The 70,551-nt window shown below is 48.5% G+C and overlaps 4 protein-coding genes across 12 annotated transcripts in view; 2 read left to right on the top strand and 2 right to left on the bottom strand.

The window, feature by feature from the left end:
- Positions 1-11,222, top strand: part of LOC144143068 (uncharacterized) — a 29,446-nt gene extending 18,224 nt beyond the window's left edge. Inside the window, exons 2-4 of the mRNA XM_077674884.1 lie at positions 5,836-6,016; positions 7,504-7,834; positions 11,006-11,222. Coding sequence (XP_077531010.1) covers positions 5,836-6,016; positions 7,504-7,834; positions 11,006-11,212 — 719 coding nt within the window. The 3' untranslated portion in view covers positions 11,213-11,222. The remainder of the gene's footprint in view (positions 1-5,835; positions 6,017-7,503; positions 7,835-11,005) is intronic.
- A 7,682-nt stretch (positions 11,223-18,904) lies between these two features.
- Atpsyng (ATP synthase, subunit G) lies at positions 18,905-22,025 on the bottom strand. Its single transcript, XM_077674696.1, has 2 exons — positions 21,908-22,025; positions 18,905-19,320 (listed from the first exon to the last, which is right to left on the bottom strand). Exon 2 carries the CDS (start codon positions 19,278-19,280, stop codon positions 18,990-18,992), a length of 291 nt encoding a protein of 96 aa, XP_077530822.1. The 5' UTR covers positions 19,281-19,320; positions 21,908-22,025; the 3' UTR covers positions 18,905-18,989.
- A 151-nt stretch (positions 22,026-22,176) lies between these two features.
- LOC144142871 (uncharacterized) lies at positions 22,177-55,046 on the top strand. Of its 8 annotated transcripts, none has more exons than XM_077674694.1 (6): positions 22,177-22,315; positions 28,151-28,259; positions 30,188-30,852; positions 43,990-44,179; positions 50,177-50,287; positions 52,490-55,045. In XM_077674694.1, exons 2-6 carry the CDS (start codon positions 28,230-28,232, stop codon positions 53,327-53,329), a joined length of 1,836 nt encoding a protein of 611 aa, XP_077530820.1. In that variant the 5' UTR covers positions 22,177-22,315; positions 28,151-28,229; the 3' UTR covers positions 53,330-55,045. The 8 variants fall into 8 exon arrangements, with proteins under 8 accessions (XP_077530820.1, XP_077530814.1, XP_077530817.1 ...); XM_077674688.1 differs by having other exon boundaries at positions 28,151-28,324; XM_077674691.1 differs by having other exon boundaries at positions 28,151-28,343.
- A 9,024-nt stretch (positions 55,047-64,070) lies between these two features.
- On the bottom strand, positions 64,071-65,738 carry LOC144142870 (uncharacterized). Of its 2 annotated transcripts, none has more exons than XM_077674686.1 (4): positions 65,425-65,738; positions 65,148-65,352; positions 64,448-64,581; positions 64,071-64,231 (listed from the first exon to the last, which is right to left on the bottom strand). In XM_077674686.1, exons 1-4 carry the CDS (start codon positions 65,680-65,682, stop codon positions 64,145-64,147), a joined length of 684 nt encoding a protein of 227 aa, XP_077530812.1. In that variant the 5' UTR covers positions 65,683-65,738; the 3' UTR covers positions 64,071-64,144. The 2 variants fall into 2 exon arrangements, with proteins under 2 accessions (XP_077530812.1, XP_077530813.1); XM_077674687.1 differs by having other exon boundaries at positions 64,071-64,184; positions 64,476-64,581.
- Positions 65,739-70,551: the final 4,813 nt, after the last annotated feature.

Raw genomic sequence — 70,551 nt, 5'->3', positions numbered from 1 at the left:
TAAGCTACATAATAGAGTACAGCGATAGCAAATCAACACAAGGAAACAATAGAACTTCTCGAATACTAAAGTCTAAGCAACTATTAAGGTATAACAGAAGGCTTGAAAAAAAAAACTCGAAAAACACAATCCAGTACTATGAGGACGGATTGCACCTTGGCAAACTTGGAGAACTAAACCACCTCGGCATCACATTCTGCGTTTTACCAATCTCACTCATCTTGGACAGAAGAGCTATGTTCTTGCGTTATTTGACCTCATCAGCAGTCTTGTCTGGATTGCTGCTATTGGTGTATAAGGCGTTCGCTCTGAAGTGTGTTTTAGATGCGAAGCATCTCATGCTCGGGGTTGTGCCCCTCCCTCCCTCGTTGACGTTGTCCGCCGTCCCCACTCTACTGCGCATGCGCGTCTCTCAGCCCCGTCAGCGTTTGGGCTGATGTCAGCGCAGTCCACTATAAAAAGAAATAGTTAGGCGGCGCCCGGTTTCGATCCCACGACTCTCTGGCCGCAACGGTAGGTACGTGGCGCTCTTCCCATTGCGCTACAAACCGAGACGGGAGCATGTGCTACGAACGCGCCTTATGTCATTCACTCATTCAAACTACGCCAAGAAGCTACTGATACAACGGAGGCACGCGAAGCTGAACGTCAACGGAAACGACGAACTGAAAACTAATGGGAACTTCAGTCGACGCCATGGCTGCTTCGCATACTACTCAGGGTTCCCCTACGGGAAGATGGTGTAATTTTTTTTTCCCAGCTGGGTTTGGTTTGCGCCATTGTACGCAATGCCGTGGAACGTTCTTGTGTGTCTTCTTGCCGGTGTCTGCAGTCTCGCCGGCCATATTGTTCTTTTTGAGGCCGGAGTGTCCGTTCGTCTCTGCCGGTGTCAGGCCTCAACCGGCTGTACCGTCTGACTGCGAAGGATTCTCTTTCGCTCTTCATTCGCGCGCATTCGTCTGGCTCGATCGCCAATATTCTCGCGGGCAACCTCGTGCTTCTTGAAAGGCCGGCGATGAATTATAGAAGTACTGGGCAAGAAAACACCCTGGCCGATTCTCGCCTGTGTCCGCCATTCCGTTCGACATTTCTTTGACGTCTGTTCGCATACCCATGCATGCATACATACATACATGTATTCGCATACATACATGTATACGCATTCATGCATAGAGAAGCTGTCCGAAGACGAGTGGGTTCTCGGTTAAAACGTGATAAAATGTCCAATCTGATCATTTTAGTGAATCAGTTATGATCACTCAATACTTTCAACCCACAAATCAGCTAAGCATTCCAATCAATAGCAAGTTCAACTGAAACTGACACCTATTCACGCCTTTTACTCTTCACGTTTGCTATGCACTCAGTATTTACTATTAACGCCCAATCGTTGGATACAATGGCCGTCGAATTGTGGAATCGTTAAATTTTTACGCATCTAGAGAACCAAACTGTTATATGCGCTCGCCTGCCCCTTCTTTACGTTGTTAGAAATATGTCTTCACTGACAGGCAATCGTCTTGCCTCAGTCCCGTGCGTACCGCGCATGCCTGACCTACAAGCCAGGCGTGGCATTGTTTGGCCGACTTCCCGCTCCATATCTATTCCATCAATTCATCCGCCATCTTCTTGAGCCGAACGTTAGAAGCCTGACTGAACAACGAGCCACATTCGAGGGGTCACGTGGCTTTACCGTGAAAAATGCCACTCCGTAGCACGCATAAAACCTGGTCAAGTGTATTCCGAACCCTTTCACAGCTCCAACTGCAAAGGCCGTTGTTCTAATCATCATATAGACAACCGGCTTCCGGTCCGAGTTCGGAACCAGCAATTTTCAAGGGAAAAAATTGGTCGCGCATCTCCTCCTTTCGTTGCAAATGTCGACGCAAGACGATAGTCGACTGGCGCCCCTTGCAAGTAAATTCATCCTTTATCTTTTTCGCTCAGATCTCATGCTGTTCCTCTCCCATCTCGTTCCTCCCAAGATAACACGCTAGAGGTTTGCTAGTGTCAATTTAAATTTACCGCGTTCCACTGCTCCAAGTCGGGTGCCTCCAAGGTGCCTCGATGCTAGCGCGGAACGTCTGTTGGAACCTTTCGTTGCTGTTGCCGTTTGATTTTTTCGAATTCCGCCAGGTAGCGCGAGCAACAGCAGGCGACCGCTTTCTGCAGTTGATGTAGTATTTTATTTGCTATCGCAAAAAGCAAGCACCGGTAACATTTTCAATAAAGGAACACTGCAAGTATTACTCATGTATTGATTTTCTACCTTATATTTGCGTGATGTCCTGTTCTTGTTCACCAATGTTGACAAGTATGAACATCAAAACCGGACCTAGACGTTCAGATTTGGCTGTGAGTATATAAGACTATTGCGCATTACGTCCTCAGTTTGGCCGGCTGGCTGAATCGAGTGACAGACAGACAGGCAGACCGAAATTTTCCCGTTCAAGTAGTCCGAGAAAGACTGTCGTCTTCAAAACGGAAACAAAATGACCGAGGCAGTTTGCTTTCCAGTACTCTCGTAAGCGGAGTAAACATGTTGACCTTCTTTGGAACGGCCTGAATCTACTGGTGGTTTCAGAAAAAAGCCGCCTGGTGTGGTTTTCGTATCAAAACGTGTCGGGCAGTAAACTATCGAAAAGAAACGGCAGTTCAGTGGAACTTGTTGTTTAGCACGTCGTACAAGAATTCGAAGCCCCTTTCGGCCCTTCCGCTGTTCCGCTTTTATCCCTTAAGCCTTTCGCATCCAGGCAATCACGTCTATCCCGCTCTGCCGACCACAAGGTCATCGATTTGATCCTAGCTCGAAGCGGCCACATATGCATATAAATGCGGAACGCCCGGAACTTCCTTAGCAACGCCTCGGAGGATCTGGAAGTTTAGAAGATTATCACTGTGGTAAATTGCGCGGAGGTGGATATTTCCGCCGCTGTAGTAGAAAAGGAAGTAAAAGCTGCAATAAAAAACAAAACTTTACCGTCGCTTCCGGAAGAATGTTGGGAGAAGCGCGAAAGCTAAAAGTGCGTCAAAATTTCGCTGAAAATGTGCCCAATCGATCGTCGAACCATGCACCAGCCGCGGTGGCTCAGTGGCTATAAGGCGTTGTGCTGCTGATCACGGGGACGCGGGTTCGATCCCCTCCACCTTTTCTGATGGAGGCGAAAAGCTAAAACGCCCGGGTGTACGAGATTTCGGTGCACGCTAAAGATCCCCAGGTGGTCAAAATTAATCCGGAGCTTAATCCGATTAATCCAAAATTAATCGCCTGCGTTGCGTCGGCGCGTTAAAGGAGCCATGAAGACAAAATACAAGTTGAGTTTATTAGAAAGACTGCTTAGTCCCGATAACAATGATACCAATATCATCGCAATATTCGAACAAATAACGGAGATATAAAAGAAAACGTGTGAAGCAGTCGCGACCCCCTAGCCAATTTCCCGCAACTTTTCTATGACGTCACAGAACCTTCTTTATGCGATTGGCGGCCGCCTAACTGACCTGTCGCGACGACACATGACCGGACGTCTGTAATGGGGCCTCTAGTTCCATTTGACCGCATCACTTGAATGCTTACGTACAGTTAACGCACTGAAAATTATGTTTTATTGTTGGCCCGTATGACGTCATTCTTGCTCATAACACGTCACTGTGGCGCAAAATTTGAAAGTTTTTAAATACTTCTTCCTTTTTTTCGTTAAAAAAACATCTTTTGTGGCTGTAATGGAGCTGAGTGAGATACTGAATCCTAGTTCTTTCAAATTAAACGAAGTTGTATTTTGTCTTCATGGCTCCTTTAAAGGAGCCATAAAGAGAAAATACAACTTCGTTTAATTTGAAAGAACTAGGATTCAGTATCTCACTCAGCTCCATGACAGCCACAAAAGATGTTTTTTTGTTTTTTAACGAGAAAAAAAGCAAGAAGTATATAAAAACTTCCAAATTTTGCGCCACAATTACGTGTTATGAGCCAGAATGACGTCATACGGGACAACAATAAAACATAATTTTCAGTGCGTTAACTGCACGTTAGCAGTCAAGTGATGCGGTCAAATGCAACTAGAGGCCCCATTACAGACGTCCAGTGCATGTGTCGTCGCGACAGGTCAGTTAGGCGGCCGCCAATCGCACAAACAAGGTTTCGTGACGTCATAGAAAAGTTGCGGGAAATTGGCTAGGGGGTCGCGACTGCTTCACACGTTTTCTTTAACATCTCCGTTATTTGTTCGAAGATTGCGATGATATTGGTATCATTGTTATCGGGACTAAGCAGTCTTTCTAGTAAACCCAACTTGTATTTTGTCTTCATGGCTCCTTTAAACCCTGCAATCAATGAATCCATCAATCAATCAATCAATCAATCAATCACGATCGTCAAACCTTCTAAGGTCCAAACTGCAAACGGAGAACGAACTTATGCGGCAATTTTTCGCGCACTAAGCAAACGCATCTAGGAACGATCTAAATGTATACCAACACGTGGTTTAGGAGATAAAGCTAAAACTACTTCTTCATTATCGATGTGTGATTGTCTTATCTGGAACCGTTCCTTCGTGATTTCCAAGCAACCATTTTGACGCAGGGGAGGCCCGATTTCACGCATGCACAGTGTGTCCAGAGATCTTATCAGAGCTTTTCTGTCTACCAACCGGTCTATGGGGAAATGCATTAGTTTTTTACAGGACGCCGCCGGTCTCACTAAGAAAGCCTTCGCTTTAATTCGGCGAGTCAGTTCGTTGAGTATTAGCACTACTTCTACGTCTCCGATAGCAAGCGTATACTAGTAATGTTGGGGCTGGAGCTACTACATCATATTGCTAATGCACTACACAATAAAGCAGCCAATGCTTTTATTTCTGCTTCCGCGATAAGCATTGCTACTAGTCGGAAACTGCGAGTGAATTAAGTATAAGCCACGGTCGTTACAAGTTGAAATCGCACTCTGTGTGGTATAGAACCGTAATGAGTATTAAGAGAATATTTTTAGCAGTGATACCTTAAAACCTAACCTATGTAAATCAACCGCCGAATGCTCCTTTTTAACGCTGCACTTCAATCGCCTTCAGCGTTTTCTATAATCGGTCACAACTACATATCGGTCCCAATTATATGAGGCCACTCACAATCGGTCGCATTTATGTATGGCCACTTATGTTCATTACACTACTCAAGTAACGTTGTAGAAAAACCTGGAAAGCTAGAAGAATTTGATTCCTCCCAGGATAAACACGGTGGAGGGTTGCTCAAGTCAATTCAATTTTCCCGCGATCCAGTGGTCACGCTCCATTGAGTGGAACTTTTCGTTACCGCTGGACTTCTTGGTACGCCGCCACGAGGTCTAAGCTCGCCCGCGAGCGCTTTTCAACTTGTTGGGTCAAAACATTCTTTTAAACGCTTATTTCGTTATTTGCTATCGCAAAAACCAGGCAGCCAAGCATTTTTAATTAAAATGACACTGGGAATACCAGTTGTGCGTCGACGTTTTGCCTCAAATAAGCCTAATTTTTTGCTGAACAGTGTTGGCAAGTATGAAATGTGTTTCCAGATTTATAGTGGTTTGACTAAGGCTTGCCTATGTAAACGCCTCGTTCTAGAATTATTTTGTTTTGGCCGGATAGCTGGATCGGAAGGACAGACAGACAGACAGACAGACAGACAGACAGACAGACCAAAATTTTCGGGTTCAAGTAGCCCGAGAAAGACTGCAGTGTTTATAAAAAGCGTTTACAAGACACTACTAGGAGGGTACGCTTGTGCGTGGGACACGTTATGCTGGGTATACCCTGCATGCTATGTCGACATTCGGTTGACACTCTCTATTCCCCGTGGTCGCAGTGAGCCCAGTGCAGAGGCCGTTCGTCGTGTACCGGCCCGCACCGCTGCGGAGAGACGGCAGTGCCCAGGGCGGCGCCGACGAGGACGGATCCTCGTCGTCTTCCGCGGAGGCGATCACAACGACATCGCCGGCGCCACCAGCCGACGTCACCTACAACAGGCACCACTCTTCGTCGCACGTGTGAGTCCACCACCTCGATCTGAAGAACTATTTTGCTCCTGAGATTTGCTGAATTAGGTCGGCCCAGTCGAAAATGACAAGAAAAATTTCTGTAGTTGGTATATTTTCGTATTCTGGCGTGCCGTACTGTCGTCTTGTCGCATTCTTGTTGTGTCGGGATTCTGATGTTCTGTCGTGTGTCGTATTCCTGTCCTAAGTTTGATGTTCTGTCGTGCCGAATTTCACTCTTGTCGTGATCCTGATGTTCTATCAGTCGTTGCACATGGTTTCAATGTTATTTCCCATTGTGAAGAGTAGCGTAAATGGCAGTTCTGTTGTGACTACATGAATATTTCTCGCTGAGTAAATTGTCTTTGTCGTTATGACAAAAATGTGTGTCGTAACAACAGATGGCTTTGTCGTAACAACAGAACTTCTGTAGTCATAACAAAGTTTTTTGTCGTACAAAAGGAATTTATGTTAGGTTTTTGCGGCATTCCTGTTGTGATTTTAGACTGCGGGGTGCTTCCCTAGTGACACGTTCCGTATGTGCGCAGTTATCGGGATACGGAATTAATACGGAATATGACAAGCTAAGGCGTTACTAAAGCAGATGTATTTTCGAAAAACAGGGCAACCAAATGTTTCACATTTGTCCCAGTTTTCATGTTCCTGCCTCCCGAGACACACAAAATCAAGCGTACGTTATGCGTAACCTCCATATGTACGGAATTCATATGGGCCATGATTTCTCGTTTCTGGAAGCAGCACAGAGAGAAAAACGGTGTCATTTTTTCTAGCTTTATACACTATTTTATTATCATATGGTGTTCAAAACTATCCCTCTTTTACAACGCCGTTGTGTGAGCATATGTAATTCCGTATATATATATATATATATATATATATATATATATATATATATATATATATATATATATATATATATATATATATATATATATATATATATATATATATATATATATATATATATATATATATATATATATATATATATATATATATATATATATATATATAGCGAATCAGAAAATGAGAAATGAGGGGCTCCGTGAAATAAGACAGAAAATAAGGGTTGGCAGTCAAGAAAGCCTCGGAAAGCAAAGGGGAGGTTGTGGTGGGTCATAGAAAGAGATGAAGAATTTCTTGAGTCGAAAAGAAAGTGGTGAAAAAATGCCCGCCAGGTGGGATCCGAACCCACGACCCCTAGAATACCGGTCCAGAGTAACACTTTCTTTTCGACTCAAAAAATTCTTCATCTCTTTCTATGACCCACCACAACCTCCCCTTTGCTTACCGAGGTTTTCTTGACTGCCAACCCTTATTTTCTGTCTATATATATATATATATATATATATATATAAAAGTTTCAGGAGGCTCGTGACGTCAACCAATGTAGCTTCGCCATCAGGGCTGCATAGTTTCGGATTCGTCTCCCTCTGTAGTTGGAGACCTGACGCCACTTCCACATCTTGGCAATGCAGGCAGTCTTCGTGCGGTGGCGGCGGCATCGTCGAGGAGTGTTGCCGCAGACCGTGCAGCTTCGCAACGCTGGCTAGCTACTGCGCTCGGCCGTCGGACGGCTCCAGCCTGGACGCATTCAACGTGATCGCCTCCTCCGGCGGTTCAGCCTCTTCTTCTTTGACACTGTCGTCGTCTTCCTCGTCGGAGGGAGGGCAGAGTGGCATGCAGGGTGACCAGGCATCTTCGTCACACGCTCAAGGCCAGCCCGAGCCTCGCACTACAAGGCCTCCCCGGATCGCACCTTCCGCACGCCTTCAGACAGCGCATGAGGTCAACCGGGAGCACAACGAGGTGCGTGTGACACGTATGGTATAACTGGAACTAGCGGCCTCCGAAATTTGTTAATTCTGCTGCTAACTTGGGGATTCGACTAAGCAATTGTGATCTCCGAGGATACGGTGCGAATGTATCTGGAAAAACCGTGACCTGTAAAAAAGACGGCCGTTTTTGGAGAAACATTTCCACGCTTTAGGTGAGGTATGATGGATAACGTACTACGGCGCACTAGTATTCGTGCACTATGCGTGAAACAAAAATGCATCGATTAGTCATTCCCTGAGCAAAGTGCTATTTCATTTATATTGAAGGGAACAACTGCAGCAATCGTTACGCTTCCGTCGGCGCAAGAAAACAAAAAAAACTGTTATCAGCACGAAAGCGTGTCGTTGTAATGTACGGCCCACTCACTTTATGCACCACGTGGCGTAAACGACGAATGAATGTTTCTTGCCTCAATACGGCTGGTGCGGCTTCACTACCGGGCTTAATACATCTCGCCCAGCTACAAGTTCCCGGAAACGCATCTTTCCTGCCTTGCATCAGAGTTGAGTTGTGTAGCTGCACTTAGCGCAATTTTTTTATGAGCGTTTATTTTGCCACAGGGCATGTATATGGGGGTGTGAGTTGATGGCGAAAAATGATTAGATGAACATGAAAATGTAGCGCTTTGCGGATGAAGTGTGGGAGGGAACGATGATGAAGCCCAAGTATCCATGCGTTGTATGCGGAGGCGTTGTGTAGTATCTCTATGCGTTATCTACGCGGAGGCCCTTTGCCGCAATTGCTTATTGTCCAGCAATTTTCAGGTAGCACGCAGTTCTGTCTAAATGATGCTGTACAAAATATTGGAAGCAGCATTTCGTATTTTATGCTGTCATGTTACCCACTAAAATATAAAAATGTAAAACCTATCCTGAGTATAACGGAGAAGCGCTTAAATAGCATCATTAAAGAGAGGCTGAGGTTCATGTTCACAATTAAGAGTGCGGTCACCTCATTAATGTCACTGGAACGGCCCTGTCACTTGACTTTGACTGCCTTAAATTTAAGATAATAGGTGTTTACACCCAGTGTTTGTTTCTATTTGCTGTTGATTGCCAATTTCGTGACCTAAACATATCTGTTTTTATAGCTTTCAAGCGCGTGTCTGCGCATGCAGTGTTTCTATTAGCGCGCGTAAGCATAATATTGAGATAATAACGCACCTATAGATGGCGTAACCTACCCTATCAGTGAGGTATAACAATTTTGCTTGTGTTTGGGCTCATATCTCCCAAGCTGAAGCGATCTTATCGCACCCTTAGTGCATACGTTTCATCATAAGGACGACTGGGATGTTTGAAATGAAGGTCAGGTGTCACAAATGGAGCAGGCATGGCAGTATCATGGGCCTGACATCGTTTTGTGAAGGTGTCATAAAAATTAAAGCCGTTACACTCAACGCGAAAGCTGTCGGAAGTGCAGAGCTGTGATTCGCCATAATGGGCTGTAGCACCGTCATCCGCTCATTGCTGCCACTCAATGCAATTCAAATTTCCCGCCTCCGCAGTGCTCGCGCGCCCCATGCCTGAAACAGCACCAGCTGAAGTTCTGTTCCTTTTGTGCTTGCTTTTCCTCCCGCATGTTGCGGCGCTGCACTGCCACTTTTTTTGGCTTGCTATCGTAAAACACAACCCAACGAGCGTTCCTAACTAAAGGAACGCGGGCACTTGTGGTTAATTAGGTATATTTTGCGTCAAATGTACCTGCAGTTTTACAATACACTACCTGCAGTCAAATGTACCTGCAAACAACGACAAGGCGAGCCCCTAAAGTGCTCTGCACTTAAAAAACTCTGAGGTCACCTAAACATTTATAAGTTCTGAATGCAAAAGCAGCAGTGTCCCATTGAACGCCGCTGAATGTCCACTTGGACGCCGCATAGTGCCCTGGCTTGCTGGCGACTGCTGCGCCGCCGGGCGCGGAGAGTAGCACCCAGGGCAGTATGCTCTTCGGTTTTCCACGGGACTATGCAGGTGCCCAGATATTGCCTAGCAGCACGTGCTCCTTTTCCTTGTGTTTTGCTTCTGAAGCACATTTATAGCATTTAAGTGCTTCTTTGCTGTTACAGGCAACATGGGCTTTTCTAAAACGCCTTGTGAACCAGAACCCTGAAGGCTTCACTGTACAGGAACATGCTATAGCTGGCTTCAGAAATGCGTTTTGGGCTGTAAACTTTTTAACTTGGAACACCCTTATGCTACTGATCCATAATTTCATGATGAAGCTCGAAATCACACGTGAGTGAGTGAAACATTTCATTAAGGCAAGAGGCCACAAGGCTGTGGAGCGGACGTAAGGATGAGGAGGAAGGGAAAGGTCACAATTCTCACGATAGTCGCAGTTCCAATCTTGGGGTCCTATATACAACGTTCGCAGAATTTAGTCAGCGTCAGTGATATGCACAGTTCACAATGTAGACACTTAGGGTGGAGATATAGTCAGTATGGGAAAGTTAGTCAGATCCCGCGTGCACAGCCCTAAATGATGATTGACCAGGTAGAGCCTTTCCTCCACTACCTCTCTCCCTGTCCTCCTCCCACGTGACGTCATCCGCAAGTAACGCTATTCCTCCTCCAGTTCCCTTAATTCCTTCCGCCGGTACCGACTTTCCATGTACACCCCAATGTGCAATTCTCTATAGATTTTTTTTAGCAAAAGCTTTCTCAGCGGGGCCGAGCATCCTGTAAAAAGAAGCTCTGACCGAAAAGCTCTGATAACATCTCTGGACGCACGGCGCGTGCGTCAAACCGGGCTTCCATTGTGTGCACATGGTTCCTTGAAAATCACCATAAAGGAACGGTTTCAGATAAGATACAGGCATCGATCATGAAGAAGGAGTACAACAGTATGCCTTTATCTCATAAACCACGTATCGGTGCACATTTAGATCGTTTTTGAGATGCGTTCACTTAGTCGCGAAAAATCCTCGCATGGGTTCTTTCTTCGTTTGCAATTCGGGTCTTTGGAGGTTTCACGATCGAGTGGACGCACTTTCAACGAAGGTTGGACACCCTTTTAGCGAAAGTTTTGATCCACTTTTGACGCATTTTTGCTGTGAGAAAGCTTTCGGGCTTCTCTTAACTTTCTTCAGGAAGGGACGGCAAAGTTTTTCTAAATAGCTGTCAAATTTTCTCTCTCCAGGTTGACGGAGCCCGACGTCCCGGCGCGCCGTCCCGCCTCACGACGGGCCGCATGCTCCCGGGCACGGCGTTCCTGACGTCTCCCGAAGACGACACGCCCTTCTCGACGCGGCCGCGCATCGGCACGTTCAGTCGGCACCGGCCCTACTGGTACGTCGTGCAGGCCGCCTTCAACGGGGACGCCGAGGAAGAAGGCCTGGACGCCTAGAGACGCCTCGTCCGAACCAGGGGCGGCCAGCCGGGAAGCGGCCGCTGCTGCCAAATGTCCCTCCGGAACACCTACCTCCCCGCAAGGCACCAGTGCCGCCGTTCCGTGTCATAGCCCGAGGGGCCGGCCTCCTTCGAAGACCCGTCGCCAGAACGTTCTCGGCGGCGCACAAGAGCGCACCTCCTTCGGCAGACTGAGCTGCCCAGATAGCCTGCGCTTCAAGTGTGCACCTCCTTTGGCGGGCTCAGTTGCCCAGATAGCCCGTCCTTTTTATTTTCTGTGCTCTTACTGCAGGAATGTCGTGGCGAAAACCTGTTGATGTGTTAAGAACACCGAAAAAGTTGAAAACTTACGGAAGTCCACCAGCTAGCCCGGGACGCAGGAAACGATGAGGTCCTACCTCACGGGCATGAGAAGCTATATAGGCTTACGATTTATGTCCAAGTGCACATACATTGGCAGGTTCAGTTGTCCAGGCAGGCCATCCTTTCTTTTTTTTCAGCGTTCCTACTGCAGGGGTGTTCTCTCAGTACTATTTGTTGATTTGTTTTTAACATTGAACATGCTGGAAACATCCAGCTAGCTGCACCAGCAGGCCTCGAAGGCAGGGGTAAAAAATCCTACTCCACGGGCGTCAGGAGCTAGGTTTACGACCGATGCCCAAGTACACCTGCTTTGTCAGGCTCAGTTGCCAAGATATAGCACATCTTTTTATTTGTGTTCATTCGGCAAATATGGTCACGTAAGACACCGCCGCTTACGTCAATCGGCCATTGTCGTGTATGACAACCCCAAAGCCCCGCAGTGCTGTGCAGCTAAGCCAAGCATAGTGTGCGCAGTACCAACAGCAGCACGCATCGGTAATTCTATGCTCACGCATACTTTTGCAACTTCCACTGTTTACCCCACCATTCTTACTGCTATAAAAAGAATGTGCCCTAAATTTAAGCGCAAATAGCTCATTTGGCAAGCTTATAAGTCCTGCTAATTTGAGTTTGCTTTTGCCGGCCTCAGCCAATCGCAGGGCTGGCGCATATGACGTAATAGGTTCTGTTGCGGGAAATGAGCTAGTGGGTCGCATGCCATTAGCTTTTTTCCTAATTATGTAGCTGATTTGAGCGAAGTTTACATTAAAAGTGGGGTCAGCATGATTCTAACGAGGCAATCTTTCAAATGAACCAAACTTGTGTTTTGTCTGCATGGGCCCTTTAAAGCAGCCTCCAGTGACACGATACCTTCTGGGCCTAAAACCGCTCATCCTTGGTGTGCTCCCGGACCAAAGCTTTGCAGGGAAACAAAAACAAGGGCACTCGGTCAGTTCTTTTCACTCTCTAGTCGACCAGTCAGAGGTGCCGAACACTCTTCGAAGGAGGCCGACACTTGCTCCGTCTCCAATGACATCAGAGCTTATTTATTCAAAAAAAACCTCCTCATCCCATTATCCCCCCATTTCTCCATTCCCCTCCATCCCTTGTGTCCGTCTGCTATTTCCTAACCCTCCCCTAGCTATCCTTTGCACGCTGCCACACAGAAACTACGTCGTGTTGGCGTTGTACATAAGAAAAAGACCAAGACGATCTCGCTAGAGCCATACTGCTAATTGTTGTTGTGATGACGAAAACCTATGCCGCCTTGGCACCGACCCTTTCCGGCCCACAATGCTTCACACACAGACATGGTCACTCAGTACTGTGTCATGCTATAACAAGGAACAAATGCAGGATTGTTGGTACCTCAGATAGCTTGTCTTGCGCAATATCTGTTCTCGAAACGAGTGCAACGAGCGTTTTAACAACAAAAGAAAAAAAACAATGCAGAGCTGCTTACTAACGACACCAGGTCTACTGGCTTGAGCGGAAATGCAGTCGCAGACAAATTAAACGCGAACGAAAAAAAAACACGCAGCTGTGTACACAAGTTACACGACTTCTTTATCGAATAAGTTGAACGGTTGTTTTTGGTGAGTTATAAAAATGGACTTTCGAACAGCACTTACTAACTACAGTTGAACCTTGTTATAACAAAGTATTATCGGGACAGTAATTTAATTCATTGTATCTGATATTCGTTGCAACAGTAGAGCTAAAAATTCGTTCGAACCAATCAGTAATGTGAATCCCGCAAAAATCCGTGATACAAAAACGCATTATTTTAATCTTGGAAACGACTGTAAACAAGGTAGCCCTTATCTTTCTTTCGGCATTTCAAGCTCAATGAACCACAACACAAAACGGAAAATTACAACAGAAGAAAGTTCATTTGAAAAAACATGCCTGCGTTCCTACTTTTTTGAGGTAGGATGTGATCTTTTGTCTCTTGTGGCTATTCACAGCACTGAGCAGGATGAATTTTTTTTCCACAGTGTCCACGAAAAAGGCGTTTTTTCTACTTCTGCAGTTTCGGACACCCAGAGTTTTTCCAAGTAGCTTCTCAGCCTATTAGGCAAATATTTATTCATTATATTCGATAGTGAGCGCGGCTCCCACAGTTTCACTTTCGTTATAAAAAAAAATAAGTGTCATTAAAACGAAACGGAACCAACCAAAGATCGTATTTAGTTCGCTATAGCCGATAATTCGCTATATAAGTGTTCGTTATAACAAGGTTCAACTGTATATCGTGACTGTTCCATTATTTGACCTCTTCAAGGCAAACTGTGAGTTCTGTGTGTTCAATATCTTCGTTATTACGTTTAGTTTGTATGTGACTGTACACTTAAGCAAACAGACCAGCACATAAGCGCAGAGCTTATGTGAAGTGGTTTGTCAAGATACATCAATGTCACCGATCTTGACATGACGGGTCAACCCCTATTTCATGTTACACTCGTGCGCATGTTCGTTACATGTGTAGAAATTCATGCGAGCCAGTGAAATTCGATTCGTTAGAAAGCCTTCCGTGTATGCTGCATGTTCCTTCGTTTCTGTCCTGTAAAATTGATTGTTCTGTTGACCTAATCACTAGGCGTTTGCACAAGTTGAAGAAAGCCTGCCCGTTTGCAAGGTGTTGATGTAAAAATGTTTAGAACATGTGCATGAGCGTGCATTTAAATGAGCCGTTGCCAGATGCAGCATAGTTCTTGCCAAGGTGGGCAAGATTAACAATGGACTGGAAAGGCATAAAACGTTGTTGTGTTACAGAAAATTGTATGAATTGTCCGTTTCATGTTAACCTTCCTGTCACCCTCGAATGTGTCCTTGTTGAATTGTTGCAAAGTTGTGCGCAAAAGTGTTGTTTACACCTAAGCGAGTGTTCGCCATTTGCAAGCTCTGTGTAAAAGCTGCCGCCGGAACGTTTGAACCATCAGCAAATGAGTACAGTGTCGATGATCCTTGCACGCCGTTTATGCCCAACCAATTGTCTGTCTCTATCAGCATGATCATATACCTGCATTTTTTCAGGAGGTTATTTCACAGCTTATAAACGAGTGCCGCCAATCTGACGTCAATGCCTTAATTATGTCATAAAAGGAGCTAAGCACACATTTATGCTTTGCTTAGCTGTAGCTTTGCAGATAGTTTCAAAAGGTCCACGTGGTTTACAAGGCTTAACCGAAGATTGGTGGCAAACAACTTGTACTAACAGCCAGCCTTCACATACAAAGCTGTTAGCGATTTTTGTTAGCACTGATTAGGCACACAGTTGAGCCTTTCTTTACTAGAATGCTTTAAAAATGGTCAAACGATGTGCTTCTTTTTTACAGTATGTGATGTACACTTTAAAAATGGTCAAACGATGTGCTTTTTTTTTACAGAATATGATGTGCAACTTTCAAACGGTGCTTATCTTCAATAACACGACTGTGTTTCCAGGCTATCTTGTTTAAAGGCTATCTGGTTACTGCAACAAACATTCCTTGTAAACCAATGCTTTGCCCTAACAATGCTAACATGCGGAAAGGAGATAAATGCGTGTAATGTCAACCTTCCTTCCACTACTTATGCTCTCCAAACCAAGGGTTTGGGCATCAAAAAGGGAAAGGCAAGCGTATTTGGCACTGTACACGACGGAATGTGATAAGATAACACAATGTGATTGCCCCGACGTCATCATGCACACAGAGCTTCAAATGCATATAATAACCCCTCATGCTTTTCATTGCCCCCATCACTCGCATTTTCATCACGTCGTAAGTCATACCCAATCGCCTTGGGTAATTTTTTGTTCATCCTTTTGCTGCCTTTTTTATTATTTCACCTCGACAGCAAGAGAAAATGGTGCATGCTAGCATCATTGCAACTGTATTATGATTGTTATGACCCTTCTGTAAAAATATTTTGTTGCAGCGCGAATGTCTTGTTACGTAACTGCTTTTTCACAAACCCTGTTCAAGCACGTTTTCGGCATAAGCTTTCAAGCCAGTGGCGCTTGTAAGAACTTATTTGGCTCAAACTTGCACTGCATTGAGCTCTCAACTGCCCAATAAGAAAGAATGTGCATTCTTTGAAACTCGAGTGTTGCAAAAAAAAAAAAAAGTGTTTAAATGCCACTTTAATGACACTTCACTGCTTTCTGTGTTCAACGTCATGCCAATGCTTCTCTTTCAACAAAAGGCGACATGCTTGTTCTCACGATATGGCTGTTACAGATAAACATGTTCCAAGCGTATTCAAACTGCCGAAGCATTGTGCCCCTCCCTCGCTCGCCACTAAAGAAAAAAGAAAAACCCCACCCATGTATGCCAGACTTCTCAATGTGCATATTAAGTGATCCTGTTGTAAAATAAAGCATCTTCTTGTTTCGCATCTGCCAAGGTCTCCCTCGACTGTTCCTTGAATGACATGTTCACACAGCTTGAACAATAAAACGATTTCCATGCGTGGGTGGTAAGAAATCATGGTGCACAATTTCGCCTCCAAACTACGGCATCAATATGGGTCAAGCTTGTCTCAAGCTTGTCTCCACAGCTTGCCTCCACACATTCAAGCTTGTCTCCACAGGCTAGCTTGCGCGTGGTCGGTTCTACAAGTTCTACGTGGAATGAGACCAGTGATGCACTCCATTAAATTATGTCAGAATCTGCAATGCTAAAAAAAAAAAAAAACACGTGTCAGCACTGAAAAAAAACGAGTTCAGGGGGAAAAACTAAGCACGACGAATCCTTTTCCTGCCCGGCAGTATGCAGATGCCGCAAAACACGACGGCGCCCCTGCTGGCAGCGCCACCGTGCGGCAGGAACGCGGTTGGCGCCACCCTAAGTCAGGTTGTTGGTATGGCTTTACTAAAGCCACCAGCCCTCAATCCTCCCTCGTGCCACTATAGTGACAAGAAACTGCCTTTCCGTCCATAAATTGAAGTAGCGTTCTATGTCAACTAACATATTACACCTGAGTTAGCCAACACTTGTTTTACGCAAGACTTACAAATATTTCGTTTTCAAAGTGAAAGCTTTCTCAGTAAGACTGATGGCGTTCTGTCGAAGAGCTAATGCATTTCCCCATAGACCGGTTGGTCAACCGAAAAGCTCTGATAACATCTCTGGACACACACCCCAGGTGGTCAAAACTAATCCGGAGCCCTCCACTACGGCGCGCCTCATCGCCTGCGTTGCGTCGGCGCGTTAAAACCCCACAATCAATCAATCAATCTCTGGACACACAGCACATGCGTGCACAGGGCTTCCATGTGTCAAAATGGTTACTTGAAAATCGCGAGAAGGGAACGATTCTAGGTAAGACAGTACATGCATCGATCGTGAAAGAGTAAAATAGTATACCTTTATCTCATAAAGCCCATATTGGCACGTGAAAAATGGTCGCATGGGTTCGTTCTTTGTTTGCGATAAGGTTTGACGATCGATTGGATGCACTTCTAGCCTTTGCACTTCTCTTTCTTTAGGAAAGGATGGGAAATTCTTCTCAGTAGCCTCGGCATCGCGCACAAAGGCGAAGCTAAAGGGGCTTGCAGCCTGGTGAAGCTCAAAAGTCCGCACATCGTGCAACAGAGCCACACAAATGTTAGGCCTTTCTTGCACAGCTTTAGTGTCGTGCAAAAAAGCCAGGCTAAGAGAGCATGAAGTGCAGTGAAGCTACAAAGTTTGCATGTTGTGCGGTAAAGCAAACCTGTATTGCCCTGGCATTTGTAAACTTCAATTACCCCAAAACTTCAAACAGTAAAACCGCACACTACGAATTGAATACCAACCCCCTTTTGATCAGTAAGTGAAGCATTGAACAGTCGCAATCCCTCACTCCCCTCCCATCACATTCTTCACCGCATCTATCGGCGCCCTCGCCATCCTTCCTGTCCCACCTGTTCTTCCTACCCATCCATCCCTCATTCTTATTGGGACTGCACCTCGCCATCTCTTGACCCATCCCTCGCCTCCATCACCTCCTGGGAGCTCTGGCTGTCTCCCCCGCCGACAGTAAACATCCAGGCTGCCCAGGAAGCTCTCTACAAACACGTGCACCGGATCCGCATGGGCACTCTGGAGTACTACGTGGATCCGATGAATTGACCTTTCTAATTAGGACCTGGACTTAGGTCCTGTGGAATATAAAGTTTGTTCTCTCTCTCTCCCTCCCGTTGCGAGAGACACCACTAACTGCGAGGTGCCATGTCCTTGGGATTGGCTGAAACCTTTAAATGTTTACTCTGCGTCATAAACGTCTGTCCACCACCATGTATTCACTGGTTAAAAGGCTGAAAGTGGTTACAAATAGACCAACAGGCAGTGGATTCACCGCTGCCGCTTATGCACATAACTCCACATGTAAAAGTCCGAAATAGGATAAAAAGTTCATTCTGTGCAAGCTGGAATCAGCATCACTTCACCGTGGTTGTGCTTCAACTTCTTTTTACACTTTGTGTTCCCCCACGACAATTCCAGTACGATTAGCGCAGCAATCGACAAGCAGGTTCCTTTGGCTAGCGCCACCTCCTTTTGTTCATTAACTCGTTAAAGGGACATTACATAAGAAGCAGTGTGTAATTACTGTACCAGTTTAAAGATTGGAGCCCGTCGTCTGCAATGAAATTTTGTGCTGCCAATTTGAACGTATTTTCTTGAAAAAAAAAAAAAACAGCCCTCTGAAGTGTCGCTTCCCATTCACAATTGCTTTCACATAGCCTTGTGACCAGAATGATGCCCCAAGCCATACCTACAGTCAACACCACCCTCCCCTTCACATTGTTTAGCTGTAGTTACTAGACATTAGGAACACACGGCAAATAGGTTTTTCGTCGAGCATTCCAGCTCAAACTACCCACAACTGCACACGCAGCCATTTTCTAGAATTAAGATTCTTTCACAGTGACTGGTCAACTTGTGCTACACAACACAATATGCCACAAGAAGTTTCCCCTGTCCAAGCTTGTGTTTTGTGGTGCAAGGGCAGGAAAAGCCAAAAAGCGTCACATACATGATGACGACGATAGGTCAAACTTAATGGAACATTATGTGGCTAAAAAAATTCACAACACCCTGCCAATAAGAACGCCTAGGAGGCTCGGAGCACAACCAGCCACCACTCTTTCAGTTAACCAACACGTCTATTCCATCTCTTGAGACAGAAAAAAAATATGCACCTAGTTCAGCCCACGCCCACTGGCCCAAGATTTGTCAGTCAATGATGCTACGCTTGCCGATGCTCAACAAAATATCTTGCAGGAAGCTTTCAACCACTCCCAACATCTCATCAAAAGTATGCTTAGGAGACAACTGTTTAAAACACAAACAGCCAGTAATCGTACAGTTAACTGACATGTTTATTTTGTCACATGACAATAAAGAAAAAAAAAAAACCCTAGTCCGACACTGCCACACGGGTGTTCCCTAGACCTGGTAGCCGATGATGCTACGCTTCCCGATGCACTCGCCCGCAAAGAACCAGAAGAGGACCTCCATGCCAACGAGGGTGTTGATGGTGGCCTCCTTGACGGTGAAATTCTTCCAGGCACCAGACTTGGCTGAGCTCATCAGCTGGCCAAAGCCGCGGAAGACCTCAGGGATCTCACGAGGGGACGGCGGCACCATTTCGACGCGGGCGTATTTCATGAACACCTCCAACTTGGGCTTGCCATTCTTCACGAGGGAAGCGGTCAGGTTGGCAATGGCCCTGGACATGGCTGCGGCTAAGGTCGGCTTCGGGCTCTCTCGTTTCCGGCTGAACAAGAAAAGGCAACGCACTGTGACGTATGTACTTCGGAGAAACATTGGGTCGAATCACATTGCAAAGCACTTCATGACGTGCAACATACAAATGTGTTTCACTGCAACCATTCCACAACCAATTTTGTACGTGGCAACTGTAATTGATTGATTGTAGGGTTTAACGCGCCGACGCAACGCAGGCGATGAGGCGCACCGTAGTGGAGGGCTCCGGATTAATTTTGACCACCTGGGGATCTTTAACGCGCGCCGAAATCTCGTACAGACGGGCGTTTGAAAGTTTTTTGCTTTTCGTCTCCATCAGACAAGCAGCCGCTGCAGCCGGGAATCGAACCCGCAACCTCGTGGTCAGCAGAGCTGCAGCGCAACGCCTTAACCACTGAGCCACCACGGCGGGTACGTGGCGACTGTAACAAGATGATCCCGAGCCGATTGGCACATTACAATGTTCGACAGACTTGTCACCATTAAACCTAGGGTTTGCTGTGACCCATTCGATTGTAACGATTTATTAACGTGAATACCAACTGTCAAAGCACAACTGGCACAGCAGACGTTTGCACTGCTTACAGAACATCAGTGCGGGAACCCAAAGCACTGTGCTGCCCACCAGTGTGCAAGACCTCGGTGTTACCCTAGCAGTGGGCATCTTCGATTTACCAGTTCTGGGCGGTCCACGGGCAGTCCTCGGACTGCCCTCGGACCGTAACTCTCATAGGAATACATGGGAAAATGGAGCACCGGATCGCGTCTCGAACGGTCCTCGGACGATCCGGGACTGAAAATCGAGGAGGCCCAATGTTGGGGCTAGAAAAAAAGAATAAACACGTAACATCTGCCGGTTAAAATAGGGCAATGACGGGACGGTATCGAAGTCAAAGTACCTTCATATCAAAATCAGAGTACCAAGCTGAAAGGATAATTCATTCAATGGCAAAAACTACCCTGAAAACTAGCAGTACTTTAACACGAGCGAAAAATTGCGCACGTGTATTATTTTTATTCTTTCTGGGGCTTATTCGTCGCAAGAGATACAGCTGCCTTTAGGACTGCAGCGCGTGAAAGGCAAGGACAAGGAAGTGTCGGTACGGGCGATAGGTTTGTGTCCAGTAACTTTCATGTCGTAATCCGTTTTGTGCCAGTCGCTTATACAGTCAAACCCGATTGTAACGAACCCAGATAGAGTGAATTACGCTATGTATCGAACAAAAGCAAATCTGTTCCGTAAATGCATGCGAAGCATATTCCTTATAACGAAGTTTACATCGGATATATGGAACTCGGCGCGCCTACAATTGCCACCAAAATGCGTGGTCTCGGAGCGGCGATCAAGGTGCTGATTGGCCATGATTTAGATGTTGAGCCTCGCATAGACCGACGTGACGCACGACACCTTCCGTAACTGCTTTTGACACACGGGATTCACGACGGAGTCCATCCAGCGAGCAAGTCTGGACAAAGACGGCATCATCGGCGAACTGCTGGCAGAGCTCGCCAACGTTCCAGATGCTGTGCCGAAAGGAGTGTCCTCAGAGGATTTCCTGAGTGTTGACGACGATCATCATTGTGAGCACCTCGAGCGCACACATCGTCGCCGGTGTCATGGCAGCTGGTGCTGCTGAAAGCACTGAAGAGACTGAGGATGTCACAACGTAAAGCTGTCCGATGCTTTATGAAGCGCTTTTGCCAGCCGATGTTCTCCAGCAATAGTGCTTCGATATTGAAGGACACATACTTGAACTGGTGCAAACGATGTCTCGTGTAGAGAATGCGGTGCTAGTTAGTGCCGCCAAAACGAACGTGAAAACAAAAATCACCCCTCATTTGCAAAGTAGGCAGTTGAGGCGGATGTGCAAGGTAACAGCATACTTTATGTGTTCGTCTCGTTATGATGGAATGGCAGGGGGGGGGTCCCGCGTATTGCGAATTTGTAACAAAAAATTGGTTATAGACGGGTTCGGCTATACCGAATTATTGGATGTATCGAACGAATCGCGGCGCATACTACAGTTCCCTAAAACCTGGTTTGACTGTACAATTCTTGAGAGCTACAGTAGGCCAGAAACGTGTTTTAATGAGGCATGATTGCCACCGCCTGAAACCGATCTCACACTGCCCCACTCAATACTTACTAGGCTTGATCACAGAAAAACGGTAGCAGGTTACATGAAACTGGAGTACAGGGGTTCGAAAACACTTGTGAATTCAAGAAGGTCACCCAAGTCGCCGTAGAAAGTCTCTAAAAGGAAACAAAAATCAATGTGCGAATGCTGCCGGCTACAACTACCCGAGAGACAAGAGTTACGTGCATTATTTACTACTGCATGACTGTTTCCGCTAAGGTAGAAAATTAGCTTGCCGAATGATAATCACATTAAGAAACGTAGAGAAGAAAGCGGAGAAACTGAACATGATCGCCGCCAGCGACTTAGGCAGCCGGAGTACCACAGTGACTGCTGTGGGGGCCCACCTGCGGCTGCTGCTGAACGTCGGCGAGCAAAACGAAGGTTATAAAACATCTTTTTTGTCGCGTAAAACATTTTAAAGTATTCAAACGCCGAAGCTTTACACGAGAAACTCACCGGTAAAGGTTGAACACCCTCCTTACGTCCTCTACGCAAGGGCAGCAGAGAGAGACCGTTTTTGTGCCAGGCTTGAACTCTTTCAGTCAAGATTGTTCCTTTATAGATTGTAGGTCGCGCTAGCAATAAAATACACTTTGCAAATAACAACCGCAACTTTTGTGTCAACAAAATGACAATAATTGAACACAAATTTAAACACACTAGCAAAAAGTGTTTTTTTATATTGCTTTAAATGTAAACTGTTTTAATGTTACGTTTTGATCACTATCATCATCAGCACTTTTGAGAAACATTTTTGTGCGTTTTAAACGCAGTAAACAGTGGACGTGCTGCGTGAAATCAAGAAATTGACTGACAGACTTCTTGAAAATATACGCGAGCGCTGCTTTCCCTGGAAATCCATCCGTGAGTCGTACAGCTCTTGCTACGCGGAAAGAAAGGCACGCATTCAACTTCATCGGGTATATTCCACGGCCGGTGTTGTTCACAGAATAGCATTGTGGGCTCTTGTAAGCTCTCTTGGTCGTAATCACAAACGTGACACAAAGTTTTATTGCCCCTGACGTTCGTTACTTAAAAAGCGACTAGTCCGATCCCTTCATCGATAGGCCATTACTCGTAATCAGCCAAACTACGAGGGAATTAACTCATTGGTACACAGTGCCATGCCAGGGTTCATAGCGCCCGCGCGAAATAAACCACTTTATGGAGGCACCGGAACGCGGCTATTTTCCGTGGCATTTGGCCGTCACGGTATGCTCACCGACCATACTTCGAACTGCGTGGGGTATGTCTAGCGCGACCTGATTGTCGTAGAAGTGGCAGCATTACTGGATTACTTATCAGATGTTTATTGTGTGCGTCAGCGTTTCTGTTTTTCTCGTTTCTCGCTTTAAGTCCGTAGCTGGAGAAAATGTAACTTATGCGATAAGGTGTCATCCCTTGCCCGCGGAAACCACAGGTGCTAGCTGTGTTGTCCAGTGAGCTCATGATAATCCGGTCGTCAGGTAGGGATGGCACCTTTCTCTCCCCCAAAAAACTGGCCTTTTTTCAGAGGGGGTAGTGGGGGTATATAGAAGGTTAAAATTTGTGTTGAAAACAAGACGCCATTTTTTTTTACATGCAATATAGGTTTTCCTACAGAGAAATCAACATGACATTTGTACTGAAAGTGACAGAGATTTTGGTTATTGCTCTGAATGTGCTGGACTTAAAAGTAACCACACATACTTTGTGCATTAAATGCTCTTTTTTTCATCTGAATCCACCAAAAGAATTTTTTTGGTGGATTCATGCCCAACCTCGTGCAGTGGCGTTTCAAAGCATAGCGATGTTTTCCAAGTGAGCACATGATGCCACCTGGCCGTGGCCGTGGCACTTGCGGACCGCGGTGGTGGTGGCATTTCGTTGCATGGTGTTCCTCCCACCTGGTCCCCCTTCATCTCGGGGGGCGCACTCGCCCACGTATTTTCTCTACTTGTGCGTCTTTGTGCAGCTTGTTGACACAGATTTATTGTTGTAGTTGCTGAATTGATGCTTATGAAATGCAAAAAAAAAAAAAAAAAATCACAGCCCGGTGGCCAAAAAACCAACCAATGCCGGCCGGTTTTTAAGTGTGGACCTGCAATTGGCCCGCTGTCTCAAAAACTGGTCGGACCGGACAAGAAATAGGGGGGTCGCAACCTTATCGTCGGGGGTGCCCACTGGTCGACACCAAACGAGGCAGTTCAAGATGTAAGCTGGTCCGCATTCGAGGCACAAGAGGCCGTGGCCAAGCTGGGTTTCGAAATCCAAGCATGCCCACTAAGCGACATAAGAACGAGGTTCCACTTCTGGCGTGGACTAATACGCCCAAAGCAGGAAAGAGCTGCGGAAACAAGAAGGTAGGTGGAAAAGGCTGTAGCGAAGACATCTCTACATCTGCGTTTGTCACACAAACACACCATTTCCCGAGCGAATTTTACGAGAACTTGCCAGGAAGGGCGATGCTGTTCGGAGCGCGGGCTGGGGTGCTGTCCCCACCACCCTAGTGATACCACCAATGGCGGATGCGCTAGTGCATTTCCCTCCCACCAGGGGGCACGCCAAGCACGGACGACACCACCGATGCGAGTGGTGCGCCAACAGGGCGGGTGACCGGTAACGAGGCGTTGAATCGAGTTGGCACTGCAAAGCGTCAAATAAGGAGTGGCAAAAATACGCTCGTTAAAGTGAGAAAGGGCGACGATGAACAAAACTCTTGAGACTAGGACGCCAGGGCGATTATATGCCCCCAGGAGTGTCCCTCCGCTGCACTGGGGCAGCCACTAAGCCATCATCATCATAATGAATACGCATGCCAAGTGCTATTAATTTATGTGCAGCTCATACGGAAGTGGTCTTGACTGGCCATCATTCAGTCTTGTCATCATAGAAGCACAAGTTCCTTTCACATCAAAGCAATTGATTGATTGTGGGTTTAACGTGCGGACGCAACGCAGGTAATGAGGTGCACCGTAGTGGAGGGCTCCGGATTAATTTTGACCACCTGGGGATCTCTTAACGTGCGCAGAAATCTCGTACACACAGGCTTTTCGCCTCCATCAGAAAAGTGGCCACCGCTGCTGGGGATCGAACCCGCATTCTCATGCGTCAAAGCAAAGCCTCACCGTTATTAACAAAGACATAAGTTGTTGTTCCGATGCTACAGTGTGCTTTCTCAGTTCAGGCGTTGGGTTGAGCAATCTGCTGTTTTTAAAGACGATAGTCTTTCTTGGGCTACTTAAACCCAGAAATTTTGGTCTGTCTGTATGTCTGTCTGTCCGTCTGTCTGTCTGTGACTCGATTCAGCCCACCCGGCCAAAGCAAAACAATGCCTGTGCAATAGTCTTATATAGTCACAGCTAAATCTACCCGTCTATGTCCGGTGTAAGGCTCATACTTGTCAACATTGTTGAAGAAGAACAAGACATTAGGCAAATATGTGACAACAAATTACAGAAGTGATATTTGCAGTGTTCCTTTATAAAAAAATCAAACGTTTGACTTTTGCGAAATTAAATACTTCATCAACTGCAGAAAAAGAATTCACTCCGCCGTCGCCTGCTGTCACCCGCGCCACTATAGCTTCTGGCGCCATTTTAAGAAATCAACCGGCAACAGTTACGCGAGGTTCCACTAGATAGGTTCCACGTTCTGCTTGCAACGCACGTAGACTAGGGAAACGCGGTTCTATAAACGTTGGAGTAGGGCACCTCGATTAACGCGCGTCTTCGCCGTACGGCAGCGTTCGCATCGAGACACCCGGTTTGGAGCAGTGGAACGCGGGAAATTTAAAATGATTTAAGCAAACCTTTGGCGTCTTTACCTTGGGAGGAGTGCGACGAAAGAGGAACAACATGAGAGGTGAGCGGGAAAGCGAAGGGAGGCATTTACTTCGCAAAAGCGGATAAAGACTATCGTCTTTTGGCGACATTTGCAACGAAAGGAGCAGATACGCGGCCAATTTTTTATGCCATGCCCTCGCGTGTGCCTGGCTCCTAGCTAAAAGTTTATCTGTAGGTACATATGTTGGTCATGATGCACAGTTGACATGGCGTACTTGTCACTCTTGGCTGGAGTGCAATTAACAATGAGATTAAGGTGCCTCCCGTCATCACGCATCGTACTAGTGTTGCCATTTTCGATGTCCTAATCCATTCCCAAAGGTAAATGTATTGTGAATTTAGTTTTTCTGGGGAAACGCATTACAGTAAAAGCTCGTTAATTCGAACTCGCAGGGGACCATAAAATTGTTCGAATTAGTGGGAGGGCACTAGAATGAATGGACATCGCGCCACACTGCACGGACACAACACAAAGAAGCCACCTCTGGATTCGTTATCACTAATTAGGCACTAATACATGTTTGTGGCAGGTGATTTCGTAAATAATGTTCGTGGAGCTGGAACAGTGAACGACATTAATTCATCAGTCAGTTATGTGGAAGCGAAATAAGCATGTTTTGCATATCTAGTAAATTTGGTTTGGCTTGGATTTACAACACATTGTAATCACTCTGGGCCGACTTCTTGTATGAAGAGCAATGGAAACCAGGGGATCCCAGTTCAAATTAACCGTTTGGGATACTGACCCGTTCGAATCATCGGGAGTTTTGGCTCATTGTAATATGCAGAGCTGTGCCGGGACCAGGGCGTCAGTTCGAATTACACGAGTTAGAATGAATGAGCTTTTACTTCTGTACTGGGAAACTTGTCGGTAGCTATCGTGCGTGTGTCTTTTTCTCACTAGTGAAAAATGGAATTCCAACCCTTCAGTTAATAGTTGTCGCATTGAGAGCTCTGTGACATGACACTGCTGTTCACAGGGATGGCAACTGTGGTCCCACTCATTGCAATGACAGGAAAAAAAGAGCTCCACAATTTTTGACAGATTTTCTTGTCAAGGAAGGGAATTTCTTTTTGCAGCTGACATGAATCAAATGTCTTCCACATATTTCTGCTGTCCTTTTCTCTCTTTCGTCCGGTTTTGAGCCATGATGCAGGTGCAGGTGGGTGGGAATGGAAAGCCACTGCTTTGTTTGAGGGGCTCTGTGATAGGCCAAATACTCCTATGTGCTTCTACATTAAGAGAAAACTGGGCAAATCGACGACTGCCCTTCACACAAACCTTGTCTCTACCCTACTGAAACTCCCATAATGAAAGGAGTATTTGACGAAAGGAATCTGCTAGGCTGTGACGCCAAGCACAGGTCTGGTGAGGAGGAAATGAAGTTTTCGCCAAATGTATAGATGATGGCTACGCATTCGATGCGTCATCTGTCCTGCTGTGGCAACGACTGAGTTTTCTCCTCGCCCCATCGTGGCATTATTGCGCTGTCCGTGCACTCTGTCGCAGCCACAGAGCAAGAATTAAGGGGGTAAATTGACGTGCTGCAAGGAAAACTGCATTTTCTCCTCTTACAACCGTTGCTTTATCGCAACTCCTGCGTGAGCTCTCGCAGCGATGGAGCAAAAATTGAGGTGGTGAGTCTCCACCCAGTGGCCTTGATACGTCAGTCCTCTCCGGAAAACACACCGCGTCCATTTTGCTTTTGCCAACTCGAGAGAGAGGGCACGTTATGACTTTATTGGCGGCCTGAGTGAGCGCTGTTTCAACTCCTTGACATTTCTTGCTCCATGGAGACTAATAATTTTTCTTTGTGTAGCCGTAATGCTATTCTTTTTGCATGAAACGGGCTACTGGTAGCATAGAGTTTCTTACAATATAACTAGAGGGGAACTGGCGCTGCGTGATGGGTAGTTGTGGATTCGGATTGGCGCTTGATGGCTCGTGGAACTTACTATGGATTGCAGGCAGTTTCGTTTTCGTTTTGGATTTGCATGACCGCATTTGCCTAGGCGGGGTGTTGGGAGGAGTAATCAAAAATACGTTTCTCCTTGAACTGCATGCCTCGCATGCACTGACGCCGCCCTGAGTGGAATGTTTTACAACCAGAGTTGCAAATCGGGTGGGTTATCAATGCATTGCCGCACAGCAATCATGAAAACACAAATGACGGCACTCTGTGCGGCGAAGTTGTCTGCTAATTAGGAGTTGCGGCGCTGCTCATTTGGCAGAGCAATGTATTGTCAAAGCTGACGACGGTTGCGAATCGCTTAGAACAGCCACACCTTTCGTGTGAACGCCGGCTCCTACGGCGTAGAACAGCAGCACCGGCGGCTGATAGGAACGCAGCTTGATGGATGTCACTAATTCATGTAAGAATAACTTCTCCAAAGGTAATCGGTTTCTTTTTTCTTATGAGCACAAAACTTCTCTTACTATTACAAACCACCAGCACCGAAACTTTTACAAGTAGTTTTTAAAGAAGTCCGCATCCTGCTGTAGTTGGCGAAAAATGGCAAACCTGCTCCAGAAACCTTCTCAACTCCGCGTCTGCTCTTTAGTTAAATGCGCCGTTTTATTTTGTACAAAACCGGTTTTTCGTCACTAACTTTTTTGTTTGCCATGTAATTTGTAAATGGCGAACCGGGCAATAAAAGTTTTTTTGTCAAAAAACACAATTTGCGCATCCAGAAGCCTGTTTCGATCCTACGCAATCCGGTTCCACAACTACCCATCATTCCCATTAAAGCGTAAGCGCCGCTGCCATGTTCGCGTTGACACTAGCGCCAGTTTCCCCTCTAGTTATTTGTATGAAACTCTATGACTGGTAGTACCAACATCTAATCCTCCTCCCCCTCCTCTTATTTTTTTAAGGGATACGACGGTATTGAAGGAGATGAAATGACTAGCCAGGCGACATGTCTTCTTGGAAACAAGGTATCTGGAGCCGAGGATGCTCCAGCTGAGCCCCTGGAGCGACCTGGTGTGTCACTGGTGCTGTCCGGAATTCGACATGAACCGCCCTCTGCCTTCTCACCAAAGTGCCAGGTCAAGCAGAGCTCTAGCAGTTGGGTTCAATACATTCTCTGGTTGCAAAAGGCTCACACGCAGTCTTGAATGTCTTTTTGCAGTCACTATGACGTTGGGGGCCTGCGATGCTATTCAACTTGATCCTGTCTGGGGGAGACGGCAGCAGTGGTTGAATGGGTGACTTTTTAAATGCGGAGCACTTTAGGGGCTCACCTTGTTGTCGTAGCTCGCTCGCTAGACCCAAGTAGAGCCACATGGCATTCCATTGTCGTGGCGTAACCCAGAGGCTTCGAAAGCCAAGCGGTTTATATCGTCATAAGCGCTCGAAACTTGTAAACCACTGGCGCTTGTCCTACATCTCCCCGTTGTTTAGCGCAAAAAAAACTACAGGTACATTTGAGGCAAAATATACGTAATTAACCGGCAGCGCCCGCGTTCATTTAGTTAGGAACGCTGGTTGGTTTGGTTTTTACGATAGTGCATGAAAAAAAGTGGCAGTGCAACGCCGGCACGTACAGGAGGAAAAGAAAGCACAAAAAAAAAGTTATTTCTTTTGCAGTGTGCAGCCAGAAGTGGCGAAGACCGGAGATGCCGAGCGGAACGCGTTCCGCTCCCCGCTAGCAGACGACGCTCGCTTTCCTAGCGCAACTCGCAACCGCAGCGCCGTGGTGGCGAGAGTCGCGGCCGGCCGCCTTCTCTCCACGGCCGCGGCAGGGAGATACGGAACTGAAATTAAAGAGTGGCAAACTGTTCGCATGGCGACGCAGTGAAACAATTCCCCTCGCGAGGGGCACGATCAAATGCAGAGCATTTCCGGGGGCGCACGACGTTAAGTAGTTTGCGTTATGTTAATGTTGTTGCACTTGTGGCAACTGCTGACGAGAGAGCGCTCGTCAGCAGTAAAATTGGCAGCCTCGGCGCACGTTGAGTCCGAGAGAGGGGAGAGAGTGTCCTTGAAACGTGCCTGGGCGCTCTATCGAATGTTGATCGCGCCGATAGCGAAACGTCTGAGCCGGGCATGTCGAGGCGAGCGATGCGGACAACTACGGACGCCAAGAACGGGTGACATCGTGAGTTAAAGAAATGCTCTGCATTTAAAAGAACAGAACTCCCACTGGCGCAGTTTCAGGCAGGGGGTGCGCGAGCACTGCGGAGGCGGGAAATTTAAAATGCATTGGGTGGTAGCAGTGAGCGGATAACGGCGCTACAGCCCATTATGACGAATCACTGCTCTGCACTTCCGACAGCTTTCACATTGAGTGGAATGGCTTTAATTTTTGTCTTTGTGCGGAACTTGCTCCAAACTGAGAACTTTTTTTAAGTGTTCTACGAGTGCATTACACACCATATTTTGGCACGTGTAAACCACAGCAATAGTTGACCAAGGTGACAAGTAAAATTGAGCACGAGTAGCATGTCAAGTTCTCAAAGTGCAGTTCACCTCAAGACACATAGTCATGCAGTGCAGCATGCATTAATCCCAGTGGATCATTACATTCTTCTCCTTACTGTATTCTGGCCAGCTTACTGTGAGAAGAAAAAAAAGATGTAAGCACGTATGCACACTTGTAAAAACAATCGAGAAGTTTGATAGCCGTGAATACAATTTTCATTTGAGTAACTACAGTGAATGGTGTGGGAAATAAAAAAGGGATATTTTTTTGTTCTTTCAGAGTGCAACGTGGGGTGCGGGTTATGTGCGAGGGTGCGTTATAAGCGCGAAAATACGGCACCAATGTTTCCGTTGAAATCAAATTCTGGCACAAAGAGAAGCCCACAGGCTTTCGGGCTTTGCATTTTCAGCTCATTCGCTGGCATTTGCGGAGCTTAGAGCTGATTTTTCACTCAAATGTTCACTGGGGACACATTTTCTCAATGCAGGCATTGGAGCCAGATCGAGGTACAAGTAATGGCGACGCCCTCATCGCAAACGCCTGCAACTCCACGGACATCGTGGTGATAAACAACCCTCTCCAGGTGTCGGTTCCAGTTCAACTGGCTCCGTCTCCGGCAAACAAGTGCGAAGCCAAAACACTAGTCTCCGATGTGCTACCCACGAACCACAAATCTTCGGCGCCACACCAAGCCCCCGAGACGACAACTCCACCGCAGAAAATGGACAAACTGTTTTCAGAATTGTCGTCCTCGGCATTGTTATCAGCAGCACGGTCGACTGACGACACAACTTTGCCAGCGGCAGCGTTGGCCAGACTGGCGACGAAACTGTTTACCGAAGTGCGCGCGGGAACGGTTACGTCTCAGCCACCGACCGGTTCCCCGGCATCGCGTTCGGCGGTTCGTGGATCTGTGAAGCAGGGGGCGACCAACAAGAGACCGGCGGTACATGACCAGACCGTGGCGGCGAAGTCGGCTGGAGTGCCGCATTCGGGGGCTCCCCGTGTTGCGAAGACTGTGCCTAGATCCAAGACAGTGCGAAAGGTTAACCGAAAGATGAACGCAAAAGACGTGTCAAAGCCGGTTGCGTCGAGAAAGAGCAAGTCAAAAGTCAAAACAAGCTGCGGTGGAAAAAGGAGACACCTCAAGCTGTGAGTATTTGGTTTTTTACTGATAATTTTTTTTTCTTTTCTTTTTTTTTCAAATTGCAGGGGTTTTATGCACCGAAGCTACTCCTGTGCCACGAGGTGCAGCATAGTGAGTGGCTGCCGGATAAATTTCGATCACTTTGAGATCGTTAAGACGTGCCAAAATTTTTTTTACTGTTATGCTTCTTCGGGGCTTGATGTCCGTTTGCAGAGCACGAATCAGAATTAGTATGTTTAAGGTATTCCGTAACTTACGGAAAGATACGTCCACTGCTGCCAGAAAAAGGCATGGCTGCAGTTTAGTTAGTTAGAAGGGACATGCATACAAAACACAAGTTTGGTTCATTCGAAAGATTGCTTCATTAGAATCGCACTGACACCTCGTTTAACGCACACTTCGCTCAAGTAAGCTACATAATTATGAAAAAAGGGAATGGCCATGCGACCCACTAGCTCATTTCCCTCAAAAGAACCTATGATGTCATATGCAGCAGCTCTGCGATTGGCTGAGGTTGGCAAAAGCAAACGGAAATTAGGCAGGGCTTATAAGCTTGCCGAACGAGCTATTTGTGCTTAAATTTAGGGCACATTCTTTTTGTAGTAGTAAGAATGGTGGGGTAAACAGTGGAAGTTACGAAAGTACACGTAAATGTACAAGTACCGATGCGTACTGCTGTTGGTACTGCGTGCACTATGCTTCGCTTAGATGCATAGCACTGTGGTGCTTTCGGGTTATCTCAGACGACACTGGCCGACTGGTGTAAGCAGCAGAGCCTTACGGAACCATACTTGTCTTGCGAACACCATGTTTGAAGAAACGGTTATTTTCTACCTTAACAAAAACAAGCCAGGTACAAATACGGTCAAAAACGAAGCAAAGGCAGGGAACGGCCCGCCGCAGTATGGTGGCACCATCAAGGCTGACTGACGGTAAACAAGGCTTCATAGCAGCTTGAAGACCTGTTGTTATGATGTCATTGCTGACATCATGAAAACACACAATTTGGCGGGATAATCAAAGTCTTAACTTAAATTGATTAATTTCTCAGTGAATAAAACATTATTTGGTTCCAGACAAGTGCGGGGGGCACTATAAAACACGGAACCTTTCGAATAAAACAAACTTGTGTTTTGTCTGCATGGCCCCTTTAACGTAATCTAGGAGGGTTGTCGGGGTTCAGGGAGTGTAGACAGCTTTTAGAGAGCAAAAGTAACAGGAGTTGCTGCATTTCATTGGTGGGATACAAAAAGACTTCATCTAACTACATCACATGCTGACGGCTGGCAAATTTGGAACGAACTGCATCATGAAAACCCGTGAGCTGTTGCGTAGTCCTTGCTCTTCACTCTGCAGGTGTAAATTACGACTTATGTATCCACATTTTAAGGGGGCACACGGGTCTTTGAGCAAAAACTTTATTTTTACTGTTATGATGATAAAAACTGGAGGACATATGTAGTTTTTTATTCTGATTGAAGATATAAAATTTGTTTCTGTGTAACGAGACTGAATTCAAATTTATTCGGATTTTTATGTTTGATACTTGACAGCCTTCATAACAAAACTGCAGCAGGGATGCAGCTGAACAAGGTACCAGTGAAGTGTGCACAAATCAAGGAGTGCAGTAAGCAGAGCAGTATCATTCTATCTGGTCTGGAGAAGTTACGACCGTTTGAAGTTTTGTATTGGAAGGTGAACTGTCCTACATCAAAGATACCAGCCATTTTCTACAGGAAATTTCTGGTATCGTCATCTCCTCAGGGTGTTTTCTGGTGACGCTGGACGCGTGTTCATTGTACACAAATATTCCCCACTCGGAAGGCATCGCCGCGACCGTAGAAGCATTTACTGGCTTCAACAACCCATCAATAGACATAGAGAGCGAAACTCTCGCAACGCTTCTAACCATTGTACTAAATTATAATCGCTTCAAATTCAACGAAAAGCACTTTCTTCAGATCAGTGGCACGGCGATGGGAACCAAGATGGCTCCAAATTACGCCAATATTTTTATAGCATCATTGGAAACTCCTTTCATTGAGAAGCAACAAAAGAAGCCACTGTTTTACAGGCATTTCCTAGATGACATATTCATGATATGGAACCACGACAAAGTGAGCCTTCTCGACTTCATTTCAAAACTTAACTGCCTCCCTCAATCAATCAAGTTCACCCATGACATATCCCAAGATACTATGAACTTTTTGGATGTAACCCTTCAGGTACATGGCAACTCCCTCGCGACCACTGTCTACAAAAAACCCACGGATCGCCAACAGTACCTGCATTTTGACAGCAACCACCCACGACATTGCAAAGTTGGAATACCATACTCGCAGGCATACAGATACTGCCGAATCTGTTCTGATGTCCAAGAATTTTTCAGAAACTCGCAAAATCTAAAGAACATCCTTCTGAATCAAAATTGCCCAGAAAAAATAATTGATGATGCAATCAACCCGGCCCGCCAAACAGACCGCCAGTCAGCATTGTCAAAAGCCAATTCACAAAAAAGGGAAACACCCCAGACCAACCTGGTATTAACATATGGTGCGAACATGCCACGAGTAAACAACATACTGAGCAGGCATTTCATCTGCATGATCAGACAAAGTGAGCACCTGTAGTAACGAAGATGCTTCGATCCTTTTGGTCGCTGTCGTCGTTCAAGAAACACCACTACTCGTTCGAGTGCAAAGGAAAACAACAGGATTTCTTTATGCAGAAGCACAGAAGGTTACAGCGTTCCGTCTTACATGCTTTCAACGAACCAACTACCCCCTGTTCTCCGCCGCCGCGGTCCCTTCTTTCGAGGGAGAGGGGGCCCCTGTTCCCTGATGAAACAAGAACCATATTGTCACGTAGCCAAGGACGAAGCAGTTGTTTGGGAAAGAAACAAGTTTATTGGAGCGAACTTGTGCTCCCCTAACAACTGAAAAGAATACAGAGGCGGCGAAGCAGTGGTCAACAAAGTGACGTACGTGCGTCGGCGAGCGTCGCAGAATCGAATGCCCCGGCGTCTGCTCTGCAGGCTTTTTATCTTTCGGCGCGCGTGGTTCTGGAACCGTCGATTCGCATCGAGAACATTGTAGATGCAAGAAGATTATTCCGGGATGTTCACGTTAGATCGGAATGCTCTCCCTATCTGAACAGATAACACATGCGGCACAGAAAGAAAGAATGGAACACGCGCTTCCCTTGGCACGGAGATAACACAGACCGGCGCAGCCGGGCGGTAAAAGCAAAACACAAATAAACAAACCCAATGCATGGTTCGCGGCATTACCCCCCCTCTAAGAGTGCATCGACCCGATGCTAACATAAGCGACAGTCGGAAAATGAAAATAAAAGTTCGTCATCGTTCGTAGAAAGGTTTTAAGCGAACCACGTGGACGACTTCGGGCCGCGTACGTCGTCGTGATGTGCCGGAGTCACCATCGGGGATCACTTCGTAGGTAAGTTGGCCAACACGTCGCAGAATCTGGTAGGGTCCGAAATACCGTCGCAGAAGTTTCTCGCTCAGTCCGCGTCGTCGGATGGGAGTCCAAACCCACACACGATCCCCTGGTTGGTACTCGGCGTCTCGGCGTCGGAGGTTGTAGCGGCCGGCATCCACCAGCTGCTGGTCCCTTATACGAACTCGAGCGAGCTGGCGGGCCTCCTCCGCACGTTGAAGGTATCCTTGGACGTCGGCGTTGAGGTCGTCGTCTTCTACATGCGGAAGCATGGCGTCGAGCATCGTAGTCGGTCGTCTTCCGTAGACAAGCTCGAACGGTGTCATCTGCGTAGTTTCCTGCGTCGCTGTATTCTACGCAAACGTGACATACGGGAGGACTTCGTCCCAAGTCTTATGTTCAACGTCGACGTACATGGACAGCATATCCGCAATTGTCTTGTTCAGACGTTCTGTTAGTCCGTTCGTTTGGGGGTGGTACGCCGTCGTTCTTCGGTGATCCGTGTTGCTGTAGCGTAAGATTCCTTGCATCAGCTCCGCGGTAAAGGCCGTTCCGCGGTCCGTGATTAGGACTTCAGGGGCTCCATGTCGCAGCACAACTTGGTTTATAAAGAACTTGGCGACTTCTTGTGCAGTCCCCCGCGGAAGAGCGGCGGTCTCTGCGTAGCGCGTCATGTAGTCTGTCGCTACGACAATCCACTTGTTCTCCGATCGTGACGTCGGGAACGGGCCTAGAAGGTCCATTCCAATTTGTTGAAAGGGCCTCCGCGGGACGGCGATCGGTTGTAGAAGTCCGACGCGTCTTGTCGGCGGCGTTTTTCGTCGCTGGCAGTCCCGGCAACTCCGAACGTAGTGGGTGACGTCGGATGTAAGGCGGGGCCAGAAGTACTTCGCCTTAATTTTTGCAATAGTGCGAGCTGTGCCGAGATGTCCGGAAGACGGGTCGTCGTGGGACGCTTCCAAAATTTCGTCACGAAGGTCTGCGGGGATGACAAGTAGATAATTCGTTCTTGTTCCGGGGCTGAAATTCTTCTTCACGAGGACGGAGTTTCTGAGGCTGAATGCTGGTAAGTTACGCTTGAACGCTCTAGGCACGGCGACGTTTCGTCCTTCGAGGTAGTCGATCATTACTCGCAAGTCGGGGTCGGCACGCTGCTGGGCGGCTAGGTCGCTCTCCGTAACAACCCCGAAGAACGCACTGTCTTCATCGGAGTCTTGTGGTGGTGGGTCGACAGGGGCGCGGGACAGGCAGTCGGCGTCGGAGTGTTTCCTGCCGGATTTGTAGACGATTGTAATGTCGAACTCTTGCAGGCGCAAACTCCACCGCCCAAGACGGCCAGAGGGGTCCTTCAAATTGGCGAGCCAACACAGCGCATGGTGGTCTGTTACAACCTTGAACGGTCTGCCATACACAGATGGGCGAAATTTTGAAATGGCCCATATAATAGCCAGGCACTCTTTTTCGGAGGCAGAGTAGTTTTTCTCCTCCTTCGACAGACCACGGCTGGCATAGGCGATTACGTTTTCGCACCCGCTTTGTTTTTGGACAAGGACGGCACCCAAGCCTATATCACTGGCGTCCGTGTGTATTTCCGTTTCGGCGTTGTCGTCGAAATGAGCGAGCACGGGCGGGCTTTGCAGGTGTTTTTGCAGCTCGCAGAATGCCTTTTCTTGGTCGTCTTCCCAGCTGAAAGCGGTGCTATCTTTCGTCAAGCGCGTGAGCGGCTCTGCAATGCGTGCGAAGTTTGCGACGAAGCGCCGGTAGTATGCGCACAGTCCAAGAAATCTGCGCACGCCCTTCTTATCTTTCGGCCTTGGGAAGTTCGCTATGGCTGAAGTTTTCGCCGGGTCAGGCAGGACTCCCGCGGCGTTGACGACATGGCCCAAAAACTTCAGTTCCTCGTACGCGAAGCGGCACTTTTCAGGCTTCAGCGTTAACCCCGACGTACGGATGGCCTCGAGTACTGACTGCAACCTTGCGAGGTGTTCGTCGAAAGTCCGGGAGAATACCACAACGTCGTCGAGGTATACGAGGCAGGTGTGCCACTTCAGGCCAGCTAGCACAGTGTCCATGACTCTTTGGAACGTTGCTGGTGCCGTGCATAGCCCAAACGGCATTACCTTGAACTCGTATAGGCCGTCCGGGGTTATGAATGCAGTCTTCTCTCGATCTCTCTCGTCCACTTCAATTTGCCAGTAGCCGGTCTTCAGGTCCATCGATGAGAAGTACCTCGCATGGCAGAGGTGGTCGAGGGCGTCGTCGATTCGTGGCAGGGGGTACACGTCCTTTTTGGTGATCTTGTTCAATCGCCGGTAGTCAACGCAGAACCTCAGTGTGCCGTCTTTTTTCTTCACGAGTACGACCGGCGCAGCCCACGGACTTTTCGATGGCTGTATAATGTCGTCGTTGAGCATGTCGTCGACTTGAGTCCGGATGGCTTCGCGCTCGTGGGAAGAGACGCGGTACGGTGACTGTCGGGTAGGTCGGGCTCCATCCTCGGTTATTATCCGGTGCTTCGCCAGAGGTGTTTGACGTAACTTTGAGTTCGACGAAAAACACTCGCTGTAGCGACGCAGCAAAGCCAATAACTTGTTCCTTTCTTCTTGCGGTAGCGCCGGATTCACGTCGAAGGGGTGCGGAAGCTTGAAGGTATCGTCGGGTGCGCGTTCAAAGTCGGCGACTGCTATCACGTCACTTGCTTGTTGCGTTTCTTCGACGAACGCAATTGCAGCGCCCTTGTTTAAATGCTGGTACTCCTCGGTGAAATTGGTGACCAAAACGTGGGATTTGCGCTGCTTAAACCGCGCAATGCCTCTTGCGACAGACACACCGCGGTCAAGAAGCAACCTTCGGTCACTCTCCACGATAGCGTCGACGTCGGGAGCAGCACCTTCACAGTAGACGGTGATCATCAAGCTTGCGCGGGGTGGCAGGGTGACGTGATCATCGGCGATCCTTACAGCTGCATGGTGTTCGGGGTTCGATTCCGCCGTCATGGAGTGGTCGGAGGAAAAAGTTATCGACTTCGTCTGGAGATCGATTATTGCGCCGTTGTCTGTCAAAAAGTCCATTCCGAGAATTACGTCGCGGGAGCAGTTGGACAAAACGACGAACACTGCAGGGTACGTCGTGCCGTCTATGGTGACGCGCGATGTGCACGTTCCACTTGGCGTCACGATGTGGCCTCCTGCTGTGCGTATGTGCGGACCGTCCCATCTGGTCATAACTTTCTTCAGCTTAGACGCAAATGGTCCGCTCATTACGGAGTAGTCGGCTCCCGTGTCTACGAGGGCGACTACATCAAAACCGTCGATGGACACCTTGACGTCGGATGCCGCCTTCCTCGAGTTCCGGGTGCGTCGGGGCGTCGCATCTCGGCTTGTGCGTGTTGACGGTCGGGCACTGTGAGTCGTCGTTGTCCACGTCTTCTCAGCGGACGTCTCGGTCAGGTCGGGTAAGCGTCGCGGCGTATAGCTGTCGTCGTGTTCGGGAGTCTCATCAGGGTTAGGTCGGGTCGTCGGGATGAGGGCATGTCGTGAATCACTGTCTTCGGCGCGTCCTTGCGTCGTTGGAGGGTTTCCGGTTTTTCGCCGTAGAGCAACTTCACCTCCAGAAGTTGCTGCTTTTAGTTTCCCCCGCGTGGGCTGGGGGACCTTCCACGGGCGAAGTCAGCGTTGCTACGGCGGTTCGGCGATTGGTATGGGTAGGGCGACGGCGAACGGTTGAAACGCGCTGGGTCACGGCTGGTTTGAGATAGATACTCGTCGATCTCACGTGGTCGTTGGCCAGGGAGAGGGCGAGGTGCGTCGACGGAGAAACCACGCAGTCCGAGTCTCTTGTATGGGCAGCGACGGTAAATGTGGTCGGCCTCTCCGCAGTGGTAGCACAGAGGACGGTTATCGGGAGTTCGCCATACGTCCGTCTTCCTCGGCGTCTGGTTTCGGGCTACGGGGGGTCGGGCGGGTGACAGTGGGCGGCGGTACGGCGGGGCCTCTTGACGGCGTGTTGGAGCAGGGCGGGGTCGACGAACAGCCGCGGAGTATGTCATAGCTTGTGGCTCTCGGGGTACCTCGGATGGCGTAGAAGTTCCCAACGCTTGTTGCACTTCTTCTCTAATCACGTCGGTGAGGGAAGCGACTTGGGGCTGCGGCGGCGTTGGGAGAAGTTTCCGCAGCTCCTCTCTCACTATTGCGCGGATAGTCTCGCGTAGGCTGTCGGCCGGGATCCGCGTGCTGCCAAAGTCGTTCTCATTGGCCGCGCCAACAAAGTTGCGGTCATACTGCTTAGCACGCATTTCGAGGGCTTTTTCAATGGTGCTGGCTTCGGTCACGAATTCGGCGACGGTTTTGGGCGGATTTCGGACAAGTCCAGCAAACAGTTCCTCCTTCACTCCGCGCATTAAGAAGCGCAACTTCTTTTCTTCCGTCATTTCGGGGTCCGCGCGGCGAAATAGCTGCTTCATCTCCTCAACAAAGATCACGACACCTTCGTTGGGGTGTTGCGTGCGTGTTTCCAACAAAAGGGCGGCTCTTTCTTTCCGCACGACGGTAGTGAAGGTCTTAGTGAACTCGCTTTTGAACTGAGCCCAGTTTGTCAAGGAGCTCTCGTGGTTCTCGAACCAAGTGCGAGCCGAATCTTCCAAGTAAAAGAAAACGTGCCGGAACGTTTCTGCGTCGTCCCACCTGTTGAATTTCCGGACGCGCTCCAGTTTCTCCAACCATTCTTCTGGGTCTTCTGCGGGGGCTCCTCGGAATGATGGCGGTTCCCGTGGCTGCTGCAGAACGACAGGAGGATTGGCTTGGTTGAGCATGGTGCTGGTTGCGACGTTTTTCTTCTTCGTCTTCTCCGGTAGTAGACCGAACTCGGGTGGTAAATCTTGCACGCGGAGGCTGGCTCTTGTCGGACTGGCTTGGCGGCTTCCAGAGGTTGTAGTGGGCATGAAGGGTGCGTACCCCGCACCTCCACCAGATGTCACGTAGCCAAGGACGAAGCAGTTGTTTGGGAAAGAAACAAGTTTATTGGAGCGAACTTGTGCTCCCCTAACAACTGAAAAGAATACAGAGGCGGCGAAGCAGTGGTCAACAAAGTGACGTACGTGCGTCGGCGAGCGTCGCAGAATCGAATGCCCCGGCGTCTGCTCTGCAGGCTTTTTATCTTTCGGCGCGCGTGGTTCTGGAACCGTCGATTCGCATCGAGAACATTGTAGATGCAAGAAGATTATTCCGGGATGTTCACGTTAGATCGGAATGCTCTCCCTATCTGAACAGATAACACATGCGGCACAGAAAGAAAGAATGGAACACGCGCTTCCCTTGGCACGGAGATAACACAGACCGGCGCAGCCGGGCGGTAAAAGCAAAACACAAATAAACAAACCCAATGCATGGTTCGCGGCAATATGTGGCGCGCGCGCGGACCCCGCAGGTGGTCCCAGTTGACAGCCCCCGGCGGCGGCGGTGCGCGCTTTGCTTCGTCCATTCTCCCGCCTCTGCGGGGTTTCTTTCTTCTTCGCGTTCTCAAACTGAACCCGTCGCAACAGCACCTGTCAGCTATCTTCCCCGAACCACCCCGTGTAGTGCATCGTAAAGACAAGAACTTAAGAGATATGCTTGTTAAGGCTAAAATTGGAGTCACGAAACAACACTCAGGCTGCCGCCCATGCGGGAAAACGCGCTGCAAAATTTGTCCCCTCATCACCCCAACCAACACGGCAAAATCTAACTTTTCCAAATTTTCCTTCCCAATAAAAGAAAGCCTCGACTGTGATTCCAGTAACGTCGTATACAGACTGCACTGCGAAATGTGTGGCAAGGACTATATTGGCCAGACCGAGAATGCATTCCGGCTCAGATTCAACAACCACAAATCCCACGTCACCTCGTAGCCAGATCTACCAGTTTCCAAACATATGCGCCTGCCGGACCATTCCATTGAGCATATCAGAATTACTCTCCTGCAGTCCGACTTCCTCTCTTCTCTCTACCGCGAGCTGAGGGAGTTCTACTTTATACATAAATTCCAGGCATTCACCCATGGCATCAATGAGGACCCGGGCCGCCTCTCATTCTTGCGGCAAGAAGCTGCGCCTTAGGCGGAAATATCGGGGCCTTGCGGGCGGTGGAGGGGGTGAGCGTGGAACCGGGATCGTGCATACAACTTAACAAAAGAAAGTAAGAAGGAAAAAGGGAAACCCCGTTTTTGGGACTAAGTCAAGCAAAACAAACGGGATAGAACGCCCCCCACCCTCCTCCGCCCGTTCGGCAACCAGCACCCGTCTCATCAGTGACCTTGAACAGCTGTGAGCGCTGCCCGCAGGCCCGCTGACGCAGAGTGGCCTGAATTATGACCGCCGCACCGCTGACAGACAAACGGCCGAAGAATGCGCTGCAAACGAAACCAAGTCCCAGTGTTGCTTGTCCCGCGGCTCGCTGGCCGCGCGGCAAAGCTGTGCTACACCACTCGGTTTCGTCGAAGTGGCGTCAAGACGAGAGCTGCTGTAGGCTTAACCAGGAGTGAAACAAAATCGAAAATGGGACAGGAAATTCCGAGTATGGTGCGGGGACCATGCGTCGACTGGGCGGGCCGTGCATGCATGCGGCCTTGCAGTTTGACCGAATCGAAGATCTATGCCTGTGCCGGCACCTTATGTCCGTCTACCTTCACCCTCCCCCCCTTATTTTTTGCCCCTTTTCCCTTCCCGCTGACTATTTTTACACCATTTACGGAGCACGCAGGACTCACTCTTGTTTTTGATTTTGTGTTTGCTTGTGTGCTTCTTGTTATCGTGTTTTGGTGCTGCCTTTTTGTCCGTGTTCTTTCCCCTTCCCTCACCTTCCACCTTTCCAGCCAATTGGAATGCCTCACTTGCTCAAACTGTTTGAAACACCCCTCACCCGCGACCTCTCCTGGAGGGATGAGGGAAGTGATCCTCCCTCACAGAAGTTTTTGTATAAAGGCGAAATGTGAGCAATTAAAATACAGCCCTGAAGAAGGCGTTTCTAACTCCGAAACTGTTGGCAACAAAAAAACGGGAAACGTGTCAGTCGACTTCTTTCACTATATATATATATATATATATATATATATATATATATATATATATATATATATATATATATATATATATATATATATATATACATATGCACACACACACACAATATACTGAGCTTCGAATGTAAGGCAGGGCATGACTTTGACACTACAGATTTTGGAAAAAAGCCTCCTCTTGTATTTGAATAAGTACGGTGCTTTGTACCTGTTCTTGATGACTGTATAGGGACCGGGCAGCTGGACGGGTGGCGCCACCATTTGGCGCTCCCCTCGTCAGTGGAATGAGCCGGTGCATTGGACTACATAGCCTCCCGTTGTTTTTGTCGTGTTTGCTTCGGTGCTTTGTATGTTTTGGTGGCGTTGTGAGCAGACATGTGAGATGAAACGAAGTCTAGACAGATGTGTTGGGTTCTTAGATGCAGTAATGACTACGTAAACTTTTCGGACGCGTCTAAAGTTGGGTATCGGCTGCAATGGCATGAGCGCTTTTTGCAGCAATCTGCGCTTGGCTGCACCCGTTCTGAGTACGAATAAAACTACTATTGTTAGTATTATTTTCTTCTTAAATGCACTAACGGCTACGCAAACTTATTGGATGCTTGTAAGGTTGGGGAAGGGCTACATTGACACGAGCGCTTTTTGCAGCGCTCTGCGCCTGGCTCCTGGCGATCTGGGTAGGAATAAAACTATTAGCAATATTAGAATTCACTTCTACCACTTTAAATTATCTTCACTGGTTTCAGTGACTACGGTTTCCACGCCAGCCTTAGCACTGGGATACCTCGATACGTGTGCTTTAAATAGAAAGGCACCTGCATACGAGATGGATTACCGTGTAGCCGTATGAATGTTGCGGTAGTTTACACTTTCTGTAACCGTGAGCTTTGTACCTTCGGTTTTGGTGAGCGACACTGTGACAGCATGGGAGCCTGAAAGCCGAAGTGGAAATCCCATGTTTGTGGTGGTCATTTTATCAAGAGCCAAAGTTATTCACCAACTCAACAGCCCAAGCTACAAACCATCCCTCCTCCCCTTCCCGTTTTACCACCTGCGTGGAATAAAGGCTGGCACCGATAGTTAAAAAATATGGCAGTGGTAACGTCAGCCGGTGTTTTTTGTAGCTTAAGTATTCTTTACAGAGTACCTAAAAAAATTGTGTAATGCCTGGTGAATACACCAAAAACGCGCAATTAGTTGCCTCAAATATGGGTGCATGAGCCCGAGTCCTCCACCACAGACACATTTCCGACACGCTGGAAAAAGTTTAGATTTGGAGAGGGGGCATGGAAGTTCAAAATTAAACAGCAAAATCATCTAGCCCTCCGTCAAATGATTATGATGGTTGAACATAAAGCTTTCTTCGTGCGAAATCGAATGGGAAATGGTCATAGTCAAAGACGCTGAGATCAAAAGACCAAACTGCGTGCTGGTCAAATTCGACGCTTAACTAGTCAAAGTTTAAATCCAGAAGGCAACCGAGGAAATCCATACGATAGAGCTTTGCGATAAACCATAATCGTCGTTAGACGGAGGTGTGCATGATTTTTCAAGCATAGCTGTGGCATCTTGTAAACCGACCGCAGCATTTAGTTGTGAAGCTGAGTACAGGTTTTGGGCACCCTCCTGTCTTGCGTCCTTCAGCCACGCAGGAATTGGTTTTTGAAAAACCATTTACCAACTAGCCAGCAACCATTGCAATTCTTGTAAAGCAATGCTTCTCCACGACAAGCAATAACGTTCTACGTACTATCATGCGGTATTTATTCTATCAACGATTCCCGATTACTGTAGTAAGAGCATTTCTGTGAAATTAAACACTTTCAACCGTAGGTAATGAAGTTACGGAAGCGTCGTCTGTCACAATTTCTGTTTTTGAGGTAAATCTTCGAAGACACCCCCCAACTTTGTCTTTCGCTTGTGCACGACGTCGTCGCCGTTTCGTCATCAACTGCCAAAGGCCATCGCCGCAGCATTCCTAGATCGGTTGCACACACCGGCTTTTTGGGAGCATTTAGCGGCAATATACTCGTCGATTCGCGAAACTGCATGCAGGCATGAAAAAATTGCATGAAGCAATGAACTTTCACTTCCAGCTTGACTTCCAGCTTGGCACATTGAGCGTCGTCTGCTATTTGTAAATACTGAGTATGGGCGTAAATAACACACATGGCATGCCTTGTAAACGTCACATCCACGCTCAAGATTTACCGATCTGAAAAAAATTCACGTGGGGTTGCGTACGCTTTGCAAGCCGCACCGCAGAAAAACGACAGAAAGCCATGCACAACTACGCTGTGCTGGCCGCCACCGGCATTCCACTGACGAGCGGTTCGCCACGGGCGGCGCTGTTCGCTGAAACGACGGTGGTGCCATACAACGGCCGCCCGGTCCCTATAAAGAGATGGAAAATCTGGTACACTGCCTCCCCTTCACCCACTTCTCTCTCCCCCCCCCCCCCCCCCCTCTCTCTCTCTCTCTCTCTCTCTCTCTCTCTCTCTCTCTATATATATATATATATATATATATATATATATATATATATATATATATATATATATATATATATATATATATATATATATATATATATATATATATATATATATCCCTCTCTCTCTTTGCTGTGCGCAGGCTCACGTGTGTGGATCCAGAGTGTGGTGTGCGCGTCGAGAGCTGCCCCGATCACGTCTGCGTGCCTGCACCGCCGAAAAAAAAAGCCCGCATCAGGTCAAGGCCGGCTGTTGTTGCGCAAGGAGCCACTTCACCGAACAAGAAGAAGAGAGGACGGCCCTCCTCGAAGAAGAAGGCACAGCGTTCAAAGGTGCTCCGTGCCACTTTTGGGGGTACACACATGGGAACTGTATTTTTCGGTCTATTAGTCGCACCAGCGTACAACTTGCACTCCCCCTAGGTCCTCCTACTTTCTTAAAAATTTCGTGGATAACTCACATACCCTTGCATGGATAGGGAGAAAAACGAGTGTGCATCATTTCCTGCATGCATATGGTGCGAACTCGGGTAATGGCAGCTCTCCAGGCACAGCTGCGCCGCTACGTCTGAGGACATGGCCAGCAAAGATGACTGGAAAAGTTCTCAGGGCCAAATGAAAGGCCTTTCAGGTGGTCCTCTTTTAAGTGCAGAGCACTTTAGGGGCTTGCCTTGTCGTAGCTCGCCCCACGGTGTACCGTTGTGACGGTGTCCCTCACAACCTTCAAAAAACAAGCGGCTTTCGTGAACCGCTGGCGCTTTTCATACATCTCCCCGTTATTTAGCGCTGAGAAAACTGCAGGTACATTTGATGAAAATACGTGTAATTAACTGGCAAAAACACTCGTTAGGTTGGTTTTTACTATAGCGGAAAAAAGTGGCAGTGCAACAAAAAATGGTGCGTACCAAACTGTGCTGTGCAACGCCAGCACGTGCGAGTGGAAAAGCAAGCACAAAAAGAACAGATCTCCCGCTGGCGCAGCTTCAGGCAGGGGGCACGCTAGCACCGCGAAGGCGGGAAATTCGAAATGCGTTGGACAAACCTCCGCTGAATTCATCAGGAGAGGGGTGAGACAGGGAGGTGAAGAGCGTGATGGGTGGTAGCAGTGAGCGGATAACAGTGCCACAGCCCGTTATGGCGAATCACTGCTCTGCACTTCCGACAGCTTTCACATTGAGTGGAATGGTCTTAATTTTTTTAAAGCGAAAGCTCTCTTTGTGGGACCGATGGCGTCCTGTTAAAAAAACTAACGCAGTTCCCCATAGACCGGTTGGTCAACCGAAAAGCTCTGATAAGATCTCTGGACAAACAGCGCGTGCATGAAACCGGGCCTCCACTATGTCAAAAAAGCTAATTGAAAATCACGAAAAGGAATGGTTCCAGATAAGATAATACACGCGTCGATCAAGAAAAAGGAGTACAGTAGTACCATAGAGCCTCGTTGATAATTCCCGGTTCATACGATTTCCCGTTTACTACGCGGTCAATGGTGAGCACTAAAAATGCCCCATCGTGCTATAGTGTTTGTTCCCTAGTTACTACATTCCTGGATAAGACTATTTCCCAGTAAGTACCTTCAAAATTGTATCGAACTACGACCGGATGATATGTTTTGCGGTGAACAGAAAAACGTGCTGAGAAGCGTACGGACCGAGCCTCAGCGCGCGCAGCACAATAAGCAGGCGCCGAGTGGCGGTCAGGTCGCCTGGATCACCATGGCAGCTTTCCCACAGTGCTGGGCTTGCCGGATTCACTTGGTAACACGGCTGCCTTTAGCCAACGTTGCCTGTATAACATTGCCCGTCAGGGCAGTGGGAACAGCCTAGCTTCGTGCGCGCTGACGACCTTTCCCCGTACGTCAGTGCTCGAGCTTGACAGAGAGGCAGTGAAAAAACCGGGGAGGCGTAGGTACTATTTTGAGCAATATGAAAGGGAACACAGGAACGCGTAGAAAACACCCTCAGACTCAGCTATGAATGACACGCAGCGGCCGCCCTCGGAAACAAAGTGGAAAGGGGGACGCTGTTCTAACAACTGTTTGCATTCCCGCCGTGCGTCTTATTGGCTGTCGGACGACACCATATTATCGGCGGAATGATGCAAGCTGCTGCTTCGTAGAAATGCCGGCGTAGCGGGAGTGCCAACAGTTAGTGGAAGAGAGCCCTCCTTTCCCCCTCTGTTTTTCTTCACAGCGCCGTCCGCGTATCGCTCCGAGTCCGTTTCGAGGCTGTTTGCCGCACGTTCCTGTGTTCCCATTCATATTGCTCATAATAGTACAGTGAACTTCTGTCTAGTTTATTGTAGTGTAGTGAGCACCACTCCGCTTGCGTTGTTAAGGTGGCTATCGCCGCCTCACAAAGGGTGGATGAATCTGTACATTGTTTCCTATCGTTTGCATGAAGTGGCACTGCCTGGTGGACCAGGTGGGAACGTGGTCTTTGTTTATGGGAAACAAAAAGCAGTGGTTTTGCCGTTTTCATTGTTGCACTGGAGGCATTGCTTCAGCAGTCTGGGTGTCTAGGGAACGTAAGCCTTTGTCACTGAAGCAGTTGTCGACGAGGACCCGAAAAGGAAGCGGATTGAAATCACAAGTGAACTAGGACTGCCCGCATAAACACTCAACATGATCGTTTCTAAGCTCAAGGAGATAGAAGCCAACACAGTAGTGTTCGGTGGGGGGGTTGGATTGATTGGATTGAATAAATTTTATTTAAGCCGGCAGAACGACGTTTTTACGCGCCGCGACGCGGGCCTCGGCGTCGTCCTGGTGGCTACTCATCCGAGACGTGAGCTCGCCGTTGCCGTCTCGCGAGTCTCATGCCTTGCGAGCGCCCGCAGGACCTGCTGGACGGCCCAGTGTTGATTCTCGTAGGTGTAGCTCCTTGCGGCTTCTTGACGTCCTTGTGGTTCTTGACGTCCTTGTGGTTCTTGACGTGGTTCTTGTGGTTCTTGACGTCGCTTCCATTGGGCTCGTGACACAGTTCCATAAGATGTGCGTCTCGTCTGCACTCTCCCTGCAGCAGAGCTGGCACTTGTCAGTCGGGTATGCCTCCGGATACATTCGGTGCATCAGAGCCCAAAACAGGCCCATAGAGCGAAGCACGGGGAACGAATTGCCAACTTTCAACCATCGTCGTGTGGCGTGCCTTTGTGGGTTGGCTTTTTCACGTGACATGTAAGCCACGCAAGAAAGCCGAACACGTGCAAACCTTGCGCCAAACAAGTGTACACTGACTCTGGTGTCTGTGTTAGCTGAAGTGAAACGCTACTTATGTAAAATTTATGAGCAGAAAGGAAGTTTTTTGTCAATATAAGTGGCATGATGGAGGGATCATGAGTTAAAATAGCTGTTCGCAATGCCTTCAGTGAGGCACTGGTCATGCATGCCTCCTGTGTTAATCGACCAGGTTTAGGGGAAATCCCCAAGGTGGAGTAAGTTTCTGTTTATGAAAATTTGATATGCAGTCAAACCCAGGTATAACGAACCCGGATAGAGCGAATTATGCTATGTATCGAACAAAAATATTTCAGTTACGGAAATACATGGGAAACATATTCCTTATAACGAAGTTCACATCGGATATATCGAACTCTGTGCGCCTAGAATGGCCGCCGAAATGCATGGTCTCAAAGCGGCGATTGAGATGTTGATTGGCCGCAACCACGGAGCAAGAGCCGCGACTGAGACATTGCGCGTCGCACGGAGCGACATGACGCCCGACACTTTCCGTAACTGTTTCCGACGCGCGGGACTCACGGAACCCGCCCAGTCAGCGAGTCCGGGCCAAGACAGCAGCATTGGTGAACTGTGGGAAGAGCTCGCCAATGTTCCTGATGATGTCGCAAGTGAGAGCCGTCCGACGCTTATAATGAAGCGCTTTCTGCAGTCGATATGCTCCGCCAATGCTTCTTCCATTTTGGAGGACACGGACTTGAACTGGTGCAAACAATATTTGTGTAGAGAATGCTATGCTAGTTGAAGCCGCCAAAACGAAAGAGTGAAAACAAAAATCACCGCTTTTTTACAAAGTAGGAAATTGGGGCAGAAAGTAGCTTTATTACTTGCAATAGATGGATTACTTTGGGTGTAGTAATCAGCTCGTTATAGGCGGGTTCGGCTATATCGAACTATTGGATATATCGAACTAATCGAATTGCATATTGCAGTTCGCTATAAACGGGTTTGACTGTACACCTGATATGCAGCCATTTGGCTACAAAGGACTAGGAAGAATTTTTCTTCAACTGTGAAGTTTGTAAAAAGCTGTTTAGCTTTCTTGTAGCCGCATGGCTGCATTTTCAGGTGGATGCCGAATTTTCCTTCACAGAAACGTCGTGTCTTGACTACCCAAGTTATTTGTTTGTTAATAGCTATGTCTTAGAAGCTGTATACATACTAAATCAAAGATGTTCGTACTTTAAATTATTATATTTGATTCACAACAGTCAGTTTTTACTATTCTAATCGATTCACAGCCCCAATCTGTTATTTGCGCATCTCTACCTAAATGTTTCATCTAGTGTGAGAATGTGTTAGAAAAATTGCCTGGTGCCACACTAACGCAGCAGAATTCGTGTAGGTTGTATGTATGCAAAAATTCTGTCCTGTACAAACTGAACTTTGTGAACTTTAAAGTGGTCTGATTGTACTTTCTGTGGGGAATATAACACGTTCAAGAATGGGGCCAATTTCTGGTAATAGGCAAGTGCTGTGAAACAGGCATTTGGCCCTCTTTTGAATGTTGCGGTATGTTTAAAATTTCCTATCAGTGCGCACTGTTATGGATGTTTTTCAAGTTATCAAATCGTTCTTGTTACTACAGTTGCACCTCGTTATAAAGAACACTGATATAGCGAATTATTGGCTATAGCGAACTAAATACGAACTTGGTTGGTCACTGTTTATTTCAATGACACTTATTCTTTTATAACAAAACTGAAACCGTGAGAGCTGCGCGCTGTCGGATATAATGAAGAAATATTTGACCAGTGGGCTGAGAAGCTACTTGGAAGAACTCCCGGCGTCCAAAACTGCAGAAGTAAGAAAGGCCCCTTTGTTCCTGGACACTGTGGAAAACTTCATCCTGTTCAGTGCTGTGAATAGCCACTAGGCGAAGAGCACATCCTTCCCCGGAAAAATAGAAATGCAGGGCTGTTTTTTTTTTTTTTTTCAAATAAACTTTCTTCTGTTGTAATTTCTGTTTCGTGTTGTGGTTCATTGAGCTTTAAATGCCACAAGAAGAAAGATAAGGGTTGCCTTGTTTATAGTTGGTTTGAAGACTGAAATAATGTGTTTTTGTATTAAGGATTTTCGCGCAAGCGAGATTACGGATTGGTTTGAACCGATTTTTAGCTCTACTGTTACAACGAATATCGGATATAACAAACTAAATTACTGTCTTGATACTACTACGTTATAACGAGATTCGACTGTATTAGCAAGTTGTCTCTTTCTTTTAGATGCGACTGCATATCATTCACTCGCCTTGTCCCTGCATCCGGCATCATCGGCGTTGTCGTCGGTGTCCGCCCCTCCCCCATTCTCCTCACCGCACCAGCTGCGCTCTCCGCCGCTCACCCCCTCTCCTCTCCGATAGCGAACACTCTCTCGCGAGGGGCATTAGATTGGATTGGATTGGATTGGATTTGGATTGGATTGGATTAAAGTGGATTGTGTTGCGTCATAGCCGCGGCAGACGCACTGGCGCCGACGCGTCCCCTCACCATTATGCGCGCTATAAAACGTGGTGCCTGCGCCGCTCCGCGCCATCATTCCAGCGCCGTTCCTCCACTGTCCAACGCTGCAACGTGAACCCCCTATGCGTTGCATCTACACAGGGGTTCCCGCGAGGGGAGGTGGGAGTTTTTATATAAGAAAAAATACCCGTGGTTGCGGGTCTTGGCGACTTTGAGCCAATAAACTCGTTCAGCAATGTTTAAAGCTTGCTTCAGGGCCGCTTTAAAATAGTTTTGTCGCATTGTGTCACCAAAGATGTAAGCTATTTGTTCTGTCAGAAAGGTAAAGTTGTTGCTGATGTGCACTTTGTTGTAACGTGTTTTTTTTTTTTCTTCAATGATCTGGCTTGAGCAACATGCCCCAGGCTACTCAGCTGTGCGAGGTCATTCAGATGCTTAGCCATATTTTACAGTTTCAACTAAATTCGTGTATAATTTCACATTGCTGGGAGATCGAAGTATGTTGGCCAATGTGTACTTTTGCGCATTACTCTGACGTAGTAATACTTTTTGTTTTCAGTTGATTGCCTTAAAACGGCTGTTTTTAAGTGTTGAGAAGTCATCGTCCTTTTTTTACATTTTTTTTTTTTCCAGCACACTCAGACGGTGTCCTCATCTCGTGAGGGTTCCGTGAGCTTATTCTTGTCAATAACCAATGGCAGCGCCGCGTCGACGCAGGTCAACCACAGATGGCAAGCTGAAAAGGTGGGTTGTAGACTGCGAAGTGATGGGCACGTCAAAACGAATAAATTATTCCCTGTCTTGTTTCAAGACACTTTTCCAATGAACCCAAACCACCTTGTGTAAACTGGAGTGTGCGTCGACATCAATCCCTTAGCCTGAGTGGAAAAAATGTGACAAGAAATTTAGAGCCCTTTTACCGGTGGGAAATTGGAAGACCAGCAAAAAATGTTTTGGTGATGCGGGTTCGATTCCCGGCCGCCGCCGCCGCTTTTCTGATGGAAGCGAAAAGCAAAAACGCCCGTGTTTACGTGACTTTGGTGCACGTTAAAGATCACCAGGTGGTCAAAATTAATCCGGGGTCCTCCACTAAGGCGCGCCTTATTGCCTGCGTTGCGTCGGTGTGTTAAACCCTATGATCAAAGTCAAAACTGCTTTGGTGGGCAACTATATTGAGTTATGTTCGGTGACTTCCTGTATTCATAGAATGAAAACAGATACGCATAATTTCTCTAGAATTAATTCTAAACTGTTTCTCGTATCATTTGTTTCAGGGTAGTTTCGGTTAAACAAGGGTCACGGCCGTTTTTCGTAACCATCCTGCTTTTGCGGGCAGGCTTGTTTTTACAGCAGACAGGAATTCTGTAACGTTTACAATTTCAGTGTGAACTACCTTACTACGAAAGGAAAATGATCATCCTAGCAGCCAGTTTCAATGTGTTTTTTTTTTTTTCCAAGACACCTACACATAGTATCGAGAGCTACAGAGCCTTTTACATTAGCCCTGGAGTGAGTGCGTGCAATGATTTGTCGATGCGACCCAATAGATACACGCAATTTTGGTCGGAACCTAGTGCAAGACAGCTTCGGTGTAAAAACACACTGAAGAAAAAGTCACTGGCAGCACCATTTTGTAAGTGCAGAGCCCTTTAGGGGCTCGCCTTGTCGTCGTAGCTCGCTCGCTGGACCCAAGTAGAGCCACACGGTGCTCCGTCGGAGCGCCTGTCGTTGTTGCATACCCAGAGGCTTCGCCAGCCAAGCAGTTTATATGTCACAAGTGTTCGAAACTCGTTAACCACTGGCACTTGTCATACATCTCCCTGTTTAGCGCAAAGGAAACTGCAGTTACATTTGGGGCAAAATATACGTAATTAACCTGCAGCGCTCACGTTCATTTAGTTAGGAACGCTCGTTGAGTTGGTTTTCACGATAGTAAGTGAAAAAAAGTGGCAGTGCAACGGCGGCACGTGCGGGAAGAAAACCAAGCACAAAAAAGAGCAGAATTCCCGCTGGCACACTTGGCAACGGCAGGAAATCTGAAATGCGTCGGGTGGTAGCAGTGAGCAGATAACGGCGCTACAGCCCATTTATGGCGAATCACTGCTCTGCACTTCCGACTGCTTTCACATTGAGTGGAACGGCTTTAATTTTGTGATTGGTTGCTGCTTGTTTTGTCCATCCTCTCAGTGGTTGACGTGCTCGCAACTGGTTACTTTTCCTCTCTCTCGCACTTGTTTGCTGACTTTGTTTGCCAGCTTCGTCAGTTTGAAGATTCATTTTGACGTTCTGCAGTCTGTAACTTTCCTTCTCAGGAGACAGTGAATTGCCTATTTTTCAAATAAGACCGCAAAAGATAGACACCGAACATATGAAGAATAGATGGGATGAGCACTCGGTCTTTCTATTCTTCGTCTTTCAAATGTCCATTTTTTGCACTCTCTTTTTTTTTTAAGAATCACGAAGCAACTCACCCAACCGCACATTTCATTAATGTGATTAGTATTTTTATTAACTGCAAGTGTGGGTGTCTCGGTGCCTTCACACCCTGTGTTTTATCGCAGTGCAAACTTCAAATCAAAAGAAATTCATTGGTTTATTTCATAGGCAGAAAACCTTTTTTTTAGCAGTCTTCATAAACAGGGATGTGAAGTTGTGTACAAATAGAACGCGATCACGAAAATTATGCACCAAAACACACAAATAGTGCGATGTCTATCCATGCAAGTCAAATTGACGCGTGGGTTGATTACAGTAACAAAACGGGGAAAGAGGTTTTCCATATGTGCCCAATACTACGCCATTATTGGTCCTTTAAAAGCAGTATTTTTCGTTTTTCATGTTGTGTTCGTATTTTATTTGTCTATGACTGTACATCTAGTAGGTATGCCTGGCATGTGGTCTGGTTTAATGTGCATCATGTTCCTCCCGTTTTCTTGCTCCGCGCAGGGCTGTTTGACGAGAAGTGTGAACTGCATTCCCAGCGGGAGCAACGCTCGGCTCACCACCACACCTGTTCCTGCGTGCCAGTCTGGTTCTACCAGCAACCCTTCCCACCAGAAGCGGCTTTGTGAACCACAGCTTGTGACTCACCCACGCAATTTTTCACCATACTTGGCCAGCCTTCTGTCAGACAGTAGGGCGGTGGAACAGGGGTTGACGGAACACAAGGACAGTGGTAGGGAAAGTGCGACCGGGCTGCTAGCAGCTTCAGATCAAGAACCTTCGTCTCCACGAGTACCGGAGGTCGAGGAGATGAGCTACTGGAATGCGACAAAGATAAAACAAGAGGTCGCAGAATGTGAAAATGATGACTCCGTGGAACATCGGGCCGAGCCATGCGAAGTTTCAAACGAGGAACTTATCCTGCCGGATGTACCTGATACTGCGGGCTTATTTAACGGGACGAGGATAAAAGAGGAGGTTGAGAATTGCGAGGACAACTTGGCGAACCAGAAACATCTTGTAACAGAAGAATCGGAGGCAGTGGGCTTACTGGGTGCAACGTGGATACAGCAGGAGCTCATGAAAGGGGAAGACAACTGTGTGGAACATTGCACTGGACCCCCTGTATCTCACCGGCCGGAGGAACCCAATATAAAGCAGGAGCCGATGGAATGTGGTGACAGCAGTGCTGGGGCAGTTTTCGTTGTGCCCCTTGTGGTGCCAAAACAAGAATCGCCGTCGCTGCAACAACCAGAGCTGCTGATGGACCCTGGGTACCTGCTGGCTCGATATGAGGCAGATGGTATTGCAGGTATCACGCAACAGGAGGACTTTGCAACATAGTGCGCTTGGTGGTGGTACAACTAGGATACCCTTACACTGACATGAAGAAGAAACCAACATCACGAAGCCCTTAATGGGTTCGGAACGAGCTGCAAGCTGAGTTTGCATCAAAGTTAAGTAGTGCATGCTTGAAGGGACAGACAGCCGATTTTTGGCGAGAATATTTTCTTTATCCCGAATGGAAGGGCATCACTTAAAACACCTTAACCCAAAACGGTTTGGCTGGTAGCGCCCTAGAACTTTTGAAATCGGAATTTTTAGATCTAACAGCCATACGTGGCCCACCAAGAGGAATGCTAGCAGCCTTGACTGTGAGCTGTGCGACAACATACTTTTAACTGGACGCGAGATTAAGAGGGGCATTCAGAAATTTGTCTCCGGCTAAAACAACAATAATGTGCAACCTCTCCTATTCCTTCGTGCGGTTTTCGAATCGCGCATTGAAACGGACGGCGTTGTTTGGACCCGTACGGTAGTGGCATGTTTAGACACTTCATGATGCCACCTTTGAGACTTTGAGAATCATTTTCACCTGTTTTAAACTTTTTTGACGTATATAAAACTCCAGTATATGACTTTCATATCAGCTGGAGGACATGCACATGCACTTCACAAAATTCGGTTGTCTACCTTTAAAGGGACACTGAAGTGAATTTGTCAAGCTCCCGTTTTTGCTTGCACTGCGTAGACTGGCTCAAATTAGCACACTTTTCATCGTGTATCCGGTTGACAAGTCGGTAATTATTTTACAAAGCGCGAAAGGAAAAAAACTACCATGCGCGGTTTGCGGCGGCCGCACCAACTAAAGGCTGTGACGACGAGAGGAGACGCACCGTGATTGGACGATGTCCAAGGTTAGCCTTCAAACAAGTTTCGGTTTCGGTTCTGTAAAACAACATGCTTGACATCCGGCAGCATCGTTGGATGGGCATTCTCGATATCTCAGTAAGCATTGTACCGCGCTTCTGCCATGTTGTCTGCTGTGAAATGCATAAGCCTCCCAGGACGGCTTGGAATCTCGTAGTGGTCACTAGCCGAGGCCTACGCAGTGAATGAACGTCCTCCACGTCCCCGCAGACGCTCAAATGCCATGCGCTTCTCCCCCATATTTGGAGCTTGCTTCACTCATGCCTGTATCGTAAAATGCGTGTTCGCACAAGGCCAAGGGTCTGTTGCTTCTGGCCTGTGCCCCCTGCCCGCAAGCCGTCGATGCTTATGGCAACAGCACGCCAACAAGAACTCGCTAGCGCGTCAGTGTCAGCTTGCGCGCGTTCTGTGAACTAGTTCGTGGAGCAGTGAACGTTACGATCCAAAAAAAGGTGAACTCAGTATCGAAAACATCGACCGAAAATGAAAAGTCAACTTAAAAAAAAATTACCCTCGGGGATTCGAACTCGTGACTTGCAAAACACTTGCAATAACATAGGTACCTAGCGCTCCAGACCACTAGGCTACGGGCAAGCGCTGCTGACCTCGGAAATATAAGTTACATAATGTATAACCAGTTTACACTTTTATTTAGTTTTACCATTTCAAGCAGCTTAGGTGACCATTTGTTGTATAGCGCTCGTGTAGTAAGCGTCCAAGTTTCCACAATATCTCATGTCTAGCAATTGCATTTCTTAGACGGAAAAGCATTCGCAGATGCGTAGTCGTGCTGCTGACCGCTGTGCTTGTTTGCCCAGAGCAAAAAAGTGCTTCCTGCATCCTAGTTTTACGCTGTACGGTAAAAGTATCAGTTGATTTTATTTCCTTAGTACCTATATTGACTTCGCTGACTCTTCTCCCTCATTCAAGTGGCCTTAGATTTTCCTACTGGCGTACAAGTCAGCGAAGCGTCGCATGTGCGCTTGTGCAGCGCTTGTGTGAAGCGACCTTGACTTGTAGCTAGATACAGTGTACAAACTAACAAAGTAAAGAAAGGCGCATTCTTCCATTCACAAACGTGTTGTGACTTAGTTTCAACTGAACGAGCGAATTGCAACGACCAGTTGACGGCCAGCGGACTAAACGCTGGGCCGACTGACTGTCAGAAGGTCAGCGAGCCGTGCAGTAGCGCAGCCAATTGCCAGCACATCTCCTCCTGACGTCACACGAAAACGCCACAGAAATTGGGCGAGGGTGCAGAGAGGAGGACAGCATTTTCGAATTGATTTTTCTACTAAATAAATTTGCGTAAACGCGCTCAGAGTGGTCGAAACAGGGCCTAGGGACTCCGGACTAAAATTTGCGCTCGTAATCCTGCAATGTTTAAAATCACTTCAGTGTCCCTTTAATGTTGTGCTATAGCCAAAAAGGTGGTCGGAAAAACTTCATTTTTTGTGGTGGTAGGTTCCTGTGTGTGTAGACAGAGACGTACGAGTTATGGAATACAGCTCCACAGCCAAGACAGCCGTGTTTTGACGAGGTCTGCTTCACAGTGTGTCTGAGCACAGGAAGACTGGGAGCAGTGGATTGAGCCCGGAAAGCTGCCCACTGCATTGCCATTGTGTTGTTATTGCAAAAGAACATTTCTGGGAGTGTCCAGTTGTTTTAGTACACTTAGAATTTGCTGTGCATACTGTGATTGAACAAACTATAAAGCCCTGTTGAGATTAAACTCTCAGAATTTTGAATTTTTCAGCTTTCTTTGCATGCGCTGGTGGGTTATCATGTTGGTCTTGAGCACAGAGCGCTGCCACATTTCTTAAAAAGGCCTCAGTCACTGGCGCTAAAAGAGCTAGAAAGTAGCCAGTGCATGTTCCCGAAATTTGCCTACATTCTATGTCTTGCTTCACACCCCTGTCCTCGGCTAAGGGAGTTGCGATTGCCTCTACGTCATGGACACTGCACCACATTACGGCACATGGGCACAACACCTGCCACAATAGTTAGCAGTGGAACTGGAAATTAGAGCACAAAACTACTTAGTTGAAAGAGCTAGATCAAGGAATGTCCCAGTCGAAAGGACTGAAGAAGTCCTGCACATATTTGAGGTGACGGTTATGGCGACATTGCGGACTGCGAGCTCCCACACTCGCGCTGTAGCCAACCGTGGCAGGGAGTTTTAAGGCAATGGGTAGAAGCCTCAAAGAATGGCTGTCAGAGCCCTGGCCAAGCTCTGGCCGACGGTCTCTCTGCCAGTTTACTAGGCAGGGAGTTCCAAGACCTCACTGACCGTCAGGGTAAAGTTAGTGGAGAAAGAACCCCCACTCCCTGCTTCTTTCAAAATCGCATGGTTATTTCTTATCCCCCCTCTAATGATCGCCCCTCAAACAGGGCCGTACCGAAGTACTAGCTAAAGGGAACGCAGAACATTTTCACGTTTCTTGTCATTCATTTTGTAGAGAACAAACACCCCGGTTGCGAAGAAGTCAGTCATTCTTTTGGCCAAATGCATAAAATCTGTTGCTGGTTCAGACTACGATGCTAAGAAGCTCGCATCTGATGACCTATTTGTTGAAGTGAAGGAAAAATCACGGGGAGAACTTACTGGAACAAACCACACTGTCTGACTTGTCGGTTAGTGTGACACCACACTGGACCCTCAACTTCTCGCAAGGAGTCATTTTGGAAAGAGATTTAGAGTCTGGGAGAGAGGCAAAACTTTTTCAGGTGCTTCAACCACAAAGAGTAACGCCGGTAACGTGAATTTTAATTTGGAAAGTTAATTAAGAAATTCCGACAAAGCACCTAGTCCTGACATTTGATCGCACAAAACCCCCAGAAAAGGTCTAGGTGGGCTTTCTTAGCTGCAATGTATGACCATATGTACCAAATTCGCAGCGCTACTTTCAATGCCAACGATATGGCCATATATCTCGATGGTGTCGGGAAAAACTGACTTGTGCCAAATGTGCGCAGGTTGATCATTCATCAGAAGAATGTCAAAACAACACAGCAAAGTATCCGAATTGCAGCGATCCACACTTTCCTTATTCACGAACTTGCAAAAATTCAAAGCTGAAACAGAAATAATTCAGATGAAAGTGACAGAAAACATGACCTTTGCTGAGGCACGCCAAAAGTGCAAACTGCTTTTGGCCGCAACGTATGCAAACGCTGCCCATCAGGGGTTGGGACGGTGTTTGGTCTGCACAGCAACACAGTGCAGCCTTGCTGACGTGTCACTGTCTCCAGCCCTAGTTGAGTGGCCGCCTCCTGCTTCTGTGAGAGCTGTCGAGGCTGAGGTGGTCCCACCGTGACTGCCTTTGGCAGTCCAGAATCATGACGCTGCACCGATTGCGGAGTCTGGTGAATGTGTTGATGACGGTCCCCTTCGGGACTATTTCCGTGCCTTCCGGTCCAGCTCCGCTGACCCCAGTATGTCTGAGGGTGGGGTGGACACGGACACGGGGAGCCTTGGAACCGTACCCACCTTCTTCGCACTACAGGAAGCTCGTGACCACTTAAGGTAGCATTCGGGGTGGGCGCCGCAGAGACTCCACTTTGTCCACTCTCGAAGTTTGATTGCGACATGGACGCCGCACCCGCTCCACGAGCTGTGAAAGCAGCGTGAGAGTGGCCTAAAAACACTGAATGCCAGAAAAATCGTCCACCACTCACTGGGCCGAAACCAAATTAACCCAGTTAAATCGAAACATCAACTTTTACCCTTATGCATTCATAGAAAACAGACACTCCGGTCGCCCATAACATGAAATAACGGGAAAAGAAAGTATGGTCCGGGAACTGTAGGGGCCTTATTAAAAATGTGGCTGAATGTTACAGGATTCGCGAATGCATTAGCGTGTATTTGAAAGCTCACGGCCCATTCGGCTGCCCTCTGTTACTAATCGACAGTGTGTGGGCGTGTTGACGCGGTGCGCGAACTTTGCTAGCACACAGCACGGATGCTTTCCCACATAGCATCTATGCTAAAAGGAGACGGACACTGACGTCGATCACGGGCATCCGAAAACGCGGCTTGGCCAGAACCCTTCGAACGGCCGATGTCGGCGGCAGCGGCGAACTCATCGCCACATGCTCTGCAAGACTCCTACTTTCCCTATCTCTCTCCGGCAACATCAGGCACCGCTCTGCGGAGCGCATCATGGGACTTGTGTTTTGTATTTGTACTTTTTGTAGCGTAAGCTACACTGGCCTAGGTTGATTGGATTGGATCCAATCCATTTGGAGTACGGGTGTGTAGAGAATAGGGTCTGCGCATTCCAGAGGAGTGACGTCATAGCCGCGGCAGACGCACTGGCGCCGGTGTGTGCCCAGCTGTGCGCCTCCGTTGCACAGTAGCCAAGTCTGACGCTGCGCCGGAGCCGCTTGATAGCCGTTTCGCGTGGCTCCTGGAGAGCCGTGCTGCGCATGCGTGAGGAGCAGTGACTGGCCGGACTGGGTTGGATTTTAAATCGGTTTAGCAGCAGTAAGCATGATAATCAGCTAATCCTAGACAACCAGGAAACCTAAAACTAACCAGTTGAACCTTAGCTCACTCTACGTATATCCTGGCATAGCCGAGCTAAGCGACTGCTAATTTTAGATGCGACTGCATCTCATTCACTCGCCTTGTCCCTCCATACTGCGTTGTTGTTGCCCGTCCACACCCCTCCCCCATTCTCCTCGCCGCGCGAGCTGCGCTCTCCGCCGCTCACCCCCCTCTCCTCTCCGATAGCGAACACTCTCTCGCGAGAGGCATTGAATTGGATTCGATTGGATTGGCTTGGATTGGATTCGGAATGGATTAAAGTGGATTGTGTTGCGTCATAGCCGCGGCAGGGGTTCACGGCACGTTTCACGCGATGGGAGAATCAACCTAATGGAAACAACAACGGAACCCCCCTATGCGTCGCATCTACACAGGGGTTCCCGCGAGGGGAGGTGGGAGAAATTTTTTATTAGCGTTCGCAAAAGACCACTGATGCTGTTGGCGCTTCGGGTTCTAAATACGCGTTCTCCTCGAGCGCTATTCAGAACGTTGGTGGCATCAAGTCCTGGCGTTACTCCGTTGGAGTCGTAAGCATGCCAGCGGGTTATTGCTCCTGTAATCGTCGCTGTTCATCTTGCCAAGCAGTAAAGCAGCTGAGTTTTGCTCTCGAGAGCCGATCGGCTCTTTGTCGTTAACACCGACACAGCTCTCATGCGCCCCGCTCATCCACGACGCTACCACTACATGACGGAGGCGACGTATCTCGGTAGGGGGCACCTTCGCCAATGTAATACCTTTCTCAGTGGCTAAGGCGTTGTGCCGCTGAGCACGAGGACGCGGGTTCGATTCCCGGCAGCGGCGGCCGCTTTTCTGATGGAGGCGAATAACAAAAACGCCCGTGTGTACGAGATTTCGGCGCACGTCAAAGACGCCCAGGTGGTCAAAATTAATCCGGAGTCCTCCACTACGGCGCGCCTCATCGTCTGCGTTGCGTTGGCGCGTTAAACCCCACAATCAGTCATCAATGTAGTACCTTTCACAAACCTTGAATACCTGTTCACCAATTGTATTAGCTGCGATGGCAGCATGTCCACTCAGAGGAATACTATAAGGGGACATTAAGGCTTTCGCATTCACGACTGGCTGTGTACGGCATAGGTGTCCCGGACTGTTGACCGCTGGCGCGCCCCTTCTGTATTTGCATTTAAGCCTCACCATATCACTATCCCGTACAGGGGCAGCGTAGTCCGCTGGTATGCCTGCGTACAATCTGGTTAAAGGAGCCAGCCCAAGCAACCACGGATGTAATACAGCCGAACGTCGAATGCCCAGTTTGGATGGCCACTGTATGTTCATGTTTGGATGCACATTTTTGGACGTACAGTGGACAACCAGAAACGGTTGTACAAGTCCGAGTGACACCCGCTAGTGGACGTACAAGTTACTACGAAGCTACAAGTAATGGCTTAAATTGAATATAAAAGCAAGAACGAACAAGCTACTTTGCTTTTCAAATAAAAAGATTTTGTACATCAACACCCTGACTTGTTTGTATATTGCAAGTTTCATCTGCATGTTCCTAAAATTAAGCCTATTTTTTACTCTTTTGAAGCACCTCACCAACTTTAACGATGATCTCTTTGGAGAAGGACATATAAGAATTGGGACCCTCTAACGGTACATGCGAAGCAAGTTAACTGTGTTCATGTATGCCTGTCTGCCCGGTAGGTTTTTTGCGGTGTAGCATTCGTTGTAGGAACATATGCTTCTCGGTATGTGATTCTGGAAATTTTTGCAGAACATCCTATATGCATCCAATTTCGGGCGTCCGTCCGGCTGGACGTACGGAAGTATTACCGTACTTACCCGATTCTAACGCGCACTTTTTTTCCGGAAAAATAGGTCGAAAAATCGCATGCGCGTTAGAATCGGATACGAAACCGAAACTGCCGAAACAGTGGAAATTTCGTCCCATCCATCGCCGTCGCCATCTCAAGATGGCGCCAAAGCTTTTAGTTTTTCGGACGCAGGAAGCGCCTAGGCTTTTCTATCGGCGTTCACACAAATCGTCAAATCGTTCCACTTGCGCGCTTGATAACAGCAATGGCATCAGCGGCTCTCTCGCGTTGAAAACGAGCGGTCGGCTGAAGCGTGCGCCTCTGGAGAAGCTCGCGGGATGGGCGTGCGAGGCGTGGGCCACGATCCCGTCGACCATGGTTGAACGTTCGTTCAGGAGTGTGGCATGGCGAACGCGCTTGACGGCACCGAGGACGAGATGATGTGGTCAGCGGAGAGCGGCGAGGAGTGAGATGAGTGAGATTACTTGGGGAAATAAATCGCTCGTTTCTCTCGCATTCGTTTTTCTTGCTCACAAAGTTCCGTGCGCGTTACAATCGGAGGTGCAAGTTTTTTCGGCTTTTTTTTTGCCAGGAGAATCGGGTGCGCGTTAGAATCGGGTAATTACGGTAAGTGCGGACGTCCCATGGACGTACATGGTACGTCGATCAGCCTTGAAACTGAGCCGCAGCCCGTACGTCCATCCAGCCGGAATGGACATATGGTGGACGGCCGACGGACGTCCGGTAGTTGCTTAGGTTAATTGGGTCATGGCTTAATTCAAAGCTTCGTAGGCTGGAAACCGCCCAATGGCAAGACCAGAGGCAGGGGCACTGGGATAGGTGTTCTGTACGACGCCCCCACCCCTGCGTCCCCGGAGCTAGAGCATATGAAGTGTGCCACGTACGCCTCTCCTGGTTATGTGACAAGGTATCCGTCTTCCCCATGGGATTACTCTGAACTCTCCACTGTAACCTACGGGCCGCAATTCATCCAAGTGCGGGCGTAGTGAACACGAACGAAAAAAGGCCTCACAGAAAGAGTGCTCGGACATTTAGAATGCACAATTTTTAGATTTTTGTGGCAAGGGCGGTGCGATGGAGCAACACCTGGTGCACTGAGAGAATGTGTACTTACCTTCGTGCGCAAGTCTACGAAGCGTTAAAATAGTGTCTTATTGTGTTTAAATAAGGCAACAGTAAGACGAACAGATCGCTGTAAGCAGTGGGCATTTTCCGTGTAGAGAACAACCACATCGTACGAGGCATTTAACTCACAAGGCGGGATTAGCGGGGCAACTAGCGAAAAGAGTCGTTCACTCTTTCCTCCTGAGGCCACCGTCTGCTCTCCGGGGAAAGGTTACATCCAAATGCAGCTATGAACGAAGGCAGCTGCATCACGGGCTCGTCGCACATCATCTGCACAGTCTTGTTGGCGTCGTCTGTGGCACACACCGAGTAGCACGACGCCATGAAGAACAGTTCGTCCACAAAAGCGGTGGTCGGGAAGGCAGGGGCATCTCCAGCTTTTGTCTCGACACCTTCGTGCAAAGCCCGCTGAGCCGCATGCACAGCCACCGCCTCCAGGCTCTTCTCCGAAGTGTCGGTCGAGGTGACCTCCAGGAGAGATCTCGCCAGGATTCTTCCCGCACCCGCGTAGTTAATGACGGGGTGCAGCTCGGTATGGAAGAAGGGGTAGGAGAACAGAAGGGGATCGACAGTCAAGTTCAGCTCCCGGTTCCAGTCCAATTCTTGAATCCCGCCGATGCCAAGAATGTTGTAGATGCCCAGAGACAAGAGATGGCGCCGGGCTTCTTTGTATGCCACCCAGTTTCCGAAAAAGGATGGCTGCAGGGGTGGCAACACGTCCGCCGAGACGGAGGATTCAGACGGAGCCGCAATGCCGGCTGGGAGAGAGCCAGTCGCCCTTAGCGACTCTAAGATGGCGCGTTTGAGGACTGTGTCGCCGTCTGCAACGGGAACCAGCATGAACCACGCAAGCCCCACCATCTCCTTCACTTGTTGCAGGCACCGGGTCGGTTGGCCACGGAGCGGTTGGCCACGACTGCTTGCATTCCGGTCGTCTACCATCCAACCCAGGTGGAGTATCGTCCGGTACGCGATGTGCTCCTGCAGGGCGTATTGCATGCGGGCTCCGTGTTCGAACAAGTTGCTCATCGCTTGCAGGACACTCGGATTATCCACGTGGACCAGGGTTCCCCGCGTGATGTTTATCTCCGGTGGCTGCACGGAGCTAAGAGCATCAAGCCAGACGCGCACGGGGATCGACGGTGTGAGCAGCACACCCATCGTTCCCACACTAATCTCAAGCGGCTCAGCATTGGACGTAGAGTTGTCAATGCCCGAGGCCGTGCTGATCAGCGTGTCCAGCGACGTATCGCGGCCCACCATGGCCGGCTGCTGGTCCACGGGCAGTTCGAACATTTTCAAAGTGTTCTGGACGCGTCTTCTGTACGCCCTTGTCGTCCGAATTTTCTTCACCATAGCCGCCCACTCGGCGAGGGCTTTACTTTTCCCGATGTACACGGCAGGAGTTCCGTTGCCTCGCGAGCCCATATGGAGCTCGAACCACAGGTGGACTCCCCAGTTGACAGAGAGGTCCACTAAAACGCCGAGAAGGTCGTGCGGGCTTCGTTGACGGTAAGGCAGGATACGCCGGGCTCTGAGGAAAGCGGCGAGCTCAGCTGGCTCGCGTCGTCCGTGTAGACAGGAGTGCACTAGCGCTGCCACCTTGTCGGCGGTGGTGGTAACTGAATCCACCTCGGATGCATTCAATTCCAGTACCGACCGTAGGACCTGTCGCGTGAGCCTGGCTTCGGCCGCTTTTCGAATCGATGGGACCGTGTTCCCCCGGCGCCAGCGTCCGCACACGAAGCCGTACAGGCTGTGGCAAGGGTTGCAGTCGATGTCCAGGGACGACTGCAGCTCCCAAGAGTACTGCTGACACTGGCGGCTGTTGCAGACGGTACGGAGCGTGGACAGGAGCCGGTTCTTACGCACAAAGACGTGGCCGTGGTGGGAGGCCATGCTCTTGTTGGCCATGGCCAGGAGCTTGATCATCAAGGCTGCGCACAGGAGGATGCCGCAGACGCCTGCTGCCTTTCGGAAGCCCTTCAATACTGTGTGGGTGCGCCGTCCGACTCGGCGGAACCGCCACTCGCGTGCCTGAAATCGGGGAACAAGGATCTAATAAGGCATCGACAGGCTAGTCAGGTTCACCGTCAGTTCAAAATGGGACAACGCAGGAATCGTGTATGCCAGTGAGGATAACATGTCTGAGGGAGACTAAGGTAGCGGGCCACACTGCAGTGTAAAATCAGTGTCTATAGGGCTAGTGCGCTGCTACTTCGGCCGTACACGCAGCGCCACCTGGCAGCCTCCGCGGCATTTTTTGCTTGTCCGGGTCTTAGCGAAGTCAGCCGCCGCCGGTAACGAAGTGTTGCGGGATGGCGCCTGTGCGGGCGAAAACACGCAAATCAGTGTACTGTTGCGTCTACGGATGCCATAACAGCTACGCCAACACTGCTGACAAGCTCCCGAAAACCAGTTTTTATTCCTTTCCGTGGAAGCCGTACGAAGAGGAGCGCAGGCTGCGCTGGATTAGGGCTGTGCGTCGTGCAAGGTAAACAAGCGCGTTTGGCGTCTCTTTTGACAGCTCCCTCCTGGCTTCGGCTTCGGTGTTTCTGCCTGCAAAAATAAAAAAGAAAAGAAATGTGTTAATGTGGACTGAGGAGTTCTAACATGAGAAAGTTTGTTTGCTCAACAAACTTTCTTCTTCTTGTTAATATGACCTGTTTCATGCAATTTAGTTTATTCACGTGCATTTAAGACTCTATTTACTGCAAGTAAAAAGGACGGATTGAGCAAATGTTTAAGGTTGTGCACCCATACGTGAATCCTTACCGTAAGTTGTGGCTTGCGCCCAGAATGGGCGCGGTGAAGCGAGTGCAGCTGCAAGTGCTTCAAACTCTGTCCTCCTCGTTTTGATGCGGTGGGCCATCGTGCTTGTGATGCGGTGCTTCCGCTCTTGGTGCCATCTGCGACAAAATGTGCCATTTTGTATAAAATGCACAACACGCTGTGAAGCACATAAAGGCTGCAGATATAACAAACCTGTCTACAGCAGCCTGGCCCAGGGTTAAAAGCGCGATCTCCGCTATCTGCTCCACGCTTTTTTTCACAAACGTTTTGTAATACGTTTCCTCTCTCTGCTCCAGCATAGCGAGCAGGTTGCACCTGTTTATTGTCAGGGGTACCACGCTCGCCACCTGCATGGTTGCGTACGTTTCTCGCGCTTCCCCGAACAGCGATCTGACAACCTCGATGCCGAGATTGAGACTTTCGTCTACAGCTTCTGTGGAAGCACCGGTTGGATCTGCATTTTCGTCGTGGCTGTCCTCGCACGCGATCATGTCCGCGAACGCACACCTCACGCCCGAGAATTGGGCATGTACCGTTTTCGGGCACAGGGGTTTGAGTACTGGGGCAGGCAAGGGGCGACCTGTATAAATAATTATCAAGTTGTATGATGCAATACAAAAAAGCACGCATGCTTCAATGTTGAATAATCTGAACAATTCAAGAAAGCGCTCCTCGTGCTTACTTGCAAAGAGTTCCTTTATCTGTTTCTTCGTGTCCACGGTCGGTCGCGCAGAGGGTTTCCCCCAAGCACGCGGCAACTCCGTGCACGATTTCTCCTCGTGGCTGTTTATGAAAACGGCCACCGCCGCCGCGTGTTTACACCAACCGCGGCAGCCAGCCTTGCACGAACAGCGGCCTCGCACAATGCGCCTTGGGTTCGGCGACAACTACATAAACAAAACAAATCACCATGTACGTGAAATAAGCACATAAGGGTATCTCAAATACAATTCACTCACCTCCAGCCGCACGTCGTAGTCGCAAGTGCTCTTCATCTGCGGAATGCACCTGGCCACGATTTCAGACGGCGCCGTCTCGCTAAGGATTTCTTCTTTTACGCCGTACACGTGGTTGCTCGCGTAAAGCTTGATGCCGCGCCTGAAGCAACTTCCCTTGAAATACTTCTCAGGGCTCTGTATTTTACTAAAACCGCAATACAGCACGCACGATCCGCTTGGCGCCGTCATGCTGGCCTCGCGCGGACGCGGCCGAGCCATAGAGAAAGCCTTGCGGAGCTGCGTTGCACGGAACGGCGGACAAGCAAAAAATGCGGCGCGGCGCCGAAGGGGGCGCCACCGGTTCCAATTCAGTGGCGCCTCCAAACGAGCGCACGAGGCCTATTGAACCTGTGGAATAAAATTACAGCTTAAAGGAGCCATGGAGACAAAATACAAGTTGGGTTTATTACAAAGACTGCTTAGTCCCGATAACAATGATACCAATATCATCGCAATCTTCGAACAAATAACGGAGATATGAAAGAAAACGTGTGAAGTAGTCGCGACCCCCTAGCCGATTTGCCGCGACTTATCTATGACGTCACGGAACCTTGTTTGTGCTATTGGCGCCCGCCTAACTGACCTGTCGCGACGACACATGACTGGACGTCTGTAATGGGGCCTCTAGTTTCATTTGACCGCATCACTTGAATGCTAACGTGCAGTTAGCGCACTAAAAATTGTGTTTTATTGTTGGCCCATATGACGTCATTCTTGCTCATAACACGTCACTGTGGCGCAAAATTTGAAAGTTTTTAAATACTTCTTGCTTTTTTTTCGTTAAAAAAACATCTGTTGTGGCTGTAATGAAGCTGAGTGAGATACTGAATCCTAGTTCTTTCAAATTAAACGAAGTTGTATTTTCTCTTCATGGCTCCTTTAAAGGACACTGAGGGCAAAAACAAGTTGCTGTAGACGGATAGATTAGCTCACCGAGAACACGAATATATAGCACTCTTACGCACAGCCTTTTATTAAAGTAGGGTAGAAAATAGCGTAAACGTGAAGACAGGTGTCGCCGCCTGTGGTTGTACCGCGGAACTTGCACCGGAAGTGGCTAAAGTTGCGTGACAACTATTTTAAGATTACGCCTTCAGAAGCTTACTGAAACTTAACTGCAAATTTTTGAACGCTGAAGAAGAAAAAAATCTAGAAACAGTGTGGGGGCGCACCTGCTCGGCCACGCTCGGCCACCTATGTTGAGGGTGGCCGAGCGTACCCGCTCGGCCACCCTCAACATAGGTCACCCCATAGAGATAATATGCTGAACACTCGACAACCCAAAATGTCAACAAGTTACGGTTTCTGTGCAATACCTGGTGCAATACTCGGACGCATAATTGTACAGCCCTTGTACAGTAGTGTGGACATATCAACTTTCGTTATGACTAAAGTGATCATATTACTCAGACCCGAAAGCGGGAAAGGGGGGGGGGGGGCTAAGGAAGAACGCGGCACAAAATTGCAGTTTGTATTCCTACACCTGCACCATGCGGCCTCCCTGGTCGTCCAGGTTATTTCCTGGCCAGTAACTGATACTTCTTGCCTGAATTAATTGCCTCCAACATTTTTTTTTCATGTTTGCTGATGTATCTGTGGTACCGCTCGTGCGTCATGTGGAGATTTGCCTTCATTGCTTTGAGTGCACATGCGGTCAAATTAACGCGCGTCTTCTCTGCAGTCCGCATCTTATTCATCAGGGAAAACACTCTTTCCACTGGTGCGTTTGTGCCTGGCAAGCACACGGCGTACTCAACGTTTGTCTTGATATTGTTGTAAGGCTCGAAGTTCTGAAGATCGTTCACCCACTGTTCCGCAAACGCAAAACGGTGTGCACTGTAACTGCAAGAAAACGGCTCAGACGTTAATATTAAAGAAGCATACAGCATAGGCGCTGTGTTGTGTGTTTCTTGCTTCGTCCCGTCGTCTGAGCTCTTTTCTGGAAGTTCCTCTCACGGTTTCTTATTACTCTTCTATTTGTCCAGCTTTTCACTCGTGACACAGGTTTGACACCTGCCTTCATACTTTCGGCCGAAGGCGAGACAAAACACCGCCCCACAAGCAGGCTGGTGGGACAGGAGGAGGACCACAGCCGCAAAACCAGAACATGTCCCGCCTCTGCGTGCACTGGCTGCGCTAAAGCGCGGAAACGGTTATTTTGGCTAAAGTCAATATTTGCAACGGTGTGTTGCTACGTCTGTCGTCCGCAACCTCTTCTTTAGCTGCCACTGGGTGGCGCTATATACTGTTCCACAATTGGGTCGGTTTCGCTAATCCAAGGGGTGTTTGCTTCGACACCAACTTTCGCTCGGCCTAAAAAGGAGAATATGCCATTCCCCGAGAAAGCCTTCGATGCTAATGATGGGTCGACGTCCCATGAAGAAATATTTTGCTCGATGATCAGCGTGGGAGTTCCGGAACGTACGACTGATTTGACCAAAGCTGACGAAAACCGCTAATACATAGTAACGTTGTATTCGGTTCTGCCTTGCTTGCAGTCAGTTTCATCATCATCATCACCACCACCACCACCAGCCTATCTACGCCCACTGCAGGGCAAAGGCCTCTCCTATTGATCTCCAATTGTTCCGGCCCTGTGCTAACTGCGACCAATTTATCCCAGCAAACTTCTTGATCTCATCTGCCCATCTAACTTTCTGCCGCCCCCTGCAACGCTTGCCTTCTCTAGGGATTTACTCAGTTACCTTTAATGACCAACGGTTATCTTGCCTTCGCATATACGCCCTGCCCACGTCCATTTCTTCTTGTTAATTTTTCCTAATATGGCCTGGGGAGGCGCTGCGGTCGCTGCAGGGAGCGGACGTGTCTCGCATCGGCTCCGCTGATTTCGACTAATTGCGCCGGGCTAATTGAAGATATCAACGAGATTCTGTTATAGGGTGACGCAGCTTGACCCACGGAATCGACTGACACCATTTTCGGGCAAGTTGCATCGATTTTCACCCATTTATCGGCGAAGACCGATCGGCCAACGTGGTCGGCCAGCTAGGCCTAACCTAGGCTTAGCGCGACTTCGGGCCGGGCGCGCCGATGACGGCCGCCATGGCGGAGACGGCAACTACCCTGGAGGAGATGGCGACTACCATGGACATCGGAACCACCTCTCCACTTGAAGAAAGCCCTCGAGCATCGACGATGCAAGTGAATTACGACCACGGACGGGTGTCGGTAGCGGTTACCGGCACGGACCCAACACCGGCGGAGGAAGGAGGCGAAGACAGATGGCAGGTGGCGAGGCGGCGGATGCGGCGGCAGGCGGCCGGGGCGGCTGGCGGTAAGTCGGTCCCTGTTGTTTCTGCCACTACTCCCCCTGCAGCCCCCAAGAATCAGGCACGTTTCGCGAAGCAGGTCGCCGCTAGGCTTACCAAGGCAGCACGCATGCCGCATGCGCTGCCGAAGGAGGATATTAAAGTCATACTTAGGCCACGTGGCGGGCTAAACGTGGCGCGTACCGAGGCACCTAAGCTAATGGAAGCCATTTTCGAGATGGCAGGAACTACACTGCAGGAATCTAGGGAAGACACGATTTGTACCAACAATGCCCAAAATATCATAGTAATAAGTACCCCGCATGAGCAGAGAGCTCGAATGTACTCGGGCATCCGACTACTCAGAATCGCGGGTAGGGAACACGAGGTTAGTGCGTACGTGCCGGCGCCCGAGGGCACCGTGAAGGGCGTCATACGTGGCATCTCGCTTACATACACGGAGCAGGACTTGCAGGAGAACATCGTAAACGAAGCGAACCCGCTCGCGCTCGAAGCGCATCGAATTGGAAACACTACCACAGTAATCGTGGCTTTCGAGGGTACGAAAGTGCCTAGTACAGTAAAATTTGGAGCTATGGTAACTAGATGTAGCCTTTACAAACAACATTACGAGGTATGCCATTGTTGCAGCAGGCTAGGTCACCGCGCAGCGTGTGTCCCTATCCGGACACCGAGGTATGCTTTGCGTGCGGAGTGTCCAATCCGGGCCCCACACACGAGCGAGAATGCAAACCCCGCTGCAAGCTGTGCGGCGGGGCGCACCCCACCGGAGTGGCGGGATGCAAGAACCGCTACAAGACCCCACACGTGGTCAAGCAGCGCCGATGGGAGCGCAAGCGAACGGAGGAGCAGCAAAGGCGTGCGCCAACATTAGGCCTAACTGACTTCCCGCAGCTGCGGGCGGCCGGGGAAGGCGCGAAACGGATACCACAGAAGAATGCTGGCGGCGCCCCGGCAGCAGCAGCTGGCGGAGGCGAAGCGAGCCGCCGCAGCGGCGGCGGCAATGGAAATCAAGTCAAGACCAGCCCGCGAGAGGGCGTAACGTGGGCAGCCGCGGTGGTGGAGCCGTGTCCGAGGCGGGAAGCTAACCCGCAGGAGCCCAGGAGCTGCGCACCGCAGCAGGTACAACCAACTCCGGAAACGATGGAACTCCGCAGTGAGAATGCGCGCCTCAGAGCGCAGCTCGCACAACAAGACCAGAAGATTGCACAACAAGAGCGGCAACTACAAGAATTCAGCAAGAAGCTAGATATGTTCCTTACAAATCAACAGCAACATCAAGCCCCAGCTTTACCATCGAAGGCAACGCGCAGACAGGCGCAGAGACAAGTGCGATTTCAGGAGCAAGAACAAGAGCAAGAACAGATGCAAACGCAGGAGCCCGAGCGGATACACGCCGTGGAACCGCGAATTGCGGAAATAGTCGAAGAAGGAGAAGAAACGGTACAGAACAGAGATTCAACCACAGAAGAAGAAGACTTCAGCCTAAGGGCGAAGGGGAGAGCCACAGTAATGAACGCGATCGAGAGGCGCCACCAACAGCTGGAGGAAAGCCACCAGCATCTGGAGGAGCGCATGGACCGCTTCGAGAGGGACATAGAGGCAATCAACCGAAGACTGGCTACGGTAGAGGCAACTACAGCAGACATGAGCATCCGCATGGCCAACATGGAACGCATGCTACAACAACTCCTAACACGATTCAACGAGATAACCCACCAACAGCAGCAGCCACAGCAGCAGCAGCAGCCGCAACAACCGAGCACGACCCGACCAACATGGCCAGAACAGCGCTAAC

This window comes from Haemaphysalis longicornis, unplaced genomic scaffold (genome assembly GCF_048455015.1).
Source record: "Haemaphysalis longicornis isolate Haplotype H1 unplaced genomic scaffold, Haemaphysalis longicornis Haplotype H1 scaffold_6, whole genome shotgun sequence".
Lineage (NCBI taxonomy): Eukaryota > Metazoa > Arthropoda > Arachnida > Ixodida > Ixodidae > Haemaphysalis > Haemaphysalis longicornis.
This window is presented reverse-complemented; position numbering and strand designations above follow the sequence as displayed.

Bases quoted from the DNA above. Each gene is read 5' to 3' on its own strand.
- LOC144142870 (XM_077674686.1), bottom strand. From the start codon at position 65,682: ATGGCTCGGCCGCGTCCGCGCGAGGCCAGCATGACGGCGCCAAGCGGA. The intron at 65,353-65,424 runs GTGAGTGAATTG...TTGTTTATGTAG, and splicing joins ACTACGACGTGCGGCTGGAG to TTGTCGCCGAACCCAAGGCG. The intron at 64,582-65,147 runs GTAAGCACGAGG...ATTTTGTCGCAG, and splicing joins GATAAAGGAACTCTTTGCAA to ATGGCACCAAGAGCGGAAGC.
- Atpsyng (XM_077674696.1), bottom strand. From the start codon at position 19,280: ATGTCCAGGGCCATTGCCAACCTGACCGCTTCCCTCGTGAAGAATGGC.
- LOC144142871 (XM_077674688.1), top strand. From the start codon at position 28,178: ATGACTAGCCAGGCGACATGTCTTCTTGGAAACAAGGTATCTGGAGCC. The intron at 30,853-43,989 runs GTGAGTATTTGG...TGCTGTGCGCAG, and splicing joins AAAAGGAGACACCTCAAGCT to GCTCACGTGTGTGGATCCAG. The intron at 44,180-50,176 runs GTGCTCCGTGCC...TTTTTTTTCCAG, and splicing joins AGAAGGCACAGCGTTCAAAG to CACACTCAGACGGTGTCCTC.